Raw genomic sequence first — 72089 nt, 5'->3', positions numbered from 1 at the left:
GCTCCTAAATTAAATATCAATATTTCATCCATTTTCTTCAGTATCTTTTGCAATGCAGATTTATGTATGATTTACATGTTAAAGCAAAGCAGATCCACAACCTGGAAGCTGGCTCTGGAAGCCCAGAATGAAAAGTTGATGAAATGCTGATATTCCTTCTTCCGCAAGGCAGAAATTCTTTTAGAATATAAAGAGTTATTATGGCAGCTAAGACTAGATGCAGGAAGGCGACCAGGGCTTAATGACGCTTGCAGTATTAGCAGCGTCCTGAGGTTAAGGAAGGCTAAATTATGAATTTTCGGTTTTCCAGTGTTTTCAGGGTTTACATATAGAAACAAAATTTTGCTGAATAAACAGCACATTTAAACATTTTTAACATACTAGCATGTGTATAGTATTGGCTTTTGAACATTGTTTTAACATTGTATAGTTTTAATATTGCATATTTTTAACACTGTATACTTTTTTATGGCAATCTGTGTGTATACCAACAATTGATTATTAAGTTTATGCATATGCTTTGTTGGACATTGCAGTGAGTTGTGCTTAGTAATGGTTTGCCTGCAAGCAGGTTTTGTACCAGCAAGTAATTTGAAGGGTTAATTAGACCTTCTCTTTTACTAATTGAATTATTGGTCAAGTTTTGACTATGTATATAAAGAACAACCAGCTTGATTTTATTGTATCTTGAAAAAGCTCAGCACCAGGCTGAGCGAAAGTGCTTGAGGAGATTTTTGTTTGTTATTAAAGCAAGAAAGTTTTTGTAAGTTGCAGCCTTTCATTTTCTGCCTTGCGGAAGAAGGAATATCAGCATTTCATCAACTTTTCATTCTGGGCTTCCAGAGCCAGCTTCCAGGTTGTGGATCTGCTTTGCTTTATTGGTGCTTTTCACTTGTTCTTGGTTTTTATTTACATGTTAACCTTATCAGTTCCTATGAAAAGAAAACTAACAGTGGGATATACTAAGGAGTGTTTAAATTGTGCACTTCTTTCTCTAGCACAGTGGATACCACTTAAATCTAAGGACAAATGTTGTTTCCTGGGTCCCTTATTTTGACCCATATTCAAGGTGCTATGCATGCATTCAGCTATATGAATAATATGTTTGTTTGTTAGTGATTTGGTATCAGATTTCATGTTTTACGAGTGTTAGTAGATGTGAAAAAATATTGTTTTGTAAATACATTTACAAAAGCCACAAATTCGACATGGAAACCACCATCCTTTTGGTAATTCTACACCTTCCTGTTGAATAACAATTGGATGTTTGAAGGATGACAGATTCTAAATAATATTCTGTTCATTTTTATATGCATATTGGCATGTATTAGACACTGCTGTAGTAAACAATTGTCCTAAAGATATAAATACTGACATTTCTGAAAAACTTTCTTGATCTTTAAAATATTTGCTCCATATGTACGCAACACCAATCTTAACAAAAGCATTCCTAGTGGAATATTATATATATTTCAGCTAAAAAAACATAAAATATCTGCATACATGTCTCTCATCTGTCCAGATATTTGCAAAATGCCCAGAGTTTTGCCTCATATTTTTGGTCTGTTCCTGACAAAATGTATGGTTTTCTGGAAAATTGTTGAAGATTGAAGTCACTAAACAGACATCTGAGTTTCAGACTATATATCATTCAGAAAATCCATACCAATGCAAAACTTATTCTAGCAACTTTCTAAGTTTATAAGAGCAATAATTAAAATGTGTCCCTATTGTTGGACTTTGCCCCCCCCCCCCCCATTATTTTAACCTTTGTCCAGATTTCTTGTGTTAAGAGGTTGATAGGTATCTGTATACATGGGGGCAAAGGCTACACTCCACTGCTGTGCATTTAACCTGGAGGTAGGCATTGCCCTGAAAAAGCATTTGTATGTAAAGGAGTGTGAATAAAAAGAAATAAATTCTTGATGATAAACTCTAGCTTCGTGAAAAAATACTATATAGCCAAAATGCCTGCATCATAAGTTATAGTGGCACATAACAAGCACACATCAATAGCATATAAATATGTCCACTGGTTAACATATAAATCTTTCAAACATTGAAGAAATTAGTTGTCTTTAATGTAAGCTCTTATCTGACATAAAGGGACTTAAGGCACTTTTCTAAAAATGATGAAATCAGTTTAGTCAGGTATCCCTTCCCTGATACAGTAAGCCTGCCTGGAATAGGATTAACCTGGTTGTGAATTTTTGGAAGCAGGTAGAGTTTTGGATACCTAGGTTCTGTTACCACTAACTGTTTTATTAGACTTTTAGAAATAATGCTCTTTTGTTCAGACTCTACCAAAAATTCTTATTATTATTTAAAAATTTACTGGGTCTGCATGTCCTCCCCGTGGTTGGGTAGCGTCCGAAAGGCATGCGTGCATAAATGGGTGTGCCTTCATTGAAGGTTGGGTGTCGAGCTGGCACCTTGGCGTTTCGTAAAAATCTACTGCCAATCATTAGCAGACCGGAGTTCTGCTGTGGCGACCCCTTACCGGGAAAAGCTGAAAGAGAAACAACAACAACTGGGTCAATATATGAATGGTGTTAAAAAATACAACTCATTTGTTGCAAAGCTTCTTCATTATAGTCTTTCATTCTCCAAACCACTATGGTTTTGTCAGCATTTACCATAGCTACTTCAGACTGTGTTTTCAATCTGAACAAAGTAATCCTTTCCCCTGATTTTAATTGTGTGAAAAATTCATAAAAAATACTAGAACTGTTACAATGTAATGCTTTAACTTATTGCTTCTCACAAGAGTATAGTCATGAGTTCCTGTATATCCGGCAAGAATAAACTCATCTTTAAGTGAGACTTTCCTATTTTCCTGTAATAGGGTACTTGTCAAAATCTAATTTCTGAATGGCTAATACAAATACATATCTACAACTTAGTCAGAAAGGTGACATCTGTAAGCTGATATGATTTTTCTAAGCATATATAATAATATGGGCAGTGCGGGATGCACAGAGCTGAAGTTATTAAGAAATCTTTGCAAAAACGGCTTTCCAAGATGGGTTCACACTGACCAACAGATTAATTTCAGCTTTCTCAGTGTAAAAAAAGAAACTTCTAGATAACAGACAGCAATTTTGCTTGTTTTAGTAAATTTCAATTACTGGCTAGAGAGTATGATGCCTGGATCCCAGCAAAGAATATACTCAGAAAGCCTTAAAGAAAATCTCCAAAAAAGGTGAAGAAAAAACACTAACTGAGAAGAATCTTACAGCTGTTAAGCAAAAAGCGGTTCAAGCCCAGCTTTGGTACAAGAAATGGCTTCAATTTAATTTAGAGAAAAAAATAAGTCAAATGCGCATAGAGCTTATTAAAATAAATGAAACACTGAAGGAGTATATCAACTCAAATAACAAAAGACTGGACAATTTTGAAGAAGCTTTAAACAGCTATTCAGATGAACTGATGAAAATGCAATAATCACAGGCTGAAATGAAGAAAAGGCTGGCTGAGTATAAGACTGCTCAATAAGAGCTGTTTCAAACAACTGGTAAAATTAGGGGACAGAGCACACAGAGATAACCTGAAATTTTATACTGTACCAGAGAAACTGGAAGAACTAGACTGTATTAATTTTCTGAAAGCACAAAAAAGTAACTGGACTGGTATTCCACAGCACAATTTTTTAACTCAAAGGGCACATTGTGTGTATGCTCCAAACCTGGCCATGAGGAAGCAGCCAAGACCTCCATTAGTAAAAATGCAATCATAGTAGCATAAAGAGTTGACACTGATAAAACTGTGGCAGAAGGGTAAAATATTAAAAATTGGAGAGAGTAGAGAGTTTCTGGAAAATGATTATCTACTGTACACCAGGCAGAAGAGAAACAAATGTATCCACACGATCAGGGAATGTCGAGGCAAGTGTGAGATTCAAGCTGCTGTATCCAGCAGTCTTCAGAATATTTTTTTCCTGGAGAATCAAAATCATTTTTTGATATAGAACATGCTAAGAATACAAAAGTTTGTCCAAGAAAAGGTGGGTTGTGAAACAGAAGGTGACTCTGCTTCTTGTTCTTCTGGTAATAAAGACAGACTGTGCCAATGAAACCTTTTCCAGTGTTTCAACAGAAAATGCTTGAGAGACAGAAAAAAACCAAGAGTTGACTAGAAGAACCAAGAGTACATTGGAAAGGAAGCAGAGACTGGATTTGAGAAATACAGATAAGCAGGAATAAAACCAACCCAGAAATAGGCAAATATGTTTTTAAATTATAAAGTGTTAACTATATTTGTGAAATAGAACAAGAAAATCTGGAAATATTGGACTTTATTGACTTTGTTAAACTCTAATGCATGTTATTAATATTTGGAGGAACACTTTGGTGAGGGGAAGAGGAAGGAAACAGTTAACTGTAAGTAAAACAAACTTTTGTTCTTAACAGTAATATTTGTATAGTCCATGATATCTGCATGTTCTAAAGTAACATTTTCTCAGTTATCTTCAAGTGTAATGAGAATACTAAACAGGTGCCTCTGTTTTTTCTCTTTCTCCTTGTTCAGTTTTAAGAAATGTAGGCACTGCAATGTCAAAAAAGAGGAAAAGTCTGTTCAAAGGAGTATGATACAAGAAAAAAAACAATGTGCTTTTTCTCATTCTTGCATAGGGGAAGGACTGGATTTAGGCTCTTGTCTTTATCTAGTCCCAAGTTTTAAGAGAAAGCAAACCAATAAAAAAGAATGCTGAATATAATAAAGCTCTTCTCTATCAAATAAATAAATACTTGTAGAAGCAACCCGGTATCTGGTTCTCATGTCTCCATGGAGACAATTTCATAAAAAGTAATAAAAACAGAATACTTCTTTCTTCTAATGGCTTTATTTCAATGGCTAGGATATAATATTTTCTGAAAGCATTCAAGTGTTTTCTCATTCTGAGAGAGCAATAAAGATAAGCCAAAATCAGACAGCACTTTTACAGGCTGTACCATGCATCTTAGCATGGATAACCTTCCTTTTAGGTTAACTCAATTCTGTTATTGTGATTGTCAGTCTAAGACAACTGTTCCTATTAGGAAAGTAAAACTTCAAGATTGAACATGTCCATGTTTTTTGTGCTGATATTCATGTAATAGGTTTTTGGGGTGTACTGGGGCTGTATTTTTTGAGGACTTTCAATAAAACAAAAATGTTTTGTAAAATGTGACATAGGCTCACATGGATATGACAAGAGACAACTGTATAAAAGGTCAACCTGCCAAACATTACTATTTGCATGTAACACAAAAGCTGGAATTAGGTACTTAACACAAAATGTTACAAATAAAAGGTGGGAATAATAACCTTTTAACATAATGCGCCTTTCAATATTATCTTTAAATGTTAATGGTCCACAGATATATGCATCTGACTTTGATAAAGACATTTTTTCAGGATGGTTATTCAGTGGAATATCTGTTACTAAGGAAAAGAGGAGAACTTATATTAACTGCAAGAGGAGCTCCAATAGTGATAGAACAGGATACAAAAGATAATAATGGTAGATATGCAGTACTAAGGAGCTACTGGTAAGGGAGGTGGATTACACTGGCATGTATTTATATTCCACGTAAAACTGCTATAATGGAGCTTAAGAAAATTCTGTGACAAATAATCAGTTTTCAGCAGGGAATATTATTTATAGGTGGGGGCTGGAATTTGATTTGCAGCAAGGAAGATGTGTCTGGGGTGGGACAGAAGGGAAAATATAGCAAAGGAGTGTAGATTTTTGAAAACATTTATAAAATATTTGGCATGGAAGATATGAATTCAGTAGTAGGAGTCCAGAGTGAATTTACATATTATTCACCAAAATACAAAAACTGGGCTGGGCTAGACAGAATTTACCTTTCACAGAAACATGTGCATTTCATTGAAAGTTTTGATACGTATCCAATAACTATTTCAGATCAAGTGCCAATAATAACTAAAATAAAAACACAGGGTAATGAAATAAAAATGAGACACTGGCGCTTTCCCATCTATCTGTTGAAAAGAAAGGAATTTAAGGAAAGGGTAGTAGAAAGTATTAGAGAAGACAGAAATTTCTTCTGAAAATATAGCTATGGGATAAAATTAAATTTGAGCTTAAAAATAGGGTGAAAATAAAAGAAAGAGAGATATTTTTAAGAAGCAACAATAATTATTTAGGGGGACTGACAAATGGTAAAGTATTGCAGAATAGGGGGGATGTCACAGAACAAGAAGAGGAGTAATTACAAAGTGCTAAGTAGAAAATATGCCTCAATAATATGAATGAGTTAGAAAGATTGTTGTTAAGCAACTGTTTTTGATAATAATGCCAGAGCACAAAAAAATTTAGACTAAAGCAACAGAAAGTAGAAAGGGTTGTCACCAAGCTTAGGGAGCCTATAACAAGGAAGATAACAAGAGATCCTGTGCAGGTACTAGAAATATTTTGGAAATTTTATGGAAGGCTGTATAAAGCAGAGAAATATGGAGATCAAGAAAAGGCACAAATGGAAATGTTTATGGAAGAATTAAATATGCCATGTGTAGAGGTAGATGTGGTTCAATTATTAATAGGGCAGGAAGCGATGAGATAAGAATGGTGATGTATAACCAATCAGCGGGAAAGCCCCCAGAAATAGATGGTATTCATGTGGAAGTTTGGAAGCAAGGAGAGAAAAACTGATAAAGATCTAGAAGGTTTTGTTTAACAGTATTTTAAGAGGGGGAGAAGCATCAGCTTCCTGGAAGAAAGTGGTGATAGCTGATAATACCTAAAGAGGGTAAAGACCCATCAAGTCCAGCTTCATACAGGCCCATTTCAATCCTAAACCATGACTATAAAGTGTGTATGTCTATAATGGCTAAAAGGATATTAAAGGTGATGCTACAATTGATAGACACGGATCAATGTGGTTTTGTGGAGTGGGGGCAAATATTTGACAAAATTAACAGAACATTAATGATCCAGAGGGAAGCTAAATGTAAGAAAATACCACTGTTGTTGGTAGGTCTTGATTTGACAGAGCGAGCTGGGAGTTTATGAGCAGGGCAATGGAAATATTTGCATTCCCTGATAAAATTATAAGGTTGATTAGGAGAATATATGAGGGGTTGGAGACAAAACTGAAAGTGGGTGGGTTTATCTCTGATAATTTCTGTTTGAGCAGAGGAACCATGTAGAGGTGACCTCTTTCTCCTTTATGTGTACTATATTTAGATCCATTGGCAATTTAGATCCATTGGCAAAGAAAATAAGTATCTCAGAAGTGTAATTTATATAAGTGGTATGGTAGTTAGTAAAAGCTAGCTATATTTGCAGATTATATTATTTTATACCTGATAAAACCAAGACAAGTGTTGTTGAACATTTTGAGGCAGTTTCAAATCTTTTCAGTATACACAATTAACAAAGCTGAAACAAAGTAAAAAGGATTCTGCTGTGGCAGCTAAGGATATGTGTGAAGAGACTAAACAAAAAATAATACAAAAACTGAGAAATTGGAAAATATGTTATACTGATATGGATAACCAGATGCAAGCAGTTAAAATGTTGTTAGTCTCTCTAGTTTTATACACAGGTCAGGAATATTTTTATCAACCAACAAAAGTTAAAACAAAGTCAATAGCTGAAAATGATGTACCCACACATGAACTGGTTCGGCAATATCCATATTTATGGGACATAAAATGAAGTACTTTGGATTATGGAGTAAAAAGCATTCCGTTGTGGCAGCTAAGGATATGTGGGAAGAGACTAAACAAAAGATAATACAAAAACTGAGAAATTGGAAAATATGTTTTATACACACACATATATATATATATATATATATATATATATATATATATATATACATACATATATAGAGACAACAATATGCAAGAAGTTAAAATGTTTTTAGTCTCTTTAGTTTTATACACAGTTCAGGCATAGTTTTATCAACCAACAGAATCTGTGGATAGCAGTTAATAAAAAGCTGAAGACTTTTATCTGGGAGGGGAAGACAGCAAGAGTCAAGTGGGATAAGTTGATCCTTCCAATTGAAGAAGGCGGTTTGGGATTACCTGATTTGAAGGGGTAGACTGCTATATTTGTACTCAATGGAGCTTTTCTCCCCAGGTCACTGCTGAAAAAATGCTTCTGCCCAGCCAGACTAACCCGGTCTACAAATGTAAAATAAAAATGAAATAAATAAATAAAAGTATTTCAGAGCTACACAGTTAAGGCTCCTATATATAACACAAGTAGAAACCTATAATTCAAAGTGGAAAGAAATTATGTTGAAATGGGGGAGGGGGGAGCTCAAGGAAAAAGAAGAGACTGAGATTTTGGATGCAGATCCTTAAGGAGAATAACAATAACCATGCAGAATATTATATGTATAAAGTAGCAAAAAGTATTCTAAGAACTAAGCCAACATGGAAATGGAGAAAGGAGATGCTGCTGATAGGCATGACTGCAATTAGGGTTACAGAAAATAGGTGATGGGGTCTGACATTTATTGGAGAAATCTGGTAAAAGAACCAACATATTGGGAGCAAATAATTACAGAGGAAAGGTAATAGAATGGGAAGAGGCCAAGAATTTATTTGGACTGCAGGACAGAGCTTGCCTTCTCTTTCAAGGATTATTATCAGAGTATAGGTAATACTCTGAAGAAAGAAATGGGGGGATCCTAAGTAAAAAACTAGCACTGGTAGAGTTTTTAGTAGAATCTAGCACAGACATTGCTGTTAAAAAAGGAATAATTAGTAGAGCGCACAACATATTGCATGATAAGTATAAGAATCAATCAGAGGAGCTTAGAAAGGATTGAAAAAAGAGATTGGATAAGCAATCCACAAAGACACAAATGGGGGAATATATCTTTGTCTCTCAAATATGCAACAAAGTCTAGAAGATTTATGATATTTGCTTGGAGGTGTTTACATAGGTATTTTTATACCCCAAGTAGGTGCCAAAGATTTTTTTCTCAGATAGATAGTAAATGTTGGAGGTGTCATGAGGAAGAAAGAGGTAACTGGGAACATATGTTTTGGGAGTGTAATGAGTTGGCAGACTTTAATCATTCCCTAAATATTGAATGATCAAATGGATATAACTAAGAAAATTATTTTTGAACTGGGATACAGAATCCGAATTGTCTAGATATAGTTAGTCCTTCTTAAGTTTAATTTTGGTGGTTGCCAAAAAAACAATTGTACTTGCGTATTATCACAACCAGATTTTAGCTTTAATACCACTTGCTTACCGATATCAAAATCTGACAGTTAGTTGTTTATAACTGTCATATAGTGTGTTTCCTTTAACAATACAGTTTTTTTCTGGGAGTGTTTTCAATAAAAAGTAAAAAAAAAAAAAATGCTGTTATTCCTTTATGCACTTTACTGCCAGCAGCATGTCGCTTATTGAAAGTCTGCCTGCTGAACGTTCCTTTTTTTTCATGGCAGCAAATGCTGATGAATAATGGTCATAATTGCATTTGGGTTTCAGGTATCACAGCCTTTCCTGAGACTCATACAACACAGTATTTTGCTTAGTTTAAGATGCATTTCTAGGATTAAAACACACAGAGGGACGCCTCCTCACCATTTGGAGTCCTATTGAATCGAAAACATGTATTGTGACACGCACTTTGAGAAGGAAGAGAGAAAAAAAGGACTGTTTTTGAGAGAAGGTGGTTTTAAGAAGGGTTATGAAGAACAGCGTGAAAAGTTACTGTCGCTGTGGCTGCAAGCACCGTTAATGCATAAATGAGATAGCCTCACACATGCTGGTAGTAAAGTGCACACAGCCACAGCGACACACTGACTTTCTCCATTGTTCTTGACAACCTGTCTTAAAACAACCTTCAGTGTGAAAGAAAAGACATTTGCTGACATTTATATAACAAAAACAGTCAGATTTCGATATCGGGAAGCAAGTGGTATTATCGCTAAAATCTGGTTGCTATAATATGTAAGTACCAAAACAATTACTAGAAAATGAAAATCAAAGTTTAAACCAACTGTATTTGAACTAGTGAATATTGCAACTGAGATAGAAGAACTGGAACTGAGAACTTTAGAAAAGGGAAGGAGCAAATTACACAGGAAAAAAATGGAAATTGTGGGAAAAATGCATGCAGAATAATGTTTGGAGGAGGACTGAGGTTTAAGAGAAGGCAGGAATTGATCTATTTATGTAATGCTGGATTGGTGATAATTGTATAAAAGAATATATGTGATATCTAAATGTCTATAACTGTGAACATGTTAACATATTTCATTTTCCTTTAGTGCCCGTGGACTATGATGTTTGCAGATGACATTGTGATCTGTAGTGAGAGTAGGGAACAGGTGGAGGAGACCCTGGGGAGGTGGAGATATGCTCTAGAGAGAAGAGGAATGAAGGTCAGCAGGACTAAGACAGAATATATGTGTGTGAATGAGAGGGAGGACAGAGGAATGGTGAGGATGCAGGGAGTAGAGGTGGCGAAGGTGAATGAGTTTAAGTACTTGGGATCAACAGTTCAGAGTAATGGTGAGTGTGGAAGAGAGGTGAAGAAGAGAGTACAGGCAGGATGGAGTGGGTGGAGAAGAGTGTCAGGAGTGATTTGTGACAGACGAGTACCAGTAAGAGTGAAAGGGAAGGCCTATAAGAGGGTAGTGAGACCAGCTATGTTATACGGGTTGGAGACAGTGGCACTGACAAAAAGGAAGGAGTCAGAGCTTGACGTGGCAGAGTTGAAGATGTTAAGATTTGCACTGGGTGTGACAAGGATGGACAGGATTAGGAATAAGTATATTAGAGGGTCAGCCCAGGTTGGAAGGTTTGGAGACAAATTCCAGAGAGGAAAGATTATGTTGGTTTGGACATGTGCTGAGGAGGGATGCAGAGTATATTGGGAAAAAGATGCTAAGGATGAAGCTGCCAGGTAACAGGAAAAGAGGAAGGCCTAAGATAAGGTTTATGGATGTGGTGAGAGAGGACATGCAGGCAGCTGGTGTGACAGAGCAAGATGCAGAGAACAGGAAGAAATGGAAACAGTTGATCTGCTGTGGCGACCCCTAACGGGAGCAGCCGAAAGAAGAAGAAGAAGATTTTCCTTTATATAAACGTATGTTTGTCTGTGTTTTAAGTGATAATTTAATAAAGGTGTTAAAAAAAGTAGTCTTTGCAATCAGTTAATTAAATATCATATATTTTCCATGTTTAAATTAATAATGTAAAACAGAGTGTAATACTGGAATTTTGGAGGTGGTATATGTAAGCAGTGGCTGTTAGTAAAAACTACATTAAGGCATAGTAGGTAATATCAAAACATTCAGAGATGCAAATGCTTGTTTGGAACATTGTGGATGACTCTTTTTTTCCAGCAACTTTAAAACTTCTGCTGTTGCAGATTCCATCACATCAGCTAGTACTTTAAGAATCCTTCTTTTCTTTAGGGCAGGGGAGAGGAGGGAAAGAGAATGATTTAGCCTCTGATGACTGTTCTCAGCAATCAAGTAACTGATGTGATGGCCTGAAAGACTTCAGAGTGCAGGGATAAGTGCCCCCCAACTGTCTCCAGAAGGCAGCAGTTGGACATTCCTTCAGGAGTGCTGAAAGGATTTCTCAGAATAAGGGCCATGAACTCCCTGATTCTGTAGACTGCCTCTACCCCTAGGGTGGTGTCCTTTGAAATTGCTACTCCTTCTGCTTCAGGAGGACCTGTCTGCAGGAGTATCCTGATTGAACCCTTGAGATTTTCATGAACCACATCTTCTTGTCAGCTCTCAGATTCCTGGAAAAGGTTCTCTGAGGGGTGGAGAAGGGGGTTCTAACAACAGAAAGGGTTTACCACCCTGTATGCTCCTGGAGAGAGCGTCCCTAACCTTTGGCCTGAAAAGTGTGGAACCATCAAAGGGGGTATTTGCGGAACCATCAAAGAGGTTATTAAGCAAAGACATCTTGAAACCTTCTGCAAAGTCACACAATCACATCCATGCATGCCAGCAGATGGCTATGCTGGATCCTGCTGCTCTCGCCATAGCATCAGCCACATCAGAAAGCAGACACATGGATACACTGGACATCAATTGTAAAGTAGACAACCATTTTTTGGATGTCTACTGGTTGGTTACCTTGATGAGTTCCTTATTCAAGTCCCTCTGGAAAGACATCATGTGGGCCACTTTGTGTAGCAGTCTGAGTGTGAAAGTCATTGAAACATATGTCCATCTCCCAAACCTGTCAAACACTCTTTATTCCCTCTTAGGAGGATGGACAGACATACTCTCCTCAGAGAGTTCCTTCTTAGTGGATTCGTCCACAACTATGACATTTACCAGGGGACCTTTCTTCCAATGTGCTGTACCCTTGGGTGCAACCAAACAAAGCATGTTAGGAAAATTAAGTATGCTATGAGCAGTCATTGAATCCCCAAATGACTTAGCCATCTTGCAGGAAGGTTTGTTCAAAATAAATAACTGTTGCCAAAATCATGGAAGTAAACCAAATGCCAAATGCCAAAAATGCATTATTGTATAATTTGGAAAGGCATCTACCAGAGGCAACAACCACATTGAAAATTCACCCCTAAGAGTTAATCCAGTTGTTCAGGATTTGGGAACTTATGGGAACAGTGACCTAACTTTTGACTAACTTGGCCATTGTTGTAAAAAAAAGTCATTCTATATTGCACAGCTTATAAACAAAGGGGTTGGGTCTAGATTTAAGGATGTTATTGTCCCTTTTACTCAGCCTTCATTAGGCCAACCATTGAATATAATGTCCCCTTTGACATGTATCTGGCCAGACACATGCAACAACTGGAACACCCACAGAGATACCTTAGGATACTAGATGTCCTACGTGGACCAATTCAAAGCCTTGTTATTATACACATTATCCTACAGACTGCTAATAAGGACCCTGTGTCTGGCATGTAAGGCATCCTCCAACACATTACTGATGTCAGCAAGTTAAATGACATTAGAAATACTCAGCCTGGGGGTCTGAACCTCTTCTGAAACATCAACAGAATGGTTTGGAGGGACAGGTATATATCGAAGCAGATACCACTGCTAAGGAACAGACTTCCCATCCACATAAAGCAAAGTACATCCCTAGCCATATTCAAGTGCAACTTGGACCTATGGAAGGGAAACAGAAAATTTACCCCAGAACTGCCCCCTGTACTACTAATGGACAGATGCAACTCCTAAATGCTTTATCCCATGCATGTGTCCCCTCAAATAATCTATGGTATGATCCCACTTATTCTCATTGGGGTAATATTTAATTATTGCCCATGGATAAGTAAGGCCAATCTATTATCAAATTGGATAAGTTAATTCAGGCACAAATTTGAAATTGGCTAGGCTTTAAATGGCCTGCAAGGGCAGCTAGCCTAGTACTTACCTATGAACCTATAAAATAGTTATGACTGTAGCAATAGTTTTATAGCTGCATGAATTTCATAAAAGCTGTTTGACCTACAGGTGTACAAATTGTGTCATTGTATACAAAAGCATTAAGGTAGACAATGTTGTCACTAGCACCTGCAATCTAGCAGGCATGATTTAAAGAATATTGTTCTGAACTATTGTGAAAATACTATGCATAATTTCCATACATTCTGCAATATCACAAAACTGGACAGTGCTACCCCCTTCTTGTCATACATCATAGGAAAACTCTCAAATAAGTGAACAATTCTCCCACTTATAATTTATCTTGTAGTACTGTAGCTAGGGTGGGTAAAGGGGAAATCCTCCCCGGGCACAAATTATTGGGGAGCATAATCAGCAGATGCTGATTGGTCTTCAGTGTAGTGCCTTACCCACATTCATAGTGTTCTGTGTGGCATAAACTGTAGCAGCTCCTTGCTACATTGTAGCAGTTTGCTACAGTTTAAAAGGAAATAATTTCTTTTTGTAGAACTAAAGTGCCTTGACTCTCTGTTTGGCATAAACTGTTGCAGTTTGCTACAGTTTGAAAAAGAGCAGAGTTTTTTTAAGAACTGAAATGCTTAACAATCTGTGTGTGGCATAAATCTGTAGCAGCTGCTTATTAAACTGTAGCATGCAGTTTGCTACAAATTAAAAGGAAAGCTGGCATAAGACTGCTTTTAGAACCTCAACTTTGAGTTGAGGGGGTGCCAAATTGGGGAACAACGCAGTGTGCCTTAGCTACACCTCTGCTACCTTGCAATTTACAGAGATATAACCCTTTGTTTGACCGTAACATTACTAAATGCTGACAAATAAAAGGTAATTTTCTTTCATAAATGTGCAATATAAAATCAGCATCTACACACAGATCTTTGATAATAACACCAGTGTGTCCCCAACTGTTTACTGAAAAGCTTTCGTATTTTACGTTTTTGCAACTCACATAATTTATTAGATATCACAAATCTTATGAAGTGTGTTTTAGTAGAGGATTTTGGAGAAAAGCTGTTAGAAAGCAAATGGTTCCCTAGCTTTGGAGATCTCAGGAAACAAAGGAATTAATTACCTCCTGCTGCTCAGAGCTGAATGAGTTAAGTATATTATTTTCAAAAAGGTAAACAGAAGCGTGGCATGGAGGTTGAAAATCTACTAAGGGCGCTTTATGTTTAATCCAATATCGCAAATTCAGCAGCCTAGACAAATTTTTAATTTCTAATGCAGTCCAAAACTCTGAAGCATAAAAGCTAGGTACAGTGTGAAGGCTTTTTATTTAGTACAGCCATTTCACCATGTTCCACTATCCGATTCATCACCAAATTATGAGAGTGTCATATAGAGGAGAAAATTGGATATGCTCTGAATACATCTTATTGTGTGAGGGTAAATTGGAAGGATGGAGATAAAAATAAATGATAAACAGGATGGGAGGGAACCTAAATAACATCTTGAAAATAGATATACCCAGACAGACTTGAGGAAGATATCACCTCAGAGAAGGGATAATAGCACAACAGAGTATATCATTAGAGGAAGAGGTGTGGTGAAAGTCATCACAGAGATGTCATTCACAGAAAGGAAAGGATGGGGCAAGTTCTGAGGAGAGGTAGCAGCTCACGGGATAACTGCAACAGTCAGATGGACTAAAAGGATAACTCATCCTCCTTTGGCATTCTTGTGCAATTTTATATGTATTCCTGTATTGTCCTAGTCCATACTTTCTTTTTACCTAGTGCACTGGTCAGCAAATAAAACACTAAGAAAATCCATTTTTTTAATTCAGTCACTAATTTAACATTCCTGGTTAAGAACTTAAATAGCTCAAAAGATTAATACAGCTTGATCTGTAACTATATTTACTGTTATCAATAAATAATTTATAGTTACTGCAAATGTCGTAACTATGTTGGAGTATTTTAACAATATTACATTTAGACAGAGCTAGAAAGTCTAGCAAAAGACCCATGTTCAGCTCAAAGCCGCAGATTGCAAATATCTGAGCAGAGAAGAGACTGCATAGCATTGTGTGGATCCTGTACCTTCACGCATTGATAAAATTCATGTTGCAGCAAAAACTACAACAATACATTTTCTGTCATGCAGACTTGATTCTGCCCAGCTAATATTCTCATGCAACTCACCACCTTCCAGCAACTGGTGAGTACGATCTAAAGATGGATCTAAAAATGGATCTAGAATGGTCAGTTAAATGCAAGTACACGATGCATTTTTGTTTACAATAAATAAATACAGGTGGTAAAGTATCTGAAGTATATTCTTTTCTATGGAGCAAAGTTCCCCAGACCCATATTTAGAGTGCTACACCTGCTACCTCTGCTACTCACATAATCAACTCTTTGCTGTACCTTAAAGCTATGATAAAAAGCCCCCTGACAGCGTGTCCATTCAAAAACACAATTTTTGGCAAAGCATCCAAAAAACACAATTTTGGCAAATATTGTTGTGTTCTCTGGCTTAGGTTCATAGGTTCATAGGTATGTATTAGGGCAACAACCACAAGGGCCTTTTTAATCCTCACCATGCATCCCAAATCTCTAGCAAGTTCTGGTATCCTTGATAAGTGCAGGGGCCTGGGAGATGAAACATCTACAAGTAGGGGCCTGGAAGATGAAACATGTATAGGCTGCCTGTACTCATTAGAGACATAGTTGCCAAACCAGGGAAGAATTTCCTGTTCCCCATCCAATTGTCCAGTTTGACTTGAATTGGGTTAGGGAGGAGCTCTGCTTCACATGGATGGAGAGCGTGTTCCTGAATGCCCAAAGAAAAATGTTGCTTGCGTTTGTCTCCTAATTAAAAATATATGATGTGTCTGAAAAAGATGCTGCATGAACCTATGAGCTATTTAAAATGTTGAATGTTAAAAATTTTAGCTCCAACCATACTGTAGTTTTAAAACAAATCTAGTTATTAGTGTGAAAGAAATAGTACACAGGAAAAAAATCTATAAAATGTTTAAAGTTTGTATATAATGCATTCCTAGGTTAGGACTATGAAAGGGGTTTGAACAACTACATATAGTCTAGCTATGTACTCTAGGTATCTCTTCTTAATAAGGGCCAAACTACTAATCAATTGTGTAAATTTATGTAAACGCATACAGTCATCAACAGTCAACTTAACGGAGGCTCGGGTGTTACACTGTTTAACAAGTAAGGGAAGTTTGTTCCATAGGTTGGCATATGTGGCTTGGACAGAATAACCACATCAATAGCACCAGTCACACCTTCAAAGAAGTCAACAGCTTAAGCAAGCAAAACCTATTCTTCATAAAACCATACTGACTAGGGTCAAGTGTTTATAAGTTACCAGTTTTACTGTTAATAAGAGTGGCTAAGATACACTCCAAGATTTCCAGGTCAATTACATCACCCTAACAAAAAGGGCAGCAACTGCTATTACCTAGAGCTCAAGTTCCTGTGGGGAAACAGAGATTAAAATGATTAAGGAGAAATTCAACAATAAGGAACTCTGTGCAAACAACAAGGCAGCCTGATATATTGTCTGAGTCTGTGGAACTATTATTTATAGTTTTGGCAATAGCTCCCAGGATGTGGACCATAGTGAAAACAGGAGGAGCAGTGTTAAAAAGGTTCATGAGGGAGGACACTGGAGTGTAAAGGAGAGAAAATAATTGAGTTAAATTTATTAGCCAGGATATTTGCTATTACTTTGGTATCAGAAAATGTAGTTCCTTTCACTTGGAGTTTGGTACAATATTGGGCATTATTTCTAGTATCTCTGCACTTGACCTGGTCATTAGGAACATGGGCGACCATTGTTCTACACCAGTAGTCATCTCCTCCCTGGTTAGATCCGACCACAAACTAATCAATTTGGAAATCCACATCCTTTCACCACCACCCCCCCCCCCCGAAAGGTAACCACCATGAAAAACGTCTCCAAAGCTAACTTTGGGCTCCTAAAAACAGAAGTGGCTAACTTCACGGCAGCCATACAAATGGAAAATAGTTGCATGACTGCAGAATCACACTAATGAACTGTACAAACACATATACAAATGCATGAATCTCACCATACCCAATAGAACCAAGACGCGCTCCTCCAAAAAAGGAGGCCAATCTGGTGGTCACCAGCCATAAACAAACTCTACAACAAAAGGAAGAAACTGATGTGGAATAAGGTGAAGTCCCAAGACTGGAAAAACTCCCTTATCAGCCTCAACAAAAAGTTGAGATTCCTCATCAAATCCTCTAAAGCTAGCTATGAAAACAGAATTGCAGCAGATAGTAAAGACAACCGCAAGGCCTTCTATAGTTATGTAAGGAATCTCCACGCCAATACCCAGATTTGCTCTGAGCTACTGCACAATGGTACCTCCTATACCGAGCCAACAGATACTGCCAGTATACTAGCCAACAGATTCAGTGTCAACTTTACCCTTCTCTCCCCCCACAAAGGACCAATCACAATACCAATAGATTGCCAGGTACCCAATACTACTGTAGCACAAGTTAAAACAGCACTGTCCGAGGCCAAGAATACAACTTCTATGGGACCTGACAATATCCTTGGTTGTGTTCTACATGAACTACAGAGTGAACTGGCACCTCACCTGTGTGCCCTGTTCAATGACAGTCTCACCTCAGATTTTGCCACTAATGAATGGCACACTGCTACAGTCATCCCTCTCCACAAATGGAGGAGTGACTAAAGACCCTGGGAGCTATCGCCCCATCATCATGGACCTAATAAACAAGGATATAGGGAATCTCCAAACTCTGGATCCCACACAGTTTGGTTTTGTGAAGGGTAGATCATGCCTGCTCAACTTGGTCAACTTCATTGAGTCAGTCACCAGAGCTGTGGATGAAGGCAAGGTGGTTCATACAAAATACCTTGATCTGACCAAGGCTTTTGATACCATTCCCCACTCAGGAATCACAGAAAAACTCACTAAGCTTGGCATCAACCCCTATAGCGCTAGGTGGGTTGCAAACTGGCTCACAGATAGAACCCACAGTGTGAAAGTAGCTGACTCCACATCAGACTGCTGACTAGTCATGAGTGGAGTCCCACAGGGTTCATTCCTGGGTCCTCTCCTGTTTGGCATCTACTTCTCTAAAGTCCAGGCCAACACGAAGGGACTATGGCTGACAAAGTTTGCAGACAATTGCAAGTTGGGAGCTATTATTAACTCCCCAAGTGATGTTGACATCCTACAGAATGGCCTCACTGAGACCAATGACTGGTGTCAGAATCATGGCCTTAAGCTCAATGCCAAAAAATGTGTCGTCATCCCCTCTGGGAAAAACCCGGTGCCCATGAATTTCCACATTGATGGTAGTCCACTGAACACAGAAGGCGTTATAAGAGATCTGGGAACACAGAATGACAGCAACCTCTCTTTTTATCACTCACATTGCCACTGTGGTCAGAAAGTCCTTCTATGTGGCACATCTCATTACTAAGGGTTTTGCATCCAGGAAGAAAGAGGTCATTGTCTCTCTCTACTCTTCCCTCATTAGGCCAGTCATAGAGTACAATGCCCCATTTGGCATTTATCTCACTAGACACCTGCAACAACTGGAGAGGCCACAAAAGTACCTCACAAAGAGGATCCTAGGCCTTAAACACTTGTCCTATATGGGCAGATTAAAAAAACTTCAACTATTCTCTGTCTCATATCGCCTACTTAGAGGCGATCTCTGCTTGACTTACAAAGCCATGTCTGACCCCGCAATGTTAGAAATGCTACATCTAAAGAAATCCTAATCCTTCCACACCACATGCTCCAGAGACCTCAACATCATTATCACAATTAACAGAACATGCTGGAGGGACAGATTCATAACCCAGAGACTGCCCATGCTATGGAACAGACTTCCCATACATGTCAAGCAGAGCACCTCGCTGACTCTCTACAAGAGAAATCTTGATGAGTGGATGGGAAACAGAAAATTCACCCTGGGTATAACTCAGTGGCTCTACTCGACAGAAGCACTGGGAACTAAAGTTGGGTGACACTATGCCAGGGTAATCCTATGGCTAGGCTTGTAAAGGCCCCAGGGCCATTAGCCTAGTACACACCTATGAACCTATGAAACTAATATGATAAAAAAATCTTATGATTATCCTTCAAAAATGTCATATTCAGCCTTAATTTTCCTAATGATGCATTTAAGATCCAACAAGTCTATTTATACACCATTTTATGACTGATAGTGAAATGTTTTTATATGAACCACATAATTTTCCCCTTGTATTATAAGGTTTGCTTATCCGAGTGTTCATCTATAGACATTTACCCTGAATGTCCCAACACACTTATACATGATAACTACTTAAACCTGACAGGTACTGACTTATCTATATATTGACTGAGATGGCTGCAAAAATCTTGGGTAAATGTGTTGACTTTAGAGTCAGCAAGGCCTAAAGCACTTTTGAAATTCATAAGACCCTCAGAAATAATGTCATGTGCCGTAAAAGAACTGACTTACTATTGTATTTAATGGAGCTTTAATGCAGTTTATTTTGTATTACACATACCACAGGCCTACAGATTAGTAACATACTGGTACTGCATATTTCGAAAAGCAGGAAACCTGTAAATTAGCGCTGGATCTTTGGATATTGCATTTTAAGGCCTGACCCACAGTGGTACACAGGAAAATGAGATTTAAAAAAAAAAAGAACAAGCAACTGTTGCAAGCTGAAAAACATATTGGGCAGGATTCACGAAGCCTCCGTGTAAGAGTTATAACTCATACACGGAGGCTGCAGTTAAATGGAGAGATGTCAGCATGCTCTGCTCATGCACTGCGTCCTGAGCAGTGAAGGAACAGTGGCAACTGCCTATGGGTGGGGATATCAGTTCCACTGTTGCCATCTGTGGGCTCATGGGCTCTGGATATCCAAACCTCCATCCCCGTCAATTGTGTAACCCCCCCACACGTGTCATACACCGCCCCTGTATGCGTCTTGTTTGTCTTGTCTGTTTACCTACCCAACCTACCTCCCCAGCTGTACCGACTTCCTTCACCTGACATACCACTCTCACCTGAAAAAAAAAAAAAAAAAAAGGGCACTCTGTACCCACAAAAAAATTACACCCCATACATAGCTGCCCATTCCGCACACATGTCTGCTGGACGTGGAAACTATCAATTACAATTGGCTGTACAACAAGCATTATTGTTGTCCTGACACCTCTCTCAGGGGTGGAAGGTTTCAAATGTCACACCAAATTACATACATATGCACAGCTGTTGCTGATGAAGAAATGGGCATCTATGGGCCTTACCTACATCCCTCCTGCAAATCCCAAGCTTGTTTCCCTACTGTCTTACCCTCTTTGTGACCCCTTTTTCACCACTTTCCTGTCTCCCCATTTTCATTTCTTTCAAAGAAAATAGCACGGGTGTGCGCCAGAGTAAGCACTGTTAAGCGGTTGTAAGCGGGTGTGTGCGTGTGTGCACGGAGCTTACCGCCAGTGCGCATGCGTCAGCTCCGCGCAAACCAGCGCTAACCCGGTTACAACTGCTTAAAAGTGCCTTAGTCACTTTGATTGACAGGTCCTGTACTCAGTTCAAAAGCAAAATAAAATCCCACGATCAGTCCCGAACCCAGGACCTTGGAAACAGTAGTCTGTATGACCTACCACTAAGCCATGACTCTTATACAAGAACATTGTGCTAACATAAATATAACATGTAATATTAGGGATGAATGTAAAGGGAATATAGGATGTGTAGTACCCAAAGCATCTCATGTAGAATTACTGTCAAAACTTCTGGATTCCCATAGTAGTGTGTGAACAGAAACAGCCATGCTAGTTGGTAGCTTGTAGGTAATAATGTCAGTTAATGTACATATATAAATGTATGTATATGTACATATATAGATATAAATATATATCTATATATAGTTGTAGGTGTCCTTGTGAATACACACTTACTACAGGGAACAGAAGAGAGGAATGGAGAAATGTGAATCTACAACACAGCCTGAATCATGAGAGAGATACTAACCTTTACACTCACAGAACAGTGTCCACAGCATACCAGCATGGTCCCCGCCCTTACAATCTGAAAGGGCAATGCCTATCTCACATACCCTTTTATAGCACTGACCTGAAATCACAGTGAGAACTGCAATCAGTACACAACTGGCTGTATGCAATTAGCAAATGTTGGCTTACAATTGGTGCAGAGGCCATCACATGGACCTATGTAGATACCTACAAAAGCATCCTGTACTAACACTCCACACATGCAATACATTCATTGCACTGTCTGGAAGCAGACAGAGGGAGAGAGACAAACTGAGACAGAGAGAAAAAAAAAAAAAACACGCTACACACTTTGACTCTAAGCTGTCAGCAGTGACAGTAGCAGCAGGAATCAGAAGCAGTGGTAACGCAACCAGCTGCGACAAACACAGGTAATGCAAAGTAGCAGGTTAATAGTGTGCATACTGTGAACCCTCCAAATGTGTCATAGGTCTGTATCTATAGGTATGTCCATGTGATATGTTGTGTGTACGTATTTCCACCAAAAGGGGATGACTATACATTACATGTCAATCAGTGTTAGGCCATGATCCTGGCAGCAGTTGTCTGTGCATTGCCCTCAGCAATGGCTGTAGTGACTGCTTTGAAAGGTCAGCCAGGTTCAAAAGGCAGGATCAGCCCATCACAAAGGCACACTAGCTGGGAACAAGTGTCTGCAGGTACCCGATATCACTGCATATGCATCCCATACTGCATAATTCCATAGCTTAGCAGACCAGGCCGGTTATGCATATGATGTGGTAGTTCCCAGGGTCAGTCGAGGTGCCTCCTTAGTGGTGTGGGACCACTGTCGCTGTATGCCACTGTCCAGGTACATATCCTGTAGTACGGCCAAGATAAATTATCAGTGTTATATGCAGTTGTATGTCCTCTTGGAGTGCAGGTAGCACACATCCAGGGATACCATGAGGTCACAGTGATGCTGTGTGTTCTGCTTTGCTGAGGGCAGCCCTCACCTGGACATGTGAGATGATAGGGAGGTTACATACAGCTGTGATAACTATTTCAACTGGTGGGGGAGAAGGAGGGGGGATACGTGCACCGAACCTGTCTGCAAGAATGTTGCCAGTATCTGTGTGTTTGGTGAATGTTAAGTAGGTGTGTATTAACACAGAGCGTATCTGAGGCATTTGGTCCATATGTGTAACATAACTGAAGAAGGCCTTGTGGTTATCCATAGTGTTTGTGGCCATTTCCCTCCCAGAGTAGCCCGTGGCCATTGTTATGAGGGACCATAGCGTAGTACCAGTGCTGACCACAGATGCCTTCCCTTAATGTGAATCTGCTCTGTCCTGCAGTAGCCTCCTGCTATTGTTATACAATCTGCCTCTGTCTGGGGTCCACCGGACAGGATGCCTAACCTTTGTGCATAGGATCTGGGTTAAAAATGTGTGTGCAAGTTCCATGCAATCTGTGGCATGTCCATGGTAAGCATTTGCAAAGGGGTCAGCAGTGTGGGTTGTGGCTTCCACTGGCCCAGTGTGCTGCATGGATACCATCTCAGTCCTAACAAGTGAATAACTGTCTAATCACATACATATCAAAATAGTCTACTGTGCTGGTGGTGGTGGTGGGATATGTATATCCAGGCTGAGTAACTTGTGTCCACATCACACTAGTGGATGGCGTCCCACATACAGTACGTTGGGATGAACCCCCAGAGTGAGGTTGTGCATTGGACCTGTCAGTGTGTGCTGACCGATGGGGCATGCTACTATGTTGTGTGGAATGTGGCAGGTATTGTTGCACAGGTGTTGGCTGAGCACTGATATCTGGCCATGTACCTGTGTATCCACCATGACACACACACATGCAACATATGGGAGTAGTAGTATATCACTACACATGAGTATCATGTATAGTATGTGTGCCATATATTGCTGACATAGTCTGCTGATATCCTGTTTGTGTTCTCTTCCAGGGAGATGGTGCGTCAGCGTAATCCCACCTACTCTGCAGTGGAAGATGAGGAGATACACCAGAGCCTGGTGCGGGAGTATGACATCCTGTTTTCCCGCACCAGTCAGAATCAGCAGGAGAGGGCTGCACTGTGGCAAGACCTTGTCCGTAGGGTAAATGATATTGGCACCCATAATAGGACATATGAGCAGGTACAACATCACTGCAGTGATTTGATCAGAAGTGTCCATCAGCGTGCATCAGATATCCACAGGCAACAGGTTGCCACAGGAGGTGGGGTGGCCACACATCCCCCCCTCACCAGACTGGAGGGGCTACTCCTAAGTGTTGTGGCTCCAGCCCCAGAACAGCAACAGCAGTACACCTGCATCATGATGGAGGCTGGATCCACACAGCAGCACGACATGGAGCATGCAGGTAATATGCCATATGTACACTTGACTGTTCTGTACACTGTTAGTTTATGCATGTGTAAGGTGTGTCCGTGGTATGTATCTGTCATCATAGTATGTAATTGTGCATGTGTGATACTGGCAATATCAGCAGCTGATGTGTGAAAGGCAATTGGTGTACTACTGCACTGTATCATATGCAATATCAATGGCACAGTTGTGCCCACTGACATTAATCTCATCATTTCTGCAGGTCCCTCCGGGGTTACAGCAAGGCAGGCCATCCATGCTGGTGAGTGTGTTTAACAATACCTATAATAGTCCTGATAGTGCTAGTAACACTAGTGTAACTCAGTAGTGCGGGGTGTGCCTGTGGCCATGTGTGCAGGTGTGCCTGTGCCCATGTGTGCATGTGTGCATGTGTGCAGGTGTGCCTGTGTCCACGTGTGCATGTGTGCATGTGTGCCTGTGTCCACGTGTGCATGTGCACATGTGTGCATGTGTGCATGTGTACACGTGACCACATGTGCATGTGTCCACGTGTGCATGTGTCCATGTGTGCATGTGTGCATGTGTCCACATGTGCATGTGTCCACGTGTGCATGTGTGCATGTGTCCACATGTGCATGTGTCCACGTGTGCATGTCTGCATGTGTGTATGTGTGCATGTGTGCATGTGTGCCTGTGTGCATGTGTCCACGTGTGCATGTCTGCATGTGTGCCTGTGTCCATGTGTGCATGTGTGCCTATGTCCATGTGTGCATGTGTGCATGTGTCCATGTATGCATGTGTGCATGTGTGCATAAGTGCATCACTGGTAACAATGTCTGGAGACTGTAAACTGTGTTTCCTGTCTTCCTCCCACAGGTTCTGGTGCTGCTCTGGTGTCCTGCAGCAGGGAACCTGAATCTGGTGCCACAGGTACTGGTAATGATGATATTTGTGTAATGGTACAGGAAGGTGTGTCAAGGTCCGCCATTGGTCAGCCAATTGACAGTACACAGCTGTCAACCCCATCATTGCGCACAGTCATCCTGCCAGTACATCCTTTGTCACCATTGTCCCTAGGTGATGGACAGGATACAGTGGGCATTGACCAGGGTAATGTGGTACCTGTGGCACATGCGTCCCCACACAGCAGCCATGGGCAGGGTCCTGCGATGGTACCACACAGACAGTTGCCCATGGGTTCTCGTGGGAGCATCCGTGGGCGTACTGCCTCTGGCCGACGTGCCCAAAGAGGTCTGTCAACCTCAGCTATGTTTTGGACTGTCATGCAGGCACAGTTGCGTATGGAAAGGTACACCAGACAGGGTCTGAGGGAGCTGAGAGCATGTCACACAGCCATGACTGACAGTATGCGTGACATCGCGGATGCTATCCGTAATTTCACCGATGTCATAGACAGACGTTGTGGGGACATATTACAGCAGTTCCACAACCAAATGTCCATGATCCAGGGCAATGGTGGGCATTTGCGGCGTCGACATGGCCGTATGCCAGCAACAGCAGCAGCTGGCAGTCGGCGCAGATGACAACAGGCCTGCACATGCCCCCATAGTGCCAGCAGCAGCCCCAGCAATGCTGGGTCTGTGCTGTCATCGGAACGCCCCAGGAGATCACGTGCACGTGGCTCTGGACAGTCCCAACAGGGACCTGTGTCCAGTCAACACACTCCCACTTCTGATGACAGTACCCAGTCTGGCTTAGTACTGGATACGGTCCGTAGCACCCCTGCCAGGCACAGGTACCATGTCCGTGCCCACAGACACTGATCTGTATGACCTGCCAGGTGCAGTCTGTGGCTGTCCACAAACCCCTGTATATGGCAGCCATGAGGTGGAACTGTGTGCGTGCATACACACATGTGAAATGTTAACACCTAGGGCAACCACATACATGCACACACTGCACCAACACTGCCCCACCCTGTACTGCTGCCCCTCACCAACATACATACACACACATGTCAATTGGTGGTATCAGTGGCTGACTCAGGCATACCTAATTCACACCCTGTGCATATGATGACACTGTGCCACCTCCTGCAATCTCCAACATCATTGCGATAACAGGTAAACATGTTGCTGATGCACAGGGTGACTACATAGAAGTGTATTAGTAGTATCATGTTGGTAACAGTACAGTGTGCTGCTATGACTGTGTGTATATCCCAGCATGCCTGATGCAGTAACTGTATGAATGTCCTGAATTGTTATCTGCACCCATAGTACATACCAAAGTGTAACAGCTGCACATAATTGCATGCCGGTGGTAAGGATGTCAACAGATAGCTGCATATATGGGTAGCACAGGGGGGAAGCTAATGCAAGTAGTGATATGCAATGGTGGACATGTACAGTAATGGTGTCAAGTTGCCCACAATGACTATGCAATGTGGATGTTTGCGCATGTAGATATGTGTGCAGTACCAATGTAATCCAAATCACAATTAACTATGACATAATATCAGTTCTACCATGGGCATCTGCGCTGTGTATTCCTGGGTACATGTTGATAGTGCCTACATATTTGCATTGTTACTTACTGTTATTGTTACCCCTTCTTTGTTGTACAATGCACTACTTCCAGCCCTGCTTACTGTAGCTTTGTTTGCATGCATATTCGCTTGGGGTTCCCTGGAACACTGCTTACACCTGCAATGCAGAGTTACAGTGCTTCTGTAGACTTCTAGTGACATCTGCATAGTGTACGATACGTATGTCAACTTTACACATGACAGAATGTCACTGTCTGTTCTGTACGCATGTACGTTGCCTGTCACACATTGCACATGTCTTACCTGGCATTTACCCACGTGTGCAGTCATATATGCCAATGCTATGAAACAGTAGTAGTACACCCACACATACACACCTTCAGTATGTTGTTTCCCATTGGCCCTATGTGTTGGTACTCACCATGGCAATCACACTACTAGGGTAGCATGTGCAAATGTAACCTGTGAATCACCTCTATGGTCCAGTTGTGGTTTATGTGAGTCATGTGGCAATGTCACAGCTGCCACATGTATGCAGTCAGCCATCAACCTTGGCCAGGAACATAAAACACATGTGTGGGATGCCACCAAACAGCCAATCTGGGGACTGAGCTCTCTGAACCCAGTAATGCCATACCCTGTCAGGTGGCATGTCATATGTACTACATCCTGGACAAACTTCAACCCCAATCCCTGCTGCTACTATTGATAAAACCCCTGAAGATGTTTCTGATAGTTCTGACCAATTATTTACTGAGACATTTCAAGCCCTAGCTAGTCATCTACCTCCTAGCTACCCTGGTCCTGAAAGTAGCACCCCTAGAAACCTACTTGCGTTCAGCTTCCAACCAGTCGCCACTTCACTTATCCGTACCTTGATTGAAAAAGTAAAACCCACTACACTTTCTGCTGATCAACTCCCTGCTGAGTACCTACAAAAATCAGCTGATGCTATTGCTTACCCCGTCTCAAAACTAATCAAACGAACCATGGTAGAAGCTAAATTTCCCACCATCTGGAAAATATCCTATGTAATCCCACTTCACAAAGGAGGCAGCTCTACTGAATTCTCCAATTATAGGCCAATAGTTATACTCTCTCCACTTGCAAAGATTATGGAAACTTTATTCACAGACAATTCATGCACCACCTAATCCAAAATTGCCTTATGGCAGACACTCAGCATGGCTTCCGTCCTCATCACAGCACTACTTCAGGCCTCCTAGCCTTTACTAACACCATAAACCATACTTGCAACAATAATTATATATCCTCAGCCCTCTTTGTGGATCTTTCCAAGGCATACGATATGGTTGATCGCCAACTTGTAATCCACACCCTGCAAACATTCTGTCTAGATACTGGAGCCTTCCAATGGTTTCAATCCTACCTGCATGGTCGACAGCAGGCTGGCCTCTGGCAGAACAAACTCTCTAACCTTCTACCTAACACCCTCAGAGTACCACAAGGCTCTATACTAGGGCCCTTGCTGTTCTCCATCTTCATTAACGACCTTTATACTGTCATCCCAAAAGTCAGCTGTATCCAATATGCTGATGACTCTACTCTGATTTGCTCAGCCACATCTCCAGTATAGTTATGGTCAGCTACCCAGACCAACTTTAATACAATAGAAAACTGGCTTTCTGAACATCGTCTGATCCTAAATCCCAAAAAAACTAAACTGTTGTTATTTCACCAACATGTAGGTCTACCGCTTTCACCTTTACCATAACATCAAATGATGGCACAATAATCTCCCCTGACCCATCTACTAAACTATTAGGTGTCATCATAGACAATAATCTCAAATGTGACCTACATGTTAACCAAACTATCAAAACCATCAATAAAAAACTAGGGTCACTTTATTGAATAAAAGCCTTCCTAACCCCTCCAGCTAAAATTGCCATAGCTCGCTCACACCTTCTTTCAACCCTTCTGTATGCATCCCCTCTACTCTCGAATATGAACAAGACTGTCCTTAACAAACACTCAATTTGCTACAACCACATTGCCAGGTTTGCCACTGGGCTGCCTTTTAGGACACATCATTGCATCAATATAATCAGCTTGGTTGGCTTGAACTACCTAATTTAATACAGTATAACCAACTGATTATGGCCTATAAAATCCTCTATAATCCAGACAATACTCCTGCACTTCAAATATTATCACCCCCTATAACAATCCTAGACCACTTCAATCCTCTAACAAACTACTAATTCAGACTAGCAAAATTAATAACACAGCCGGTGATTCTCTCTTTGCAAACTCTGTAAGTAGATCCTGGAACTCACTTCCAGCTGATATTACCTTACTTTCCACCTTAGGTCAATTTAACACTAGACTCAAACAACATTTGTCACTTAACTGGCTATGTCAATGTATCAAGCCGGGCTAACTCGAATGTGTAAAATCTGTTAACCAGTTTACTGTGTAATTTAATTTAATCCTGACTTGTGCTCAGGACTAACTTTAACCTGTGGAACATGTTTAACTTGCTTACTTACGTAATCTCTGTAAATAATCTGTTTGTAATATGTAATGCTGGTATTATGTAATGCTGTATCTGCTCACCCTTGGAGCTTTTCTACCCGGGCCTCTGCTGAAAATGGACATGCATCCAGTCGGACTATCCCGGTCAACAAATGTAAGATAAATAAATAAATAAATAAAAAATATTACAGTGACTACAATACAAGTCAGACATTGACACGCACTGACAGCATGCTGAACACACTGGGGCATACGTGGGGACTCAGAATAGCATCCTGCCTGAGCATCACACACCTCCGCAGCTGGCACACAGGCATATGTCCCATCGGAACAGAGCACACGCCACACATGGCACACACATCCCGTGTGCCACACACTCACAGCCTGTAGGGCTACACAACACACCTGCTACAGACGTGTCAGCTACCTGTCTTGGGTGCTGCACTGGGGTCCCGCTCAACAGGCTGTATCTGGTGAAGGTCACAGTGATATGCCTCAGGGGCACTATGATCCACCACAGAACACATGCATACAGGTCAGTCAGAGGCATGGACACATATGACTCACTCATTGACCATGCCAGTATGGCTGACCTGAGACATACCTCCCTGGACTACATGATAGGGAACATAGAATGGATCTTTCAGCATGTGGCACAGGCCAGTATGAGCCTGATCTTGGTTGCCAACATTCCCTCACCAGGTATGCTACCACTATATGTGGGAAGGGTGTTGTATGTCTACATTATGCTCAGTCTCCAATGTCATTCATAGGGTATCCACTGGCTGTCAACGTGTGCTTACATACTAGGGAAGCCACAATGATGTGCAAGGGTCATCTTGCACGTGACACCCATGGCCCGATGTATAGTGGCAAAGCTCCTTGATACACACATACTGCCTTATGCTGCAGGACACGGTTTACATAGCCACCTCTGTGGGTATCACACAGGTTAGGACACTAACAGTGCTGCTACACAACAACAGCAGTGTACACCGCAAGATGCATGCACCGGACACTGTCCTCAGCACGGTGAACTGCAATGTCTGTGCAGTACCAGAGTCCTGATTCATGGCTCACAGGTGTTACCCATCACTGACAGGTTATGCCCCATACCATGCCTGTCGTCCCCTACACATGTAACACACATGGACAGGGGGTTGTATCACAAGGCACCACAGATACACACACCTCCAGGTTGTTGGCACAGCACAAAGCATCAGGGCCTAATCATGTGAAGCTAACAGTGTGTTGGACTACCATCTGGTTCATAGCCTGGCACACACAACCCTCCCATACACAGGAAGACCACCTATCCTCCATAACAACACTGGCAATATGACAGTCTCAAGAACTGTCTTTATATGGCTGGACTGCATCCAGCCAAACATTGTGCGTGAGCATTACTGTAGCTACAACACACTAGTTGAAGGGTTCACAGCATGTGGTCACTGAATTGCAGTGGAATGACATGCTACCACTACCACAACAGGTGGGAACATGCAGCACCTGTACATCAACTACATGTACACTATATGGCCCAGACCAGATGTGTATCCCCTGCTGTAGGTATTTTACCATATACACCCACACTGTATAGACATATACCTCTTGCGGCCCCTGCACAGTAAGACACAGTCATATTGGTATACATTGCAAATACCATTTATCCACTCGAGGCATGTTGAAGGGTTCACAGCATGTGGTCACTGAATTGCAGTGGAATGACATGCTACCACTACCACAACAGGTGGGAACATGCAGCACCTGTACATCGACTACATGTACACTATATGGCCCAGACCAGATGTGTATCTCCTGCTGTAGGTATTTTACCATATACACCCACACTGTATAGACATATACCTCTTGCGGCCCCTGCACAGTAAGACAGTCATATTGGTATACATTGCAAATACCATTTATCCAATCGAGGCATGTGTCAGACATGGTAACTACTGCAGGTCACAGGTATTTATGTGTATGTGTCACACACATACATCATGTGTGCAATGCCATTGCTGGTTTAGGCAATGGCATGCATTGTTATGTACAAAGACCCACACAAGGTCATAATGTGTGACACAACCACACGTGGCAGTTGTGGGTTACCAAAACATACCTATCTGTACTCTGACAATGGTAATAGACACAGTAGCAGAGCGCACTATTGGCATTACTAGCCAACTAGCCCTGTTTGGCTGTGCTGATAGTGTGGTGACATCCCCTGTGTTTACTGGGGGAATATGCAGCATCTGGTGTATTGTAGTATATGCCAAAAGGATCTGTTCTCTCACACTTGCATTTACACACACCCTACTACCCCACACACACACTTGCCATTTGCAGGATTCATACCCCTACCTAACTAGGTCACGACACGTGAGAGAGACACATTAGCGAAGTGCACTATTCGGACTACTAGATAGTTCCTCTTCTCTGGCTGTACTTATAGGGTGCTGACATCATCAGTATTTTGAAAGGGTAATGTGCATCAGGTTGTGTGATCTCCTGATTGCCAAAACTAACATGTTTTTCATACGGAAATGCACACACACAAACTCCCCACATCCAAACACACACTTGCAGGTTTCAAACCCCTACTTAAATATGGTATAGCACTTGAGAGTGACGCTGTAGCAGGTTGCACTATTCTGAGTATGGGCAGAGGTCTCTTCTCCAGCTGTATGTATAGGGTGCTGTCATCATCACTGTTTGGAAAGGGTAATGTGCATCATGTAGTGTGATCCCCTGATTTCAAAAAAGCACATGTTTTTCATACGGAATTACACACACACACAAAGTCCCCACATCCAAACACACACACATGCCATTTACAGGCTTCAAACTCCTACCTAACTACATTATGACAATCGGGAGAGGCGCATTAGTGGAGTGCGCTATTCGAAATACTGGGAGGTTTCTCTTCTCCTGCTGTACTTATAGGGTGCTGACATCATCAGTGTTTAGAAAGGGAAATGTGCATCCTGTCGTGTGTTCTCCTAGTTGCCAAAAGGGATATTTCCTTCATACAGACTTGCACACACACACTAGCCCCCTACACACACACCTGAGCCTTTGCAGGATTCAAACCCCTATCTAACCATGCTCTGGCACTTGAGATGGATGCATTAGCAGAGTGTGCTATTTGCATTACTGGTAGGCTTCCCTTCTCCTGCTTTACTTATAGGGTGCTGACATCATCTGTGTTTAGAAAGGGGAATGTGCATCCTGTAGTGTGTTCTCCCATTTGCCAAAAGGGACATTTCCCTCACACAAAATTGCACACACACTAACCCCCCTCATCCAAACACACACATTTGCAGGATTCAAACCACTACCTAACTATGTTATGACATTCGAGTCGGACACATTAGCAGAGTGCACTATTCGCATTACTGGGAGGCTTCCCTTCTCCTGCTGTACTTATAGGGTGCTGACATCATCTGTGTTTAGAAAGGGGAATGTGCATCCTGTAGTGTGTTCTCCCAGTTGCCAAAAGGGACATTTCCCTCACACAAAATTGCACACACACTTACCCCCCTCATCCAAACACAAACACTTGCCATTTGCAGGATTCAAACCACTACCTAACTATGTTATGACACTCGAGTAAGACGCATTAGCAGAGTGCGCTATTTGTATTACTGGGAGGTTTCTCTTCTCCTGCTGTACTTATAGGGTGCTGACATCATCTGTGTTTAGAAAGGGGAATGTGCATCCTGTAGTGTGTTCTCCCAGTTGCCAAAAGGGACATTTCCCTCACACAAAATTGCACACACACTAGCCCCCCCTCATCCAAAGGCACACACTTGCAGGATTCAAACCACTACCTAACTATGTTATGACACTCGAGTCAGGCGCATTAGCAGAGTGTGCTATTCGCATTACTGGGAGGTGTCTCTTCTCCTGCTGTACTTATAGGGTGCTGACATCATCTGTGTTTAGAAAGGGGAATGTGCATCCTGTAGTGTGTTCTCCTAGTTGGCAAAAGGGATACTTCTTTCATACAGTCTTGAACACACACTAACCCCCTCCACACACACTGAGCATGTACAGGATTCAAACCCCTACCTATGTTATGACACTTGAGACAGACGCATTAGCGGAGCACACTATTCGCATTACTAGGAGGATTCTCTTCTCCTGCTGCACTTATAGGGTGCTGACATCATCAGTGTTTAGAAAGGGGAATGTGCATCCTGTAGTGTGTTCTCCTAGTTGGCAAAAGGGATACTTCTTTCATACAGTCTTGAACACACACTCACCCCCTCCACACACACTGAGCATGTACAGGATTCAAACCCCTACCTAACTATGTTATGACACTTGGGACAGACGCATTAGCAGAGCACGCTATTCGCATTACTGGGAGGATTCTCTTCTCCTGCTGCACTTATAGGGTGCTGACATCATCAGTGTTTAGAAAGGGGAATGTGCATCCTGTAGTGTGTTCTCCTAGTTGGTAAAAGGGATACTTCTTTCATACAGTCTTGAACACACACTAACTCCCTCCACACTGAGCACGTACAGAATTCAAACCCCTACCTAACTATGTTATGATACTCGAGATGGACACATTAGCAGAGTGCACTATTCACATTACTGGGAGGTTTCCCTTCTCCTGCTGTACTTATAGGGTGCTGACATCATCAGTGTTTAGAAAGGGGAATGTGCATCCTGTAGTGTGTTTTCCCAGTTGCCAAAAGGGACATTTCCCACTCACACACACAAACCCCACTAACCCACCCACACAGAGCATTTGCAGGATTCAAAACCCTACCAAACTATATTATGACACTTGAGGGAGACGCATTAGCAGAGCACACTATCCGACTTACTGGGTATCTATTTTGCACCTGCAGTATTTATAGGGTGCTGACATCTTTATTTCTACAGAGGTATGTACATGTAGTACTACCTGTCAGGTGGGGGATAGCATATATATGCATTTTCAGCCACCTACGTCAGGGTTAGATATGCACACTAGGGCAACAAGCCTAGTATTGACCTCTACACCCATATGTTCAATTGTCGGATGCACAATATTTGTTGTGCTGTTCTACTGTTTGCAGGTCTTTATTGCCATAGCATTCCCCGTTCCTATGACCAACTTGTGTATCTGTGGAAGATGTTTGCATATGATGGCGATCCACTATATCACTAATGTCTCTATAGTCATTTACTGTGTGCACTGGGCAGATTGCTGTGTTGTGGTTGGTTCCTGGACTGACACGTACAAATACCAGATACGTGTGGCCAACTGCTAAACGGAGATATGGCCTAAGTGTGTGAGCATGCCTAGTTCAGCCTTTCCATGGCATGTTGTCTGACATATGCCTCATTTATCAAAGTGTGCGAGCATGCCCAGTGTGAGCTTTCCATATGTTGCACTCTGACGTCCACCACATATTTGGGTGTGTGTGAACTTCAACAATATCTCACGTTTATGGTTGTGTGTTGGGTGTCATGTTGTGTACTAACTGGCCAACTGCTTCGTGTCTGCCACAACAGGGATTATACTGTGCTTGCAGGCATTGCATGGGATACTTTGCAAACAGTTCTCAACATACTTTCATAATGACCTAACACTGTAGTACCGTATAGTGTACTGGTTCAGTACTTTCACTGTGGTGGACAGTATCCTGGGCTTTAGTCCTATGACTGCTTGACATCTTCATAGTGAGCACAACAGACTGTGTAGGGGCCAGTTGTGCACATATGACCATGTTGCATACTGTTCAGATATGGACTACCTACACCAGGCTCGTCCAACATTGCTAGTGTATTCCACAACATGGGTGGACATTGGCAAACACTAGCGATGTTCCCTAGGCCGTTTCTGATGCTAGTCACAGGGTGTGTTTGTCCTTCGACACACATTGTAACTGGAGTTTGCCATGACATATGTCATGGTTAGTATACTGCGCCTCCGTCTACCTCTGACATAACAGTGATACCCAGGGTTAGCCTACCATCTCCCATCCACTCATCAGGATTCCTCTTGAGGGGTGTCGATATGTGACTCTCTGGCTGACCTGTACCAGGAGTTTACTGAAGAGTGGGGCTGCCTTCTGTGTTATGGATCATTCTGTACAGCTTGTCCTATGTATGTCAGTGCTGGGGTTCAGGTCTGTCATGTGCATAGCTCACTGCCATTCAGACTGTACAAGGTGCAACATGTTCATTCATTCCAGGTTGGACATGGCTTCATACATCAGGCACAGCTTGCTGTAGCTGGGCAGTATGGCGGTGTGTGGGGCTGCAGTTTGTTTACTCAGGCAACACATGGCATCTGTTCATGCTCTTTGCTACTCCTGGTGGGGTACTGTTGTGGACTTTACAGTTGATGGAGGTGTCTGCTGTGGTATATCTCACAGGGGCAATTGTAGTCACTTGTGACGCTGATGGAGGATGACTGCAGAGCCACAGTGAGTTCCCCTTATCTACATCTGCCAACCTTCATGTTTGAGTGGGTATATAGTATAAGTTTCTGCAAACAATACAGCCACATGTTTGTCCAGTGCAAGATATCTATCACCTTTTGTACCCAGGTCTCACATTACATGTTAGGTACGTCATGGGTTAACACCTGTGTGGTAATTTGTGGGCACTTACTGTATATCCACTGTGGTTATCTATACACAGTTCTGCAATTAGCTTGCTGACATGGCTATGGCTCCAGTTGTCTGTTTGTAGGTGGCCCTTTTGTGGGTTGCTTGTGTCAGCTGGGGGTCGGATATGGTGAGCTGTTTGTACTCCTCTGCATACATGTTCAGTCACAGTTCTTCCATGTTGGCCTATACCTATGGGACATATATACAGAACGGAGGGGGGGGGCAAGACCAGGCCTTGTGGGATGCCACTCATATCTGCTTTGTAGTCTGACATGGATGTGGCATGTCTGACCATGTCAGTTCTGTCCTTGGTCTGGTTTGCAACCCCTCTACTGACATAAGGGTATATATTTAAGCTGGTGAACATATCCATACTGAACTCATACGGTATTGTCTAGAAGCATGTGCACGGTCCAGCTATGCTGTGTGGACCACATTGCCCTCATCAGTGACCTTAATGACTGCTTCAAATGGGTCAGACATGTTTAGGGGCAGGATCTGCAGTTATGACAGCCACACTGTGTAGGGTCCAGTATCAGTAGGTCCACAATAGCCTTCTGTCTGCAGTACATACTGATCCTTTCCATAGCTGTGCAGAACAAGCTTGTCAGGATCCTGGGGTGGTAGTTTGCAGTATCCATTCAGGCAACACCTTTGTTGTGATGGACCACTGTTGTTGTACACTGCTCTTTGGGTACATATCCTGTGGTAAGGCTGACATTGGGCAGTAGTGTGATTTGGCATTCCATTATTCTTGGAGCCCATGTTGGCCTCAGCACAGGACACCATCACATACCTTTGCTGCTGTGTGTTCTGCTTTGCAGATGATGGCTGTTACCTCAGCATCTGCAATGTCAGGGGACCATCAGTCTGCTGGGATAGGTATTTTGCACTCTGGGGGGGGGTTGTTTGCACTGCACCTGACAGGTTGTATGTTAGCAATATGTGTGTGTGTGTTTGGTATGTTGTTTGTAATATCTGTGTGATTCGGAGCATATCTGTGGATGCCCAACATGGTTCCTACCATCAGTTGGATAAGCCTTGTGATTATCCTTGGTGTCCTGTACATTTTGTATCTTCATAGGTTCATGGGTTCATACTAGGCTATACACCCTAGGCCATTAGTAAGCCTAGCCAGAGTGTGTGTGTGTCTTTCGCCACCCCTTGCTATGTTCTATTATGGCCATTTATCAAATTCTTCACTGTGCCTCTGTCTGGTCGTGACACAGTGAGGACCCCCAGTATACATGTACGATCATCCATCCACTTGGCAATATTCCTGTTGAGGGGTGTCAGTGAGGGGCTCTGCCTAACATGGATTGGGATCCTGTTTCTGGGTGTGGGGAGCCTCTGGGTTATGTATCTGTCCCTCCAGCACATCTTATTTCATTATGTGTTGAGGCTGACATCTGTCACTCTCACAGCACCAATGGCTTTGATTTCCTGTGGTGGAGCATGTCCATTACTCCTGTGTTGTACATGGCCTTGTACAACAGACATACAATGCCTCTGTGTAGGCAGTCTGTGACTGCATTCAGCTGGGGTGTCTACAGCCAGGCAGCATATGATATATATTTCACACCCTTTATCCTGTTGGTGGGGTAACTATGAGGTCTTCCGAACCGCTGCAGGTGTCACGTATGGTACATCCCATATGAGTCATTGTACTAGATTATGGGTCTGATAAGGGAAAAGTACAGCAGCACAGTGACCTCTGTTGATGTAGATGTGAATCCTTTCATGATACGGTGTCCAATATCGACAATCTTCCTAGCCACATTGGCATTGTGAGTGTCACATAACAGATTACTGTCGACCTGTGTCCCTAGGTCCCTGATTACTCCTTGCATACATAATGGTTTGCTACCTATGTGGTAATTTGTGTGTACCTTGTCTGGTATTTGGTGGGACATTCATACTGTCCAGTGTCTTCAGGATGTCTGGGTGGAGTTCTTGTGTGTGAGAGTGTGGTCTGTCACATGCTACAGACTGTACAGCAGTTTTGACTACAGTTAGGTGCTCATGGGTGGTCGCCACTGCTTTCTGCATTGTCAGTTACCTGGCCATATGGGTGTCTGTGCTGCATATGGATACTCCCCCTCCTTTGATGTTTTGGTGCAGGTGTTGGGGCCATAACACATGATATGTGGTATAACCTAGTTGTGCTGGTGTGCTATCACTAGGCTTGCAGCAGGCTTCTGTCACTGCACAGACATCGATGTTCTCCATAATGGGAAGTGCCTCAGGGGCATGCATATTGCAGTTTACACATCTGGCATTGGTCAGCATTACCCTTATGTTTCCTACCACTTATGTTTTCTAGGGTGGTTGGTAGTCTTTTTGGCCTTGCCTACATACGGTTCTATGGAGGCGGCAAAGGCCTTATCCAGTATCCAGATGCACACGGGTAACAGGTGCAAGCCATCCCTGGAACAGCAGCATGGCTTGTCATGTTTGACATCTCAAGCAGACAGACATTAGACCCTCTTAGACTGACAGCTGTAACTGTGCCAGCTGTTAAACATGAGCATTCTGTGTTTGTACTGTAGCATAATTCTTGGTGAGGGTTGGATGCTGCACACAGCCAGTGTCATACCGGCCTGGGGTACATACTCAGATAGACCATCCATGTCTCTTTTCATGTTGACCAGGGAGGTACATCTCAGGTAATTCATACCAGCATGGACATTGAGTGCATCATATTTCTGCTTGCTTTGGGGTGACCTGCATACTTGTGTTATGTGGCATTTTGTGGCAGCCTACAGGCAGCTTACTCTACCCTTTCCCTTGTTCAGTCTGGTGAGTGGGACAGCAGTGTGTCTGCCTATACAGACACCTATTACAACTGTATCAGGCATGTTGTTTCTCCTTCTGGCCTGTGACTGTTTGGCACACCAGCTTTACGTACTATTCATTGCATGTGCTATGTTTGAAGGTTGTGGTTGCTTGTGATCTGCTTTGGAGGCTTCTGTTGGTGTGGTGTGTTTGTAATTAAGGCCTCCGGGAATATTTGTCTGTGTTTATGTGTTTGGTTTACAGTTGTGGTAGGTCTATGTGGGACTGGGTTTGTGGTGTATGTGGTTACCTTCTCCTCCTGACTAGTTTTGACAGTACTGAGTTGGTGGAGCTCAACCTCTGGTTTGGATACATGGTTGCATCTATCACATATATTTGTATTTATTGGGGGGTGTTGTGGTTGTCTGTGTACTTGGGACTGGTGTCACATTGCCTCTGGATTCACAGATTCTACTTGTTGTGGTTGGACTTAGTGGATTGTATGTGTGGACATATGTTATCGCCATACTACTGGTCAGTGATTACTTCCCTTTTTATGTTTGCTCTATCATGTGGTAGCTTCCTCATTCTCTTGCATGGTTTGGTAATGGCTGGAGTCCAGCATGCCAGATGCCTGCGTGTATGGCATTGTGTGTTGTTGTTATTTGTGATTGCATACTCCAAGCATTCCTGGCTGTGTTCATGGAATGCCTGTATAACAGGTTCTGCAGTGTGTCCCATATTCTGCACTTGCACAGGGCCTTTCGTGGATTCAACATCAGTTTGGAGGGCTGCAACCTATGCTTTACACATGTTTTTCACTGTGGTATTCTGGCCAGGGACTGGGGTCAGGATGTATATATCCAGTGTGATTACTCTATGGTCTGGTCTTACCGGTGAGGGGTACACTTCTCATCTTGCCATCCAGTACACATGTTGCTGATTATCACATCCAGTATGCTTACCCCTCTTGTGGGAGTGGTACATTGTTCCTGGGCATTTTGGTTTATGGATTCTGGGAACTTTTCTCCTACTGTGTTGGTGCTAGTATAATGCTCCTGGTGTATGTCTGGGTATTTTCAGTCAAGCAATATAATGTGGTTTGGGGGGCTTGATATATTCATGTATTCCGACATAGGCCAGGTGCAGTTCCTGGTATTAGGACAGTAGTCTGCAGCAGGCTATATACTGGGAGGCGGTTTTAGCCATTGGTATTTGACCATGGCTAATCCATGCTGCTTCTTGTTGTGGTACCAACATGGGGGTGTGGTTATCCTTGACATTTATTGCTAGTCACCCTCATTTTGTAGCTTGTTCCATGTTTTGTGGCTGTACAGCACAGTATGAGGTGTGACCTGGTAGTGTTAGGGTGCTGATGTGAGCCTTGACCCAGTTCTCTATTACAGGACTGGTATCTACATTCTCCATACTGTGTGCATTTACACTGCACACATCTTTCTGTTTAGACATCTGGCATTGGGTAGCATTACATCTAGGTTCCTATCCCTTGTGGAACCTATGAAGGTGGGTTTGTGTTTTGAGACTTACCTATTCAGGGCATGCTGTGGGTACTGACAGCTTTTGCCAGTATCCATGGGGCATGGCATGATAGGTGCACGCCACCCCTAGCAGGTGGTGCATCATGTCATGCTCCGCATGTCTTCCCAGCCTGAAACACATTGGCTCCCCTTTGACTAACTGCATTACTTCAGCCAGTTATTGCAATTGATCATCCCATCGTCATTTTGTGGCTTCATGCTTGGTGAGGGTGGATGTTAGTCAGGGTGCTCAGGTGTGTATATAGTACATGGTGTTACATTACTTAACACATGGCATTTATGCCTCAGGTGGTGCTGCAGGGCTGCCTCTGTCGGATGCGCATATTACACTTCCCTGTACATGTTTGTGAGCAGGTCATGTCATTTTAGGCATCCATGTTATTATTTGAGTGAGTCAGAGGGGGTATCATTCCCAGGGTTCCTACTGAGCCAGTGTATGTGCTCCATGTTGCCTCTTTGCCAAGGCCAGGGCATACTGGGCACGCCTCCTTCTGCCTACTGGGGCAGGCTCAGTTGTTCCTCCTCCGAGTCACGCTCTGCCTGTGATGGCCTTGGCAATGGTGGGGGACTGTTTGGCCCGGCCCTATGCTGGTCCTGCTGCAGCTGTTTTCGCAAGATCATATTATGTAGCATAGCACATACCATGACAATTTGGGTACATGTAGTTGGTGTGTGCTGCAAGGCTCCACCAGATGTGTCCAGACACCGGAACCGTGACTTGAGCAGCCCAAACACACGCTCTATTACATTATGTGTTTGTGCGTGTGCCTCATTATGGCATTCCTGTTCAGGTGTGTGTGCGTTTCTGATGCGTGTCATCAGCCACGGCTCCAGTGCATAACCTGCATCCCCCACTAGGTGTCCGTGTGGGATGTCCCCATTGGCAAATGTCTGGTACAGCTGCGTCAAATGCCAAATGTGGGAATCGTGGTAACTCCCAGGGCAGCCAGCACACACATTCATTATTATGCCCTGGGCATCACACACGACCTGGCAGTTGATGGAGGGGAAGCCCTTGCAGTTAATGTAGGCCCTACCCCGCTCACCAGCTGGTGCTTTGATGCATATGTGCGTGCAGTCTATTGCACCCACTACCTCAGGGTATTCCACTATTTGCTGGAAGAGACACATATTGCTGGCCAATACCTCATGGGCATTGGGGAAATATACATGATCACCGACATGTGCTGACATGGCATCCAGGTACTGGTGCAGTACCCTGGAGGCTGATGCCTGTGATATCCCCATCATATCGCCAGTTGGTCTCTGGAAGGTACCTGTTGCTAGTATTCTTAGGCCAACACATACCTTGGTTTCCACTGGGATGGATTCCCCTCTGTTGGTTCTGTGTGTGAGGCATGGCCTGCACAGCTCAACAATTTGCTGCAGGAGCTCTCTGTCCACTCTATAGCGCTCTACTATCTCCAGCTCATGTAACCCATGGTAGGTGACCCTGGGCCTGTACACTCTTCTCCGTCTCCTCACTGTGGGTTGTCTGGCACCATCTGCATTGTCACCACCCTCAGCAAGTCGCCTATGTCTCATTATGATAGCTATGGCAGCCCCTAACATTTCTGCTCTGAGTGAAGCTTTTTCAGTGTTCACTTCTATTAGCTTCCTCCTGTCTTGCAGTGTCTCTTAAGAGAAGCATCCTGCACTACTGTTTGCAGAGTTTTAAGTGCTGGGCTGGGCTACTATTCTGCCTGTGTAATTGCCTGCTTCTAATTGTTTTCACCTGCTAGCTTCAGCAGTTATCCCTGCTAGCTTCCTATTAATTCTGTTGCTTCCTTTTTCCTCTCTGTTTCCTCAGGGGGGAGCAATGTGCATACCATCAGAAACACGCTCACAGTGGCTTACACGCGCGCACATGTGCTTACATGGTTCAGAATCTACTTATTCGGGTTAAAACGCGCGCACACCTGCGCAAACACTGTTATATGTATGCCAACAGCCTCCAACATACTCAGCCTGCCCTACATGTGCGCACACCAGCGCAAACAGTGTTAAACATCTCCCAACATGCTCCCACATGCTCAGTCTGCCTTACACGCACACACACTGCCCTACTCGCACTTCATGGCGCACACACATGTGCATGCACACCCAGCAAGAAACTTTGGTGTAAGTAACAGTGTACACCTTCCATTTCTTGACTTTCCATGACTTATCTAGTGGCACACCTCTTTCCATGATCTGTGTCTGCCATCTGTCATGCTACACTGACCTCCAATGAACTGCATTTCTTTCTACCATTCCCCTCTGTGATGTCACCTATCTCCTACTCTATTCCTCCCCCTTATGTATCTCTTACACTACTCAGACTGTGCTCATTTGCTATGTGACTGTGAGATTCAGTATCCTAACCCTCATGTACATGAGATTGCCTACTAATGCTTAGTTACATGTCTTAGACTCAGCTTCCCCCCTTAGCAACCACTACATGGTGGCCATGTTGTTTTTGGTCTGCTGGTCCCTGCATTGTCATTCCATGTATTGCATGAAACCCACATTTGTGGGTTTATAACCTTCTTTTTTATGGTTTTATACAGTGCAGCCCATTTGCGCAGGGCTGCGCTGAGTTTAAACATCGGCAATCGCCAAAAAAAAATTTTATTTTTAATATTTTTGCATCGGGTTATCTTGCCAATGGCCACATATTTGGCCATTGGCATGCTGCCTGAGTCATATGCACCCTTTTTTTGGAGCTGACATGGCTCCATTGTGGAATTTGCAGAAACGTACTCAGTTGTCAACTGAGTACATTTCTGCAGCTAAAATGTCTCTTACACGGACTGGTTTCAGCTTTGTGGATCGCTAATATACCTCATTTGCATACCTTTTGGCTGCAAGTGAGGTATTTAGCATGTCCACGCCCAGTCCATGTAAGAGACGTTTTAGCTGGTCTCTTACATGGAGTTTAGGGCTGTTCCTGGATCGCGAGGCTTGCATGGAGTGTTGCACGTCTCTTACACTCCGTGCAAGCCTTCGTGAATCCTGCCCATTGTCTTTCACTGGTCAGCATAATTCTCTTGGAAACCCATTCCTGAAACCCATAACTAAAAATACAAAAGAATGTCCATTTTCATGTACATTGATCTAAGCACATTTTCAGATATGGTCAAAAGATGGGTCGTGCTTTAACCATAGATTTTCACTTCATTTTGGGTCTAACGTATAAGTAACATACAAGTATCAATTAATCACGTTGAGGAAAAGAAGTGTAGCATTATAAAGGAAAAGAAAGGCATATAATAAACAAAACTGGTGCAAATTACTAGCCCCACCCCAAAGTAAAGTATACAATCTTTATAATCTAGCAGTTTCAAAATGAGGAAAATCAGTATTGATCATAACGTCTTGCAGAATGCAAATGCAGCAAAACAAATACACAGGGGAAAACCTGCCAAGTAACATGAATCTTGTCATTTGTAATTTAGAATTCAGACGCATGTATTACTTACCTCACAGCATTACCCAACAACCTGTCACAACAGATGTCAGCTGAACAATAGTCACTAATATGCACTGTTATATATTTTCTCCTTTAAATTGTCAGATTTTTAAACCAGTATATTATTTATTTATTTATGCATTTATGTAGGTATGTGTTTAAGTTATCGTTATGTTATGTTGCCTTTGTTTACTGGGAAAGTCTGAATATGTCTAGCAAAACCACTTTTCAGGGTAGGTCCTGGGAGAAAAGCTTCTCAGATGTTTTACAAAAACCTTTAAAGGTATACACAGAATGACAGTGCACAAACAGCATACAGGTATTTGGTTTTACTTCATAATCTCGAAATGCTGAAATACCGAATTTCAGCATTACAAAATCATGAAGCCGAAAAGTCAGAATGCTGAAAGTGCTTAAGACCGAATTTGAATATGTCAAATCTGTGCTTATGCATTTCCAGTACGTTGCATGTAGTGTTATGGTGCCTGAAATTACACGTAAGTGAGTGTTTGTGTGTGTTTATGTATGTTGTATGTGTGGGTAAGGGTAGGGACGTGTAAGTATGAGTGTGAGTGTTGGATTTGTTGGTGTTTGTGTATGTGTGATGTGTATTTTTGTGCAAGTGAGTGGAGAATGCCGTGGTGTGTTTTTTTTTTTTTTTTTTTTTATATTATGTGTGATCTCGGAGTTGGTATATATAAGTGGGGGGTGGGGGTGCAGCTCCCCACATGGGAGGTGCAAGGGGGCTTGCCCCCCTGCTTATATGTAGCGTAGGTTTGTTTGGTTTGTGAGCTGTGGATGGAATGGTGTGTGTGTTGTATGGTGTATGTATGTTCATGATTGTGTGATTCGTGATTGTGGGATTTGGTGTTGTGAATGGTTCGGCTTCATGGTCTCGGAATGCTGAAATTCGGTATTTCAGCATTTTGAGATTATGAAATGAAACCAGTATTTACAGAGTACATGATATTTTAATCAGTGTGCATACATTTGCAGAATATATGAATATTTAAGCAGAGCCTATATATTTACAAAAATTCAAACAACATAAAATAAACAGTAAAAAAGATTGACAGAAAAAGATCAACACTGTGAAAGACCAACAAAATTGAACTTATTCTAGGGAGAGCTTTATGTCCATTCCACTCTGCTGTGCAACCTTTGAGTTAGTATATATAATTAGCAGGGGGTGGGGTTGCAGGGGAGCTTGGCCCCCTGCCAAATCATTGAAGAATGTGTTGAAATCTAAGCATATAGAAAACCTCTGAAAACTTTGACAACATCAAAACACATTTTTCAATGTTTTTGCAGGGGAAGTAAGGAACCCTGCTCCTCCCATGTGTGGGTTGTGTTCCCACACCCCCTGCTAATTATATATACCAATTATGAGGTTGCATGCCAGTGGGGAAAGAGCGTAAAGCCATACTTAGTATAAGTTCAATTTTGTCGGTCTTTTACAGTGTCAGTCTATTCACTGTCAATCTTATTTTGTTTCAGTCATTTGATATATATATATATATATATATATATATATATATATATATATATATATATATACATATAGACACACACACACACACACACACACACACACACACACACACACACACACGTATATATCAGTCATCGTATTTACAATGTGATATTATGAATCTAAGTCAGTTGTAGTGTAAATTCTTTTCCATTTGGTGATGTAGCAGGGAGAGAAAAAAAATAGCATATAGAGTATAAACCATGCATTTTTGTTAAAAAACAAGATGACAGGCTTCTCAAAAGCATTATTTTGGTGGTTAATAGAACCTTAATCTTTAGAGAAACAGAGAGAAAACAAGATTGGAGGCTTTATGATTTTGTCGGTTGTTTTCCAGAGATTCACTGAAAAAAAACAGACAGAGAACAGAAGAAAAGAAATGGGCAGTTGAGTAAGGGAATTGTATATATTACAATTCTTACTTGCTGTTGACAAGATTATGAATTTTGCCAAGTATATTAGTGGGGTGGATGCTAGCAAGTGATGATATTTATTAGGAAGGATAGTAACAAGAGGGAAGGGAGAAAGGAGGACGAGAAGGAGGGGGTGTGAAAGAGAGAGGTAGCTGTAGGGGTGACTAGGAGAGGGGTGGGAACAGAGATAAGAAGAAGGGGTACTAGTAGAGTTGTAGGGGTGAGTGGAGCAGTTAGTGGAGATTAGGAAGAGCTATGCAAGAGTGAAAGTAACATTGGAAGAGAGTGAGACGTGGAGGCTATCTGGGATTGGGAGTAAGCAGCAATGTGCACTTTGTAAAGTGGGGCTTGCATTCCTCCCTTAGCTCTCAATATGCTATCACCGTTGGACAACCACCATAAAAATAATTACCCCATATCCATAGCTCAATGAACACCATCGCAAAGCATGATGCTGCAGCAACTGCTACTTGTTTAAATTAAGTTTACATGGTTTGTTTTTATATTGTTATGCATGTTTTCTGCAACTGGACTAGAGTGGGAGGGAAGGAATTACGGTTCATGAGGGAGGATAGTATCATTAAATGAAGGCAACTAAAAAACATGCAGTGTTTCTTCATTTTTTACACAAAAAGTGAAAACAAGCACTATGTCACACCTGGACGCTGGTCGTGCTTCATATTCACTTGCCTTGGTTGGGAGATCAGACTTGACATATCCACGCCATGAAGTGGGCCACTGCTTAATTGACTGCTAAGTTGCAAATATCTTAATAATTTCTTCTTAGTTAAGGTCAACAATCCCTACAGAATTCCATTTTTTCTCTTAGTCAATTATTTCTGCAGGATTCCTTCCTACCTATCTTAAACTTTCTTGAACATATTCCACAGTATTTAGTCTAAGTAATTTAATTGGGTTTCCTGTCCTTTGGTGACATGATTTCCTCAGGTCACTTAAAATGGTGTACACTTAATAACAAAACAATGTCAACAATCCCTACAGAATACCATTTTATTCTCTTAGTTAATTACTGTAATGCGTTTAGCACTGTGATTGCACTCCTAATCTGGGAAGAAGACAACTTTGTTGAGTACTTTTCTGACATAACAAAGGGGCTTAACAAAGTTTGTTAGGCACATTTTGGTGTAGTTAAGCATATGTTTCTATAGTTCTTTATTTCTCTATTTTCCTCTCTCTCTCTCTCTCTCTCTCTCTCTCTCTCTCTCTCTCTCTCTCTCTCTTTCTCTCTCTCTCTCTCTCTCTCTCTCATGGTACTTTACAACAGCTAAAGCTTACTGCACTAGAAAGACTTGTGTGGCAACTCTAAGTGTGCTACAGCTTTCAGTTTCAAAGCTATAAACTCCTTGCCTCTCTTACACCACCAACACCCCACCACCCCCACCATCATAACTATTAATGCATGAAGCAGGTAAAGATCATTGTATTGTAAAGAATTATGATTTGTTCTCTCTCATAACCAAGTAGATATATGTTCTCAAAATGCTTTCATGTGAATTTTTTGACATCTATTTCTCAAGACATAATAACTTAGTTATGATCAAAGAGTCACGATCATGATCCTCTGTACAATTGCAGTGACATCTAAAACCAAATTCAAAGGGGCAGTCATAATTTCATTTATTGCTCACCCCATTGTTCCTTTGGTACCTGCATGATAACAACATACTGCTAATGTAATTTGCCAGATGGACTTGTACATAATACAGAGCTTTTTCAGGGACTGTTTGACACAATATGGTATCAGTCCTTCTGTTTACTTTCATAAGATCATAGGATCATAGCAAGTTACTAGGCTATTGGCCCTGAGGCCCGACCCATACATGCCTAGCCAAGAATTTAGCCCATGTTCCAACAAGCCAGCACCAGATGCCCCTGTCCAGCAGGGACACAGGTGGAATCCCAGGGGTGTATTTTCTGTTCCCCATCCAGATATATAGATTGCGCTTAAAAAGGGTTAATTAGGTACTCTGTTTGACATGGAGAGGGAGTTTATTCCACAAAAGGGGAAGTCTGTGGGACACAAATCTGTCCTGTCAACAAGTCCTATTGATGTCACTGACCAGGTTGAGGTTGCACGTGCGGCCTACTCGAGTGGACCTTGACTCGCGAATATGCAGTAGTCCCCATCAAGGCAAGGTCTGAGATTGCTTTGTATGCCAGACAGAGGTCACCTCTCAGGAGTCTGTATGAGACTGACAAGAGGGACAAGGCTTTAGCCTATCTGTGTAGGGTACATGTGTGAGGCCCTGGATTCTTCTGGTGAGGAACCTCTGTGGCCTCTCCAGCTGCTGTATGTGCTTTGTGAGGTACATGCCAAAAGGGGCATTGTACTCAATAATGGGTCTTATAAGGGAAGAATGAGGAGATGTTATAACCTCCTTGTCCCTGGATGAGATACCCTTACTAATGGGGTGGGCCATATAGAAAGCTTTTCATACAACAGAGGCAATATGGTTGTCAAAAGTCTGTTTGCTATCAACCTGGGTGCCCAAGTCCCTCACGACTGATTGCATGCGTAGGACCTTATTATTGATGTGATAATTTGTGGGACGTCATTCTCCCCAAAGGGGATGATGATGCATTTTTTGGCATTCAGTTTGAGGCTGTGTTTCTGGCACCAGTTATTTGTTTGGATGAGACCCTCTTGGAGGATGCCCACATCACTTGGGGAATTGATGACAGAGGCCAGCTTGCAGTCATCTGCAAACTTGGTTAGCCATAGCCCACTAGTTTTGGCTTGCACCTCGGAAAAGTATATCCCAAACAACGGAGGCCCCAAGATTGATCCCTGGGGTAAACCACTTGTTAGGGGTCTGCTGCTTGAGGTGACTTCCCCCTATTTTGACTAGGTAGGTTATATCAGTAAGCCAGCTTGCTACCCATCTGATAACATATGAATTGATGCCTAGTTGAGAGAGTTATCTATTATACCCGAGTGGGGAATAGTATTGAAGGCTTTGGCCATGTCAACGTAGGGAGTGTGCACCATCTTCCTCTCGTCAATGGCTTTGGTGACTGTCTCAAAGAAGTCAACCAAATTTAACAGGCATAACATCCCCTTGATTAAAGCAAACTGTGTGGGATCGAATGTTTGAGGTTGCCAATTTCCTTGCTAATGAGGTCCATGATAATCCATTCCACGGCCTTGCAGATCAGGCTAGTGAGGCTGATGGGTCTATAATTTCCTGGATCGGTGGATGCTCCACCTTTATGAAAAGGCATGACAGTGGCTGTCCTCCACTCAGCCGGGATGAAGCTGGTACTCAGCCTTTAGTTGAATAGGGTACCTAATGGTGTTGCAAGTTCCTGCCTGAGTTCATGTAGGATGCAGACTGGGATGTTATTGGGTCCCATGGTGGCTGCATTTTTTTCCTTTGAGACGGCAGTGATGATTTGCTCCCTAGAGATAAGGGGAGAGGAGCAGGTGCTGGGGATGTCCTGATTTACTGATGGGGGAGACATAGGGATGAAGTTTTCACTGAACCTGTCTGCCAACAGGTTGGGTATATCTATGGTGTTTGTATATGTGGTATCCTTAACTACCAGTTCTGAGCAGATCTGAGTGCTTCCTTTGAGATTGTGGACATATGTGAAGAAAGCCTTATGATTGTCCTTAGTAGATGTGGCCAGTTTGGACTTGAAGTTTGATTTGGAGGATTTCACTAGTGCTCTTATTTGCTTGTTCAGGCTAAATAGAGATTGCTTCCAATTAGCCGCCTGCTTCTTCTTGGTCCTGCACAGCAATTTTTTTCCTTTTGTTATAGAGTTTATTTATTGCAGATGTCCACCAGACAGGTTTACTCTTCCTTGAGGAGGAGAATTTTGTCCTGTCTGATATTCCTGATTCCATGCAGCTATATAAATGCTCATATAGTACTTTGGTGTAGATTTGGACATATGTGCCAGTTCCTAAGGAGGGTAGGGGACTGTGAAGCTGTTTATACCTTCGCTCAGAAAGCTGTAATCAGCTTTGGAGACTTTTTTGTTTGACCCTAGCTACGGGGGTAGGGGGATATGGTAACTTTTGAAGTAACCACAATGTGGTCCAATCTTACCTGGGAGGATGACACTATAGGGATGTTGCAGTGGTTACTCATGTTGGTTAATACCAAGTCCAAGATATTATCACCTCTTTTGGGGGTGTTGACCAGCTGGTCCAAGGCATTTGCATTAACAAAAAATCAAGGAATCTCTGGGCACTTGTGTTTTGGCATGAGCAGTTCTTCCAGTATATGGCTAGATAGTTAAAGTCTCCCAGGATCAGGGTAAAGGGTTGAATCTTGACAGATTTGAAGAGGTCCAAATAGGTGGAATGGACATCTTGAGTCAAAGTTGCGGACCTGTAACTAGCTATGATTTTAATAGGGGTCTTGTTAACAGTTAACTGCACTTGGAGTGTCTCCTGTCATCATACAGTTTGACCAGCCTTGAGGTGTATGCCTTTTATATATATTGCAACTTCACCTGATTTTGCTTTGCTGCCCATGGTTTAGGGTCTGAATGCATGATAGAATGAGTAACCTGGTATGGCTGGGGTGCTCTCAGCAGCTTTAAACCAGGTTTCTGTGACTGCACAAATGTCAGCATCTTCCAGGGTTAGGAATTCTTGTAATGAATGTAGTTTCATGTTTAGACTTCTGGTGTTTAGCAGCATGACCTTTAATTTGCATTTTGATAAAATTTTCATGTTGATAGTTTTGACCTCATGGCATTGCCTAAAAACGGCACTATGGGGAAGACAAGAGCCTTTGCCAGAAGCCTGAAGCCCAAGGGAGACAGATGCAGGCAATCTCTGGCAAAGCATCATGGTCTGTCGATCATGTCTTCCCAGGCAGTCAGGTACTGGATCCCCCTGGAATGACACCAGAAACTAAGCCAATTGTTAAAGTCAGTCATTTGCTGTTTGCATTGAGGCATCATTCTGAGTGACAGTAGAATGCTACTTAAGGCTAGGAACATACCTGCCTGGGACACATATTCAGTGAGCTCTATCATGTCTCACTTCATATAGTCTAGGGAGGTACATCTCAAGTCATTCATGCCAACATGGACTATGACAGAGTCATAACAGTACCTGTTGTTGAGAGACTTGAGTGCATGGGTAATATGGTGGATTCTGGCACCTGACAAACAACTAACTGCGACTTTCTCCATATCCAGCCTGGTGAGGGGCACATCTGTGTGTGTCTCACAATGGAGTCTCCTATGACTAATATGTTGGGTTTATGTTTAGGCCTTAGTGGCTGTGAGACATAGGTGTATGGACTATGTGTGGTGTGTGGTGTGGTGGTCTGTGGAGTTCACATGTGTTTTTGCCTCGGAGGTCTCTTTTGTTTGGGTATGTTTTTGTTGAGGACCTCCGTATATGTAGGTATGTGTTGTGTAGGTGTGGGTGGTGTTTGAGGTGTGGTGTTTCTGTTAATATCCTTCTCAGTGCCAGATATACCGGCTTGTGAGGGAGAAAACACAGACTCTAGGTTCTTAATGTAATTGCATCTCTCACAAATTGTGTACATAGGTGGTAGTAGTAGAGGGTTTTCCGTGTACATGAGCCAGTTGTTACACTGTCTCAGGATGTCCATATCAACCAGACTGGCAGGAGAAACCATAGGAAATTGTCCATCCATATTTGTCAGAATCTGAGGGAGAGAGTTCAGAGAGAGAACTAAAGAGGTAAAGGGTGGAAGGTCTAAGAGGAGTAGGTGATCACAGAAGTGCTACTAAGGGAAAATTTGTAGCTAGAATACCTCACACTGGGTTAAAAACAGTGCAGTCATGGTGCATGATATGCAAACAAGCCCAAACCAGCACAAACACAGAGTTTAAATACCACAAAAAATAGAAGATTGTAGTAACACATAAATCTAGCTAATCCTGCTAGTCCCTGATTTCTTTACCAATCAGCTTGTGACAGACAAGGTCCAGGCAGCCCTGGTACTCTCACTAGCAGAGAAGATAGGCCCCTACCACAAGATGGTTGGCAGAAACACAGAAGGCAAACACAAGATGGCTACCAGAAACATAGAAGACAAAAACAAACAGCTCTGGATGCAGCAAACCTGTATCCAGACTATTCTACTCAATTTGAGGGTTAATAACATAGTAAAACTCACAAAAAGTACAGATTAATCACTTACAGACAAAAACAGAACTCACATGATGAAAAAATAAAGTTTAAAAGTAATGAAATGCAGTAAAATGCAGTTAAACAGTAATGCACTGCAGTAAATAGCAATTAAATAGTTAAACAGTAATGAAATGCAATTAATCAGTAAATTGCTTTTTTCTTGGATAGTTTAGCAAGATAGAATGGAATTAGTAAGTACATTGTGTAGTAGTTGAGAGTTTTAGCATTCCATTCTGAAAATGTTACTCTGACTGTCTGCTAGCTACTGTACCCATAGTGTGCTGGCAACAAAGGGAACCTGAAGATGTCACTGCCCACTACAGATATTGGACTTACTTGACAGGTTTGGAAATTATGTCTATTATATTAACTGAATAAATCATTGGTTATTATTACTGGGAATAAATGATAGGGCAATGTTAATCAGAAGGATAATTAAAATATTGAGGGTGCAGGTGTTCTACACAATAGAAAATATTAGAAAAGGAAATTCAAGGGACTTAAAAAAATAGGATAAGTGGTCTGGTGGATAAGTGACCATGGAAGCAGGAACATTATAGGGGAGAAGAGAGGTGGTAAGAGTGCTGATGTTGCCATTTGCTATGCACTTATTCAGCATGTGGCCATATCACTGCAAGATAAGTGGTTATGTGAAATCCATAAGGTAAGCAACATATATATTTTTTGTAAGGAAAAAGACATGTCACTAACATTATATCCTAGGTTCAGCCCTTGGGCCACTCCACTTTTGCATTTACCTCTCTGAGGTCAAAGCCAATGTTAAGGATTTATGGCTAACAAGTCTGCAGATGACTGTAAACTTGGTACCATCATAAACGCCCCAGAGGACACCAAGATCCTCCTTCAAACAAATAGCTGGTGTCAAACCCATGGACTAAAATTAAATGTCAAGTAATGTATAATAGTATCCTTTGCAAGCATGCCTTCTCTTGTAATTATCACATTGACAACATACCCCATAGTCAAGGATCTGAGAACCTATGTCAACAATGAACCGTCCTTTGATCACTACATATCCAATATTGTAAGTAAATCCTTTTTCATCATACAACTTATAACTAAACTTATGCTTCCAGGTCCCAGGGATGTAATCATTCCACTGTACGCATCACTCACTAGGCCAATCAATAAATATAATATCCCTTTCAGAAATTACTTATCCAAACACTTGTCACAACTTGAACAACCACAATGCTTTCTCACTAAAAAAATAAAGTGCCTAGCCAGTGCCATGGTGTAGAATGATAAAGCCCTAACTATGACCCAGGTGTCCCAGGTTCGGTTAGCATCTTGGTCATTTCATGCTCCAGCAGATAGGGCTAAGCAGGCCCATCCTGGGTAGGACAGCATTCACCAGTGTGGCTTGCTAAGGAGAAATGTGGTCCAGTGAGGGGAACTAGCCCTCAGATGAGGTCAGCAAACATAGTGGGGACATAGAAAGAGGGTAGGGAATAGTAATAAAATGTCAACTCACACTGGAATGTGGACAGCAAAGACCCCCCCCCCCAGGATGACCTTAGTAAGCTCTACGACTGGCCCCAGAAGGATATGGAGTAAGCCTGGGAGAATTTGTAGTTGCTGGTAGATCCTGCATGGATGTGGGGCACTGTGTAGCAGTTCTGTAAAGATGGTGAGTAGGAATGACCAAAAAAAAACACAATCAGGGACCCAAATTATAAAAAATATGTAGAGCATCTCAAAGCCTTGTCCCTCTTTCAGTATCATACAGGCTAATAAGAGGGAATTTCTGTCAGGCATATAGAGTCTCAACAAACCTTAGCCTGTCAGACCTATTCCACATTTGCAAGTCCAATGGTAGCATGAACACTTGGTCAAGAGATCTCTATTTGTTTTGTGACATAAATAGGACATGTTAGAGAGATAGGAATGTGTCACAGAGAATAACATTTTGATGGAACTGTCTTCCACGTCATATAGATCAAAACACTTTTCTTACTCTATTCAAATGTAATTTGGATAATTGGATGATAAACAGTAAATTCACTCCGTGGTTTAACACCCATATCCCTTATGAATAGAGCAATAAATAAATATCCCAACATGTCCTTATTTTGCCCGCATCTGGGTTATTCATACACAAAATATAAGTGCAAAGAAATTACCAGGAGAACGTAAGGCTAGACTTCTTAAGATACTCACAGATCATTAGCATAAGTACATATGAACCTTTCACCTATGTAAAAGAAGTAGGATTGTGACGGACAAGTTGAGTAATTGAAGAAACTAGAAGGATGGTGCATGTCATACTTCAAAAGTTATGTAGTGGTGATAAATACAGTTCAACAACTGCAGGAGGTAGAAGATAGCAATATGAAATGGAAACAATGGAAAAAGGGAAGAAGGGGGTGTGGAGTTTTAAAGGGGTTAGAAAAAGTGACAGTACAAAAGATCCGAACCATATATTAAAGATAAAGTCGTTTGGGGAAATGAAGAGGAGAAGTGCATGAGCTATACAAAGAAATTATTTAAATGATGTTGAAAGAGTGGGAGCACAAATGATTAAGCTTCAAAAAGGATTCATGGCGGAAAGAGGAGCTCAAAAGCATAGGAATATTGCAGGGTAAATATGGATCGGGAGACAGGGATTGGCTAACTTATATCAGTGTATTAACTAAGATTAAGAACAGCTGGAAAGATAAAAATGGTAGAATTAGAGCAGAAGTGTTAAAGAAATTGATTGGGGAAGGGAAGGAAAAATAGGAAAGATGTATAAGAAGTTGGGTAGAAATATGCCTCACACTGATATGAAGAAACTTAGGCAAAGATGAGATCAGGAAAGTAATGCATGGTTGTGAAATGAAGTGTGGTAGGAAATATGGAAACAGGGAGAGCATTATCGGTATTGTTACCAGTTACTGTAGGTTACTGCATCACTGATACAGTAAACCAAAAGTGGCTAAGGGATAGTGGAATAAAGTGCTATAGATATGAGGAAGAAGAAGAAGCAGTACATTTACATATGCGGTGTTACTACAGTGTGGTGCAAGAAGAATAGAAAGAAATGGTTACAAGGGATATAGAAGGAAGTAAATGGCCCTTTAGAGCAGTTAGCCTAGTACTCACATATGAACCTATGCAGTATATGGTAGACAGGTAGACAGGTCTGGGAGGTGCATCAGCCCAGTACTCTCCTATGAACCTATGAATTATATGGTAGACAGTTAGACAGGTGTCTAGGAGGTGCATCAGCCCAGTACTCTCCTATGAACCTATACAGTATATGGTAGACAGGTAGACAGGTGTCTGGGAGGTGTGTCTTTTTGGGCTGAAGTTTGACAGGCATGATTGTTACTGGGAAAAGTGGGGGCAGTTGTTGCTAGTGGTTTGATGGCTTTAATGGGAGACTGTCAGGAGGTAAAAGATTGAGTACATTAGGATAATTACTAGATCAGACTTGATAAGATGGATCAAAATGATAACAGGAAGGAATAGAGATGTCAAATAGTTGAAAGATGTGAATAAATGGTGAACTTGTATAAGAGGATGAAGGTGGCAGAAAAGAGGAAGGAAACGGGAAAACCAGCAAAAGTCATAATTTGAGCCATTCAGAGGACAGAGGGGTAGAGTGAGAGAGAGGAAAAAGAACAGTATGGTGGGATTTATAAGAAGCGGGTAAATTAGGTTACATATGGGGCTTAGGGTATGAAGTGCTGGGTGCATAGGCTAATGTGTTAAACTAATCTATTTCTCTATTTTGTATTAACTGAATATGTCCAGGGGTGGAAACATGAATATGGAGAATATATAATGAATATCATTGGAAATTAACTGTGACCAAAATCAATTTGGGGAAAGGCAAACAATGTTGTCTATATTATATATGTGTATAAAAATGCAGTAAAGAAGATTCAGAGGAGAAAGATCTAAGTGTCTCCCTTTTCAAACACCCCAACCTGTCATCTGTTTGGCTTAAAATGTCTACAAGCGAGATATCTCCCCAGACACCCACTTTGTTTTTCTGGCTCGCACAACATAGCTTTTATATCTATCACTTGTTTATTTCACTTTTATTTCTTGCATGGGTTTATTAATGCACTCACATGTATTATTCCAGTGTTTATCTATAGTTATTCTTACATTTTACATAGGTTTGTTTGCGTAATTTATTGTTGTTGTTGGGTATCATATCACAAATGCATGTTTTAAGTTAGTATTAGCTTACCATCAGCAGTTGAAGTTTGGAAACAGCTTAGACAGACTCAGATTCAAGGCCCATTGAAGGTCATGACTGGTCAAGCTACTTTCAACATAGACTACTACTGGCTCTTTAAACATTGGTCAGAAACATTTACTCTCATTGTTTCACTGGTTGGTCATTGCTGAATGTCATCAGAGAATTTTGTAGCAACTGCTGACTTTTCTTTTGCTGTTGCTATTAAGATTTTCCAAAGCTTTGATTTTATTGAGTCATTTGTATTGCTATCAGTGAGTATATGTTGTAATATTAATAATACAGTAGTTAAAAAATAACCCCCATGGCATAGTTGTAAAATGGTCTGATAAAATCTGGCTTGATGTATATTTAATCCAGTACTTTCATAGTTATATGTGTTTGACGGTGTAGACATAGTGTACATGTGCCATATTTGCCTCCTTTTTTTCCTGTTCTTAATTATACATGCATTCACTGTTGATGACAAAGGTAAGCCAGAAGTGCATCATGTCCAACCTGTGGTGTCATGGTTAAGTTTATAGATTAGAGACCAGTTTTTTAGTGTTTCTGGTGAGTTCTTGCATGCCCACAGCAGATAGTGTAGTGCTCCATATCAAATGTAATGTTGGTGTCACCAGAACAGTCTGTATCTGATTATAAATCAAGCAATATTCATGAAGAGTAGTACTCTGGCCAAATATAACATACATGGCCACTTTTAGTAACTTACATGATTGAGAATGACCTCATCATTACCTGGATCACATTCTTCCAGAATAGTTTATGTGCTCTAATATCCACAGGCTTTCTGATACCTCCACGTGTGGCAGCACCTGTATTTGGACTGCAGCTCCATCTTTTACCCCTTTCTCTTCCCATTCATTGTTGCTTTCTTTCTCACAAGTAAGTCTCTTCCTTCTTGTGTTTTGCTGTCTTATTCATCTTTGATATCTGCCTTTAATGTGTCTAGATGTTTGCCAACATCATTTCTAAATACTATATCCCTTTCCTCAAGACTGAGCCATGCTTGCTCCCCTTATGCATTTACAGAATCTCCATAAATAAGAAGGCAATAATTCCACATGAATGAAATATCCCACAGACCATGTATAATGCCCTGGCCCTGGGCTTCTGATGTGAATTTCTATCATATTACCCTCATTTTTCATTTCTTTTCAGTTAAACATTTTTCATTACTTTTGTTTGTTCATATGTTTGGCAGGGTAGCTGTTTTATAATGTCAGGACCTACTACAGTAAGCCTCATAATGCTGAGACTGAATGGCCAAAAATCTAGACTTGCATATACTAAGTCTGAGATGGGCACTTCTCAGAATATTCCCTTTTCTCTGAGGTTTGGCGATTTCAGAATTGGTATATAAAAGTAGAGGATGAAGGGGCTTGAAAAAATAAGTTTTTAGGAGACTAGTGATGTGTGATATTCGCTCTTCTGCATTTTCGTCTTTTTTTTTCAGTTTGTCAGCACTCGGCATTTTGAGTACATGTTAGAAACAATATGTGATACGTGTGCATCGGATGCTGTAAATCTAACATGGACTTTATGAGACCATCAATCTGATATCCCTTGTCACACATCAAACTTTGATTGGGAGACATCACAATATACATGTGGTCTCAGTAGCTGCTGAAAGTATGCTCTGAGTGTGAGTATGCCATAAATGAGTATCATGCATTGATTTGTTACATGTGTTGCTTAATGTATATGTATCTGTGTGCCATAAATACCTACATGTCCATGTGTGTTCCTGGCTCACACATATTTTCTGTGTAAATAATGTGCACCATTCATGGTGATACATCTTGTAGCTGCTAATATACATAGCTTCTGTGTGACATATTCTTAAATGATTATTATATTGTTGTCTGCACAAAGTACCTCAGCCATGTATGTGTCCTCAGAAATGTGCTTTGTCATGGGTGTGCATTAAATTTGCATGTACAAGCATGGCATAGCAGCCATTTTAATCCCACATAAAATGTGTTATTTTTTCATGCACTTATCTATGTTCGTTTTGCTTACTTTAATTCATTCCCTCCCTCCAGTACAGCTCTTTTGAGAGTGTACCATTAACTCCTAGTGGGTGTAGCTTCAGCCTTTAAAAAATGAAGTTATCATCTTACAGTTCAAACAAATATTTATATCTCTGGAACCATAACTGTTACTTACAAACTGCAAATGGCAAAACATTCAAGATAAAGTGAGCTTTACATTAGTGGCATTTATTCAGTTTGATGCTTTAAACTGAATTTTATAAACCAAAATAAAGGCAGTGAATATTAATTTTGTAATTTTGTATAATCGGCTTATGATATATCAGTAACCATTCAAGAAAGACACATACTGCCAGCTGGATTTTTTCATACAGCTGTGAGCTTTCATGAGGCTATGAAGCTCTGTGTGTTACCTGAATGTTGAGATATTTAGAGAGATATGAAAATTATTACAATTCAAATAAACAGTGTACAGATAATATTCAATATCTCTTTAACAGCATTAGACAGAGGGTCAAATATCAATACAATTGTGTTTGCCATCATGCATGCTTCAAGATGAAATTATCTGATAAATTGCATAAAGCATGGTTTTGGAATTGTTAATACAAATATGAACAAGCGATATTTGACGCCTGGAGTCATCTGTAGGAGATAACTGCAGAAACACCTGGAGGCTCACTCGGCTCTAATGATTTAACTTTAGTCCATGTTTGCATTGTTGATCTGTTGTAAATGATTGCTGTGAAGTGTGATGTCCCCATATTGATCACATGTCACCTACTGTGACATGCAACATTTTTATGCACAGTATGCCCTTGCAGATATGTGACAGCTGGATAGATATCAGATTTGTACTGTGTACCTACACTACATATTATTCTTCAAAGGTTCTGATACAATTATGACACGCTGTGGGGTATGTTGCTTTGAAACATTACAGTACATCTTATTCAATATATGTATATTTATATATATATATTTATATATATATATATATATATATATATATATATATATATATATATATATATATATTGGCAAATGACGAAACCAAACAGTTAGGCATACTTACGAAAGTGCTTTTCACCGAAGAAGCATTTTCGCATAAGTAAGCCTGTTGCAGAGGATGTACTACAGTGCAAGTAAGGGAAAATTCCCTTTTCCCCACTGTAGTGCAGTCTCGGAGTGAGAATATTAAAGTGGGGTGGTGTTAATGTAGTGTTTTGTTTTGTTTGTTTGTTGTTTGTAACGCGCTTTAACGAAAGAGCTTTTTTCGATAAAAGCGCTGTAGTTAAAGTGTGTTCGGTTGTTATGGATTTGGATGTTTGCTTATTCGTGGAAACACCCTAGATCCATATATATATATATATATATATATATATATATATATCAAGTAGTATATATGGACCAATTAGTGCTTTAGATGGACCAATTAGTGCTTTAGATGGACCGATTAGTGAACTAGTGCTTTGCTTAAAGGTTCAAAGGTTTCCAAGTTAATACAAACTAACTAGGTTATTGATTTATGAGGATCTTTAGAAGCCTAGACTTACATTCCCATGATAGTTTTTAGCCCTTAGATTTTGCTTACAAAGAACCCAAGGGTAGGATGAAGAAGGATACTTCAGAGCTGTGATGTCCCTCCTTTAGGCTAGTGATCATGGAGCCTCAATCCTCACCACTGATACCAGTGGGGAATGTTCACTGTGAGAAAAATAGACACATGCACTATTTTCAAATGCAGCTCCCTGTACAAAGTACAATTTCCCTTAAGAGCACATAGGGAATGCACACTCCAGTGCTGGGGCCGTGCTTTCTTAACAGGCCTCAAATAAGATTTCCCACTGACCACTATAGAGTTGAGTTCTTAGCTGGGTGTTCCAAACCAAGTCCTCCATCACCTTCTCTGTGAAATCAGTGCTCTCAGTATCCCTCTTCAGCATAGCTGTCACACACACTCTCCTTGAGGTTTGATTTTCACAACCACCCACGTGGGAAAGGACAGTGCAGCGTGCCTGCTCTGCCACCTCCATCCAGACTATAACGTAGATTTACTGCTACCAGAACACCAAAAGCCAGTTACTTTAAGGCTCTTACCAGGGTGCCCAATTACACTTAGTAAAATTAATACTTATACAAATGGCAGTGTTTAACCAAGCTGTAAGTCTTTCAGGAACTTGGAGTCACAGTGCCACTGCAAGAACTCTCAAATGTTAAATATTTTCTAAAAGACCAGCCACGATGAAAGGCTAAGATATATTTAATAATAAACAATAAAAAACATGAAAACACTGGATATCTATTTATATGCAAACCGGGGTTTCAATCACAGGAAATATAAAAAAACAACACACATGAAAAGACTCAGACTAATACACAAAAAACTAAATTTAGCTAACCTCACTATATTTTTAACTGAATGAAGAATGACTTTTCCCTGATTGCTTACTAAAGCAAGGCAAGATGAAAGTGGATGAGTGTCTAGTCAGGTCCAAAAATAGAGTGCACTCCACACATTTCTCACTAGTAGTCAAATATAGTTTCAGTGCTGGCTACAGAATGACATCACATCTGGTCACCTGACTCTGTGGTTCCCACACTACCCACTCACTAAAAACTGAGCCAGGATCCAGTACTGATGTGTCATCCTACAGACATAGAACTTTAGCTAAGGTTTATTACAGCATCAGAAAACTGTAAAACAATTCCAACACTTCCACCCCTCCTGCAGAAATTAACAGGCCATTTTCTGGCACCCAATGACAGCAATTAGTTCACCACTAAGGAAATAGAGCAGGATCCCAGCCCAGGCTTTTCACAGACATTGCCTCTCTGGCTGCATTCAGACCTGTGAGATAAAATCTTTATGGCCTAAACCAAGTCATTTAATTTCAGGCAATTTTTCTTAAGGTTAGCTGGGCTGAGCTTACCCCTTCCCTTCTAGTATCCTCTGTTAAAATATATACATTCCATCAATTACAAGCCCAATCAGATGTCGGGTGAGATACATCCCGAATGGGGCATTGTACTCGATCATTGGTCTGATAAGTGAAGAGTACAGGGAACAATGACCTCACTAGATCTGGATGTGAATCCCTTCTTGCAAGAAGGGGTCGGGTCCAATGTCTGCAAGTCCCTATATCTTTGTTTATGAGCTCCATTATGATCCTCTCCATAGCTTTCCAGACTAGCCTTGTTAAGCTTATGGCACGGTAATTACCAGGGTCCGTGAGGCCACCTTTGTGGAGTGGGACCACAGTTGCCGTCACGCCACTCCTTGGGCACGTATCCTGTGGTAAGGCTGAGATTAAACAGCTGCCTTATGTGCGGGTTTAATTCCTCATTTAGCTCGTGTAGCACACAGCCGGGGACACCATCCGGTCCCATTGATGCTGTGTTTTTAGCTTTAGAGAGAGCAGCTTTCACCTGCGCATTTGAGATGTCCGGGAGGCTACACTTTCGGCTGGGATAGTTATCTCTCCTTTAGGGGAGAGGGGGTGAAGTTTGCACTGAACCTGTCTGCCAGTATGTTGGCAATGTCTGTGGGTTCAGTGATTTTGTATCATTTTGGACTAATTCTGAGCATATCTGTGAGTTTCCACCCAGGTTCCTAACATAGCTGAAAAAGGCCTTATGATTGTCCTTTGAATCCATGGCAATTTTTCTCTCAAAATTGGCCTTAGTTGATTTTATGAGTGCTCGTATTTTTTACTAATAATGATCAGGGGTGACTTCCCTTTTATGGATTTTGTTCTATCATGTAATAGCTTTCTCCTCTTATTGTAAAGTTTGTTAATGGCTGGGGTCCACCAGACTGGACGTTTGCCCTTTGTGGAAAGAGTCTTGGTTTTATTTGGGATTGCCTGATCCATGCAGTCCTGGAGGTGTTCATAGAAGGCATTTGTAAGGGCTTCCAGCTTGGGTTGTGGTTTCCTCTGACTCAGGGGCCTTGAAGGATACCACACCAGTCTTGAGTAGTGTGAAGTTTGCTTTAGAGAAGTTCTTCACTATGGTCTTTTGTTTGGGGTGGGGGCGGGATGTGGATTTCCAGTGAGATTAGTTTATGATCAGATCTCACCAATGAGGGATATACTTCGGTGTGGAGCATTTTGTCCCATGTTTGTGACAATGAGATCTAGTATATTTTCTCCTCTCGTGGGAACAGTGACTAGCTGTTCCATGGCATTTGAATTTATGAACTCCAGGAACGTTGGGCTAGAAAGTTAGGGCTTGAGTAATGTTCCCAGTCTATATTCGGGTAGTTGAAGTCACCCAATATGATGGTGTTTGGAGATACATTTATACCCTCCAGTGTCTTCAGGAAGGCTGTGTGGGGTTCCTGAGTTTGAGAGGGTGGCCTGTAGCATGCTACAATTTGTAGAGCAGTTTTGCCTATTGTTAGTTGCACCTGGATGGTTTCCGAAGCTTCATGCGTTGCCACCAACCTGGAGGTGTGAGTATCCTTTATGAATATGGATACACCCTCCTTTTGTGGAGTGGTCCGGTTTTTGGGGCGGAACGCATGATATGAGGTAAAACCTAATAGTGCGGTGGTGCTCTCAGGAGCCTTGAACCAGGTTGCAGTTACAGCACAAACATGGATGTTCTCCATACTGAGAAGGCCCTACAGTGCGTGCATTTTGAGATTTAGACTTCTGGCATTGAGCAGCATTACCCTCAATTTCTTCCCATTTTTGTTTTCTAGGGTGGTAGGTTTAGAATTTGAGCCTTGCCTAAAAAAGGCACTATGGGGGTGGCAAGAGCCTTAGCCAATATCCGGAATCCCAGGGTGACAGGTGCAAGCCGTCCCTTGCGAAGCAGCGTGGCTTGTCAAGCATGTCATCCCAGGCAGACAGACACTGGATCCCCTTTGAATGACACCAGACATTAAGCCAATTGTTAAAGCTGATCATCTTGTCTCTATATTGTGGCATCATTCTTGGTGAAGGAAGGATACTGCTCAGGGTTAGGGTCATACCTGCCTGGGCTACATAATCAGAGAGCTCCTCTATGTCTCTTTTCATGCAGTCCAGGGAGGTACGTCTCAGGTCGTTCACACCAGCATGGACAATGACTGTGTCATATTTGTACTTGCTGTGGAGTGACCCGAGTGCTTGTGTTATGTGGCGGATTCTAGCGCCCGATAGGCAGCTTACTGTGACCCTCTCCTTGTTCAGCCTGGTGAGTGGGACGTCAGTGTGTCTGACTATGGAGTCACCTATGACAAGTATGTTTGGTGTTGTATTTGGCCTTAAGGGCTGTGACTGCTTTGCACACTGCTTTTGTGGTTTATGTGTTGCTTGTGGGGTGTCTTGAGGTAGCAGTTGTTTGGGTGTCTGCTTTGGAGGCCTCTGCTGTTTAGGTAAATTTTTACTCAGAGCCTCCGAGTATGTCTTTGTGTGTTTATGTGTTTGATTCAGTGGAGTGGTAGCATTATGTGAGGCTGGTTTTGTGGTGTGTGTAGTTGCCTTCTCCTCCTGTCTGGTCTTGCCAGTCCTGAGTTGAGAGAGCTCAGCCTCCAGTTTGGCTAAATAGCTGCATCTCTCGCAAGTATTTGTGTTATGTGGGAGGAGGAGAGGGTTGTCTGTGTACATGAGGCAGTTATAACATTGCCTCAAGATTCCCAGATTCACCAGCTGGACCGGAGAGGAGATTGACAACTGACCTTTGGACATGCTAGAATAATATTGGGAAATCCTTAATTGAAAACAAGGGCCAGTGGGGAGTGAGGGTGTAGTGCTTTTAATTTTTAGTGCTGACTTATATAATTGCTTTAGTGAGCAAGTGCCAGGTAACTTGAGTGCAATGTGATACAAGTAACTAAATGCAAAACGACAAACAGTAACTTTCTTTCAAGTGAAACAAGGAAATAAGTACAGTAAGCAATGCAGATATCACTAGTGATCCACAGAAGCTGAGAAGTTGCGTATTAGGTGAATTAGCTTCCAGGGAAATAACAAGCAAACAAACAACAAGTATATAAACAAAGCTAGATTCAGTAGGCCTGGATCTAGTCTATGCTAGAGCAAACAAGGTGAACCAATTTCAGTAAGATACAGTTCAAATATTCAGGCACTATAAACCTTTAACCAGAAAATTCCCAGCTCAGAAGGGCAGAGTCCAGCCTCTTCTCCCACAAGAGTGCAGTCCACGAACCTTCTTAATGTAAAATAACTGGCCTGAAGCCCAAGTGCCTAAACCAGAACTAATACACTTGGACACTGGGCTCTCAATCAGCAGTTCCCAACTTAGAAGGATGAAAGCTACCTGTCCTGCCACCACAGTGCTTGCCACAAACCTTCCTAATGTAAAACAACTGGTCTGAAGCCCAAGTGCTTAATCCAAAAGACTTGAATGATAGCTACACTTTAATCAAGTTACAACCAAGCAGTAATAAATACCATTGAATACTTTAGAGAATGTCTGGATTAGTGCTCAAGTTACACAAACAAAGCTAGATCCAGCAGGCCTGAATCCAGTCTATGCCACAGCAAACAAGGCGCACCAACTTCAGTAAGAAACAGTTCAGATATGCATGCACTATAAGCCTTTAACCAGAAATTCCCAGCTCAGAAGGGCAGAGTCCAGCCTCTCCTCCCACAAGAGTGCAGACCACGAACCCTCTTAATGTAAAATAACTGGCTTGAAAGCCCAAGTGCTTAAACCAGAATTAATACACTTTTAGAATAACAGACACTGAGCCCTCAATCAGCAGTTCTCAACCTAGAAGGATGTAAGCTACCTGTTCTGCCACAACAGTGCAGACCACAAACCTCTCAGTGCAAAACAACTAACTGGTCCGAAGCCCAAGTGTTTAAACCAAAAGGCTTAGAATGAGTTACACCAAGCAGTAATAAATACAATTGAGTATTTTAAGATGATGCAAAAGTAAAAAGAAGTAGGTAAAAACACAAGTACAGTAAAAGCAGATGAAATTTTTTTTTTTTTTTTTTTGCATGCTTCAAGATGAAATTATCTGATAAATTGCATAAAGCATGGTTTTGGAATTGTTAATACAAATATGAACAAGCGATATTTGACGCCTGGAGTCATCTGTAGGAGATAACTGCAGAAACACCTGGAGGCTCACTCGGCTCTAATGATTTAACTTTAGTCCATGTTTGCATTGTTGATCTGTTGTAAATGATTGCTGTGAAGTGTGATGTCCCCATATTGATCACATGTCACCTACTGTGACATGCAACATTTTTATGCACAGTATGCCCTTGCAGATATGTGACAGCTGGATAGATATCAGATTTGTACTGTGTACCTACACTACATATTATTCTTCAAAGGTTCTGATACAATTATGACACGCTGTGGGGTATGTTGCTTTGAAACATTACAGTACATCTTATTCAATATATGTATATTTATATATATATATTTATATATATATATATATATATATATATATATATATATATATATATATATATATATATATATATATATATATATATATTGGCAAATGACCGAAACCCAAACAGCCAGGCATACTTACGCGAAAGTGCTTTTCACCGAAGAAGCATTTTCGCATAAGTATGCCTGTTGCCGAGGATGTACTACAGTGCAAGTAAGGGAAAATTCCCTTTTCCCCACTGTAGTGCAGTCTCGGAGTGAGAATATTAAAGTGGGGTGGTGTTAATGTAGTGTTTTGTTTTGTTTGTTTGTTGTTTGTAACGCGCTTTAACGAAAGAGCTTTTTTTCGATAAAAGCGCTGTAGTTAAAGTGTGTTCGGTTGTTATGGATTTGGATGTTTGCTTATTCGTGGAAACACCCTAGATCCATATATATATATATATATATATATATATATATATATATATATATATATCAAGTAGTATATATGGACCAATTAGTGCTTTAGATGGACCAATTAGTGCTTTAGATGGACCGATTAGTGAACTAGTGCTTTGCTTAAAGGTTCAAAGGTTTCCAAGTTAATACAAACTAACTAGGTTATTGATTTATGAGGATCTTTAGAAGCCTAGACTTACATTCCCATGATAGTTTTTAGCCCTTAGATTTTGCTTACAAAGAACCCAAGGGTAGGATGAAGAAGGATACTTCAGAGCTGTGATGTCCCTCCTTTAGGCTAGTGATCATGGAGCCTCAATCCTCACCACTGATACCAGTGGAGAATGTTCACTGTGAGAAAAATAGACACATGCACTATTTTCAAATGCAGCTCCCTGTACAAAGTACAATTTCCCTTAAGAGCACATAGGGAATGCACACTCCAGTGCTGGGGCCGTGCTTTCTTAACAGGCCTCAAATAAGATTTCCCACTGACCACTATAGAGTTGAGTTCTTAGCTGGGTGTTCCAAACCAAGTCCTCCATCACCTTCTCTGTGAAATCAGTGCTCTCAGTATCCCTCTTTAACATAGCTGTCACACACACTCTCCTTGAGGTTTGATTTTCACAACCACCCACGTGGGAAAGGACAGTGCAGCGTGCCTGCTCTGCCACCTCCATCCAGACTATAACGTAGATTTACTGCTACCAGAACACCAAAAGCCAGTTACTTTAAGGATCTTACCAGGGTGCCCAATTACACTTAGTAAAATTAATACTTATACAAATGGCAGTGTTTAACCAAGCTGTAAGTCTTTCAGGAACTTGGAGTCACAGTGCCACTGCAAGAACTCTCAAATGTTAAATATTTTCTAAAAGACCAGCCACGATGAAAGGCTAAGATATATTTAATAATAAACAATAAAAACATGAAAACACTGGATATCTATTTATATGCAAACCGGGGTTTCAATCACAGGAAATATAAAAAAACAACACACATGAAAAGACTCAGACTAATACACAAAAAACTAAATTTAGCTAACCTCACTATATTTTTAACTGAATGAAGAATGACTTTTCCCTGATTGCTTACTAAAGCAAGGCAAGATGAAAGTGGATGAGTGTCTAGTCAGGTCCAAAAATAGAGTGCACTCCACACATTTCTCACTAGTAGTCAAATATAGTTTCAGTGCTGGCTACAGAATGACATCACATCTGGTCACCTGACTCTGTGGTTCCCACACTACCCACTCACTAAAAACTGAGCCAGGATCCAGTACTGATGTGTCATCCTACAGACATAGAACTTTAGCTAAGGTTTATTACAGCATCAGAAAACTGTAAAACAATTCCAACACTTCCACCCCTCCTGCAGAAATTAACAGGCCATTTTCTGGCACCCAATGACAGCAATTAGTTCACCACTAAGGAAATAGAGCAGGATCCCAGCCCAGGCTTTTCACAGACATTGCCTCTCTGGCTGCATTCAGACCTGTGAGATAAAATCTTTATGGCCTAAACCAAGTCATTTAATTTCAGGCAATTTTTCTTAAGGTTAGCTGGGCTGAGCTTACCCCTTCCCTTCTAGTATCCTCTGTTAAAATATATACATTCCATCAATTACAACAATACAGTCTGGCATACATGTATATTTCTTTTCTGTTCATCAGGATACACTGTTGATACATGTTTAACACAAGCAACTTTACAAATACATTTTTAACACAAGCATCTGTACAAATCAGTTTGATATTCAAATGACATATAATTCTTTACAAAACTCCAGCTAGCTATGCTGGCATATGTTACACATGTGCTGCCCTACTCCCTCTGGCACAGCTGGTACTACCTCACATCATCACATCTCTCCCTGCATTGAAGACTCAAGCTAGCTTTTCAATTGACCCTGGAGGAATGTTGCTTGAGAGAAATGAGCCTGTTTGGGAACACATTATCGCATACCCTGTCTTGAGATCTCATTTGCATTGACATTGCTGACCCCACTATGGTGCTGCACTGTTATGTCATATGCCTGCACCTCTAGACTCCAACTTAATAACTTGGCATTTTACTGGCTGACTTGATGTAGCCATGTTAAGGGATTGTGGTCTGTAACCACAGTGAATTTCCTTGCATACAGATAGTGCTGAAGTTTTTGCTGTGCCCATACTATGGTTAGACATTCTTTTTCTACAGCTGCATAACATTCCTCCCTGGGTTGGAGTCTACAGCTGAGATATATAACAGAGGAAACCTGTCTGAGTACAGCCCCCACCCCAGGGTTTGAAGCATCCACCTGGACAACAAATTCTTTGCTATAATCTGAACTAGGTAACACAGGGGGTCCTCCCAAAGCCTCTTTAATCTTTTGGAATCCTGCTCACAGGCTGGGGTCCACGCAACTTTATCTGGACAGTTTTTCCTCATTAGGTCTGTGAGGGGAGCAGCTATTGTACTATAATTGGGAACAAACTTCTATAATACCCCGCTGTCACCAATAATGCCCTCACCTGATTTTTAGTAACAGGAGCAGGCCATGCCTGAATAGCTTCCACTTTGGCAGGTTCTGGCCTGATCTTACCACTCCCCACTCTATGCCCCAGGTAGGAGACCTCTGCTATACCTACCTGAGACTTACTGGGCTTAATGGTCATCCCTGTTCTTTGCAGTCTACCCATTACCTCTCTGACATGCTGAAGGTACTCTTGCCAGGAATGGCTTTAGATGGCAATATTGTCCAGGTAAGCAATGGCATAATCTCCTGTTCCTGCTAGGATATGATCTACCAGCCTCTGGAAGGTCACTGGGGCATTTTTCATCCCAAAGGGCACCTTTGTAAACTCGTATAATCTGAAAGACGTCACAAAGGCTGACCTCTCTCTAGAGGTTGGAGTCAAGGGCACTTGCCAGTAGCCCTTGGTAAGGTCAATAGTGGTCAGATACTTAACCCCACCCATCTGCTCTAAGGCTTCATCTTTCCTAGGCATGGGGTAAGCATCTGATTCTGTATGACTGTTTATTTTTCTGTAGTCCACAGAGAACCTGGTGCTGCCATCCTTCTTTGGTACCAACACCACTGGGGAGGCTCAGGGACTCCTGGACTCTTGGACTACTCCCAGTTCCAATATTCCCTGTATCTCCTCCCTCAAAGGCTGTGTGACTCACTCAGGCACCCTGTAAGGGGCCTGCCTGATAGATCTTTGGGGTCTTGTATCCACATGGTGCTGCACAAGGTGGGTGCACCCAGGTTTCCCAATGAACATGTCCCCAAACTCTTGTAACATCACTCAGATTTTTTGAACCTGGGTAGGGAGTACCCGCTGAGACACTGCTACCCCTTCCACTGAGGTGTCAGTCTGAGACTCACTGAAAAGATCAGTCACCAGATCCTCCTCAGACTCCTCTTGCCACCCACTGCAAATACTCAGCCTTCCAATCATGGTAAAGCTTCATCATGTTAACATGGTACAGTTTGTTCCCCTGCTTCCTGCCTAGCAGATTTACCATGTAGTTAATATCACTGATCTTCCTTAGCACTTTGAAGGGTCCTTCCCATGCTACCTACAGCTTATTGTATCAAACAGGAATAAGGACCATAACCTGCTGCCCCACAACATACTCTTGGGCTCGAGCATTCCTTTCATACCAGACCTTTTTTGCTGTTGGGCTACTGCCAGCTTCTCCTGGGCCAAGCAAACCCATGAGCACCCGAAACCTTGTCCTGAGGTGTAGGAAATATGCCACAACAGACTCATTGTGGAATTCACACTCTCCCTCCCACTCATCACGAATCAAATCCAAGGACCCCCTCACCCTATGCCCATACAGAAACTCAAAGCGTGAAAAACCTGTGGATTCCTGGGGTACCTCTCTGTATGCAAAGAGGATATTGGCCAAATATTTCTCCCACTCTCTCTTCAAATGGTCTGCAAATGCCCTTAGCATGGTCTTCAGTGAAGAGCTTAACTTCTCCACAAGACCATTAGTCTGGGGGTGGTAGGGGTAGTCTTTAGGTGTTTCACCACACAGCGCACCCACAGACAAGCCATCAGGTCTGACATGAAATTGGCACCTCTGTCTGTCAGTATTTCTCTTGGGAAACTTACCCTACTGAAAATATCTAACAAAGCATTTGCCACCTTCTCTGCCTCAATGGAGGACAGAGCCACCACCTCAATGTATCCAGAAGCATAATCTATTACCACTATGATATATGTCTTCCCTGTGGAACTTGGAGTACACAGAGGCCCCACAATATCCATAGTTACCATCTGAAATGGCTCCTCAGTCACAGGCAAAAGCATCAAAGGGGCTTTGGCCTTGTCTTATGCCTTGCCTACTTTTTGGAACTGCTGACAGGTCTGCAGTAGCCTGTTGCATCCCTTGCAATCATAGACCAATAAATGCTCTGCATAATATATCTCTTGGTATGCTTTATGCCCATATGACCTGCAAAGGAATGTCATGGGCTATGGCTTAAAGTTCCAGAAGGTAGGCTCTGGGCACTGCCAAATGCTGTATTACCTCATCCTCTAGCCCTCCCTCACAGATCCACTCTCTATACAGTAACTCTTTGTTCCAGTATACAAACTTCCCTTTTCCTTGAGCATTAGGTGCCTCCTTAGGTACCTCCCTCAAGCCTTGTAATGTAGGGTCCATGAGCTGAGCCTGTCTCAATTCTACCTTTGCGACCCTGTGCTTCTCTCCTTCCACAGGAAGTCTGGTATCTTCTGTAAACATTGCCTCACTGTCAGCCTGGGTACTACCACTCATCTCTGCCCTTGCAGTCATCCTGTCCAAGGGAACATCAGTACCTATCAGCAGCTGTGGCTCACCTTCAGGCTCACTGCCACAGGGTAACTCCCTCCCTGGAATAGCTACATCACAAGCCCTGGCTTCAGATGTGGGTTCTGTCTGGGTCTCCCCCAGGCTTCCAGACCCACATGTCTGTCTCCAAGCCTGACTGCATGTAACTGCATGCACACGAGGTACTGCATTATCAAAATCATTCCCTGCCAAGACATCTGAAGGAATATCTTCAAATTCACCTACTTGTTTGCTTCCTTTTTCACCCTCCTAGTCAAGATGAACCCTGGGAAAAGGGATTTAGAATGGGTCCCTCCTAAAGCTCTGAATGGAGTGGACTGCCTAAGTGAGTGCTGCTCCTCTTTAGCCACAAAAGACTTCACAATGGTTATGTCAGAAGTTGTGTCTCTATTGGCAGTGGCCTGTTTTCCATCCACTAAGATAGGATACAAACCAGTGATAGTTTGGTACCCCTATTGTCTCCAGACAACTTACCACTGGCATGTTGTTATTCCCACTTGCTGGCTCCCTTACCTATTTTTCCCCACAGTCATTCAGTGGACATTTGTATGCTACATGGCCCTTATGATTACATTTAAAACATCTAAACCCGGATCCTGCCCATGTACCTGAACTAGTGGCTTCCCCCTTTACTGGCGGACTCTGTTGGGGTTGTTTAAGTTGCCCACCATGGGTTCCCTTATATCCTTGTGCAGCACTGAGTTTCCCCTTCTTGTGCAGTGGTGCCCTGCTTGCCTAGTAGCGACCGACTTTTCTCCCCAGCTCATTTGCAGAGTTACACTCCTGGTCTGCCAACCAGATTCTCATGTTCTCAGGCAAAGTGCTAAGGGCTTGTTCCCTCAGCAAAATGTCTGCCAGCCTTTGAAAAAAGTGATGACCTGACACTCACTCACCCACCTAAGAAAATCAGTGCTCAGCCCAGCAATATAATCACATACTCTCATCTGCCCTACGTCTATGCTCACAAAATTTTGTTTGTAAGCTTCAGGTGTTAGCTTAAAACATCCCAATAAACATTGTTTAATCTTGTCAAAAATTTAAACAATCAGTATCAGACAATTAAGAAACAGCAGTTACAGCTTTACCATGGAGTAAGGGGGTCAGGAGCTGTATCCAGAGCCCTTGCTCAACATCATACTATTTGCATACCATTTCAAATATATGAATAAAACTATGAAAATTATGACCATCATTATACTGTGGAAGAAATTTACCAACCTGTGTTGCTTCTTGGGACTCGGTTATTGCCTTCCCCGTTACATATATTTTCCTGTCGAAGAGTCAGCATGTCCTTCTCATGTTGACACTGCTTCTTATTTCCTTCAGCCTTCAAATGCCCCAGTCCCTCTCCCAATTCTAAATTCCATACCTTTTGCCTCAAGTTCAAGTCTCTTTAACTCCAGACAGGTTTTAAGTCCTCTGAGGAAAAGGTGAACAGACTGGTTCCTGGTCTGTGCTGCAGCCTTGACTAAGGCTGAAATAATTTCTTCTTTAGTCAGGTTAGCATGCAGCAGTCCTTTGAACTTGCACACCTTAGCCAACTGGTTCACTGTCAGCTTGCCATAATTCTCTGCTGACATATTTTCCTGCTTTCCCTGACTAATCTAAACTAAAATAAATAAATAAAACTGTACTGTTGTGAAAAATGAAACTTTGTATGATTACCTAGTAGCTGCTGAGAGTACACACATCTTTAGTGACAACTGCTTCCAGGGAACAGAATTAATATCCACACCTCTGCTCACCAATATGTGAAGTCCCTCCTCTGGGCCAGGGATCAAGGAGCTTCAATCCTCACCATGACACCGGTGGGTAATGTTCACGGTGAAAAAAATAGACACAATCACACTATTTTCAGATGCAGCTCTTTTCACCTAGTACAATTTCCCTTAAGAGCACACAGGGAATGCACACTACAGTCCTGGGACTGGGCTTTCTTTCCAGGCCGCAAATAAGACCACCCAATGACCGCTACAGAGCTGTCTCCTTAGCTG

This window comes from Protopterus annectens, chromosome 3.part0, assembly GCF_019279795.1.
Source record: "Protopterus annectens isolate FY-2018-M chromosome 3.part0, PAN1.0, whole genome shotgun sequence".
Taxonomy (NCBI): Eukaryota; Metazoa; Chordata; order Ceratodontiformes; family Protopteridae; genus Protopterus; species Protopterus annectens.
This window is presented reverse-complemented; position numbering follows the sequence as displayed.